This window comes from Acomys minous (assembly GCF_964271855.1).
Source record: "Acomys minous genome assembly, chromosome: 9".
NCBI lineage: Eukaryota > Metazoa > Chordata > Mammalia > Rodentia > Muridae > Acomys > Acomys minous.
Window position 1 is genome coordinate 28,415,727 of NC_140490.1, and position 60,948 is coordinate 28,476,674.

At 41.5% G+C, this 60,948-nt stretch overlaps 1 long non-coding RNA gene across 1 annotated transcript; it reads left to right on the forward strand.

Moving 5' to 3' along the window:
- The first annotated feature begins 20,500 nt into the window (after positions 1-20,500).
- Positions 20,501-36,740, forward strand: LOC311605995. The gene is made up of 2 exons (XR_014782149.1): positions 20,501-20,591; positions 35,732-36,740. It is a non-coding gene; the product is annotated as an uncharacterized lncRNA (long non-coding RNA).
- Positions 36,741-60,948: the final 24,208 nt, after the last annotated feature.

Consider the following 60,948-nt stretch of genomic DNA (forward strand, 5'->3'; position numbering starts at 1 on the left):
CACTAATACCTATGGGTGTTTTGGAAGTGCACTTACCTAGAGAATGTCTTCCAATCATGCCTGGGTAATTACAGCCTTTTGTACTGACATTCTAAGCAAAGGAGACAAGGTTGGTCTGAATAAAACAACCTTTCTGCTTTAACTCTGGTGCTGAATCTTTCACTATACTTGCCTTTTTTCCTCTCTCTCAGAACCTTGAGATATCCTGTATCCATTTTTTTTCTAAAGGTGAAAAAAATATGTGCAAATTATTAGGGAGAGGGTAGCGAAAGCAGCTTTCAAAAGGAAACTGTGTGACAGTGGCTAGGTGTGCCATATGTGGTGCTTCTCAGAGTGCTTATTTCCTTTAATTTCCAGTTTATAAAGTCATTGGAAGAAGCCGTAGAATATAGTATGGGAAATAATTCAAGGTAAGTACTATATATAAAAAGCGTCTAAATAGGGTTTACCAATTAGCAATGCTGATAAAGTAGGCCAGAAAGAATTCAGTTGGGCATAATCAAGCATCTTCTTTCCACCGCCTATGCCTGAATTGCAGAAAGGAAACTGCTGCCTCCTGTTTTACATTGAGTCTTAAGACTGAAAGCAAAATCCAATTATCTTAGTGCACCATCCAATTACAGAGTAATGTGGCGTTTAACATCAAGGAGAGGGAGAGACCGAGAGACAGAGAGCAGAGATGAGGGAGGGAGGGAAGGAGGGAGGGAGAAATCTTACAATTTACAAGCAAATATTCTTAATAAATGTTTACAGAAAGTGCAAAGAATAAAAGTCTGTTCTGATTCCACTTCCTAGCATAGGAAACTGTAAGTGATAGCTTAGTAGCTTAGTAAGAGGCTTGATGTAAGTGGTTGGCTTCTCCTGGGAGGCTTACAAAGAGTTGGATTTCTACCTCTGATCACGTGACTAATTGCAGACACCAGGTAGAGCCTACACCAAGAGTGGACTGTCAGCATCATTGAGTCCTTCAGGAGACAAGGCTTCTCTGACGAGGACACATGATGACACCCAGAGTTCTTTAGCAGATGTCCATGTCTGAGGAAGAGTTCAAAGATCTCCACGTCTGCCCAGGCAACAGCCATACCTAGTAAACAGTAGCTAAAGCCCATGGCCCAGAACAGAATTAGAAACGTAAGAAATACCAGGTATCAAATGTTCATTCCTAAGAGGAAAATTATCCCTTACTGAAAATATTTCTTTCTTGGAGTAAAATTTGAATAGCTTTAAATTAAATTGATTGTCTTTGTGTGTTGCATTTGAACTTCAAAACCAGACTTTCTGAATGGTCTAGCACTTCAATTTGTTTTGAGCCCTTAAAACAATTAACAACTAATACATGGAAGCAAACATCCGCTCATGGGCTGTGGTCCGTACACATCACAGAAAGTGTGTTCACTGCCACTGCTTATTTAAACTCTCTGTTGGCATCCCACTGCTTTTACAAAAAAATCTGGCTCCACTAAGCAAAAGAGTACATATAGCCTGCCGCTGCTTACTGCAGAGTATATCTTATGCCTCAGTCACTGAAATCCTGCCACAGTAATCAGTAATAATGTTAAGGAATCATCAGGATGATAGTTGTCTCTTGACAGGTTGCTTTGCACAACACACATGAGTGGCCACAAAATCACTGTGCCAATACACACATAGAGCTTTGTCTGTTCATCAGTTCCTGTTCCACCTGTGTGTACTTTTGCTGTTTTAATAATACATAAAGTGGCTTACAGAAAGTTTAAAAATGCAAAATTCAAGTTAAACAGAGAGCGGCATTCTGCTGTTGATTTATAATTTAACTGCAGAGTCACTAGAAACAAATTTCATGTCTTAAAATTTGGTTAGAGCCAGTTTTATAAATTGTGCAAGTATGATTAAGTAGAACGAGTGTTCCTCCAGTGCTGAGTGTTGAGTTTTACATTAACTTGTGCTCATTAAAACCATGCCGTTGGGTAACCACACTCTGTTAAATTATCACTCATTCCGCCATGACTTTAACATTATTCACTTTCAAGGTTCAACACGATGTCTTTCAAGTTGAGAGAAGAAGGCAGAGACAGAAAGACTGGAAGGAAGCCATCTTCAAAGAAAAAAGTTAGGGAAATGGATGGCTCCAGAGTCTACTGGCAAGTAACACTGAACCCCAGGCTTGATGTAGAATGAATGGTCCCAGCTGATGTCCGGTGACTTCTGAGACAGGAATGCTGTTCACACAAGATAGAGCAGAAGGGATGTGTGTGTGGGGGATGGGGGATACCAGCTGTGGGGAGTTAGTGATGTAAAGAACTGGGGTTGGTGGTGGAAGAAGGGGCATCTGCTGCTGGGGAGTGAGTTATGTGAAGAACTGGGGGGAGGGGGCAGGAGGGGGCACCTGCTGCCGGGGAATGTCTTGTAGACTGACCTGCACCCATGAAATCTCAATGATTGAGCTGCCTAAAAAAATACTATCCTAATGATCATACCAGTCAATATGCCAATGGGGAAAATGTCACAAGGCCCCCCTCCACCGTTAGTGAAGAATTAGAGGCAGCCAATGGGAGAATACATTTTCTTGACAGAGAAAGCCCTTGATAGGTCATCAGAGCCCAAGTAGTCAGTCCAAAACACATGAGTAATAGACTCAGTGTTTTTCGTGTATGTGTGTTTGTGTGTGTGTGTGTGTGTGTGTGTGTGTGTGTGTGTGTGTGCACGCGCGCGCGCATGCGCGCGCACGCCACGATATTAATTACAGAAAAGATTTATGACTTGGGGAACAGGGGACTTAGTTTAATGGGAGAGATGAAAGAGTGGAAATTAGGAAAATAAGATGTACTTACAAATTACAAAATTCTTGAAAAAGGCAAATTAGAAGCTACGTAGCTAGTCTCATCAGTTTAATATGTATTTTATCTTTATCTTCATCCTATATAATAAAATAGTGCAAGAAATTTAGGACAATTTAATTATTTTACACTTTTTGTTTTAGATGCTATTTATTTTATTTGCCAACTATTAATCACATATTATCATTTTACTATATGCATATGTGTACATATGTACATACATATTCATGGTTTTAATAAGTAGATTTTTAACATCACAGGCAATGTTTTTAGGCAATCCTAGTCTTTTCATGGTGGCACATGCCTTTAATTCCAGTACTTGGGAAGCGGAGGCAGGATGATATCTGTGAGTTCAAGGCCAGTATGTCCTGAACCTACAAAGTGAGTTTCAGGACAACCAGGGCTACACACAGAGAAACCTTGTCTCAAAACAAACAAACAATTAGGAATGGGAGGAAACAGTGGAAGGGCTAACAATCAAGATGTAATATGAATAAATTAATTTAAAAAAAAAAAAGGGAAAAAATCTATACTTAACATAAAACATTTATTATATATAGAATGCATATTCTATATGAATATTCAAAATTCTATCTCCTATATTTTCTGTTAATTAAATATTGATCTTTAAAGAACATTTTTATAACTTTAATATTCCACAATTAGCACATCTATATTTTTTTCTGGGAACATTTGATGTTTTGTAAGATCCTAATAAATATTTTGCTAATTGGTAAAATATAATTGCCAATTTTTTTCTAGGATAAAATGATTGGTATATCATTTTTTCTAAGATGCATATTAATGTGATCTTATAATTGAAGTGATTTGATGAGACTTAAAATATTGAGTATTAAAAATATTGAGTATTTTACAAGAGAGTAGAAAACATGTTGCATGGAGATTTGAATAAAACTTATTTTTATTGTTAAAAAAATAATAAAATAAAATAAATAAATAAATAAATAAATAAATACTATCAACTACAAAAAAAAAAAAAAACCAAACAAAAAACACAAAATGTTATGGTTTTTGTCTGTTTGAGTCTTTGTTTTGTTTTTTGTTTGTTTGCTTGTTTTCTTGCTTTTTTGTTAGTTTGTTTTTGTAACTCAAAGAGATCCACCTGACTCTGCCTCCTAAGTCTGGAGACTTAAAGCTATATGCCACTACTGCCCAGCTCTATTTTCTTTATATTTGTTATATTTTCTTTAATTATTTTTTACTCTAGCATGTTTGAAGTACCATCTGAACTCATTTATCCTGTGGGCAAAGGACTTCTTTAGACAGATGGATGGGACTAGAAAGGATCATAATGAGTGAGTTAACCCAGAAGTAGAAAGACTCAAATGGTATATACCCACTTATAACTAGACACTAGCCCAAGGGGCCTGTCCCATGAAAGTCTTCACTTACCAGGAAGTTGGGAAAGATGTGAGGACACCCTATTGGGACTCTAGGTGAGAGAAGTATGGGAGAATGGGGGACTAGAACGATCCAGAGAGTCCTAGAAACCTACAAGAAGAACATTATGACAGGCAGATCTGGGTCCAGTGCTTCTGCTCAAACTATTGTACCAACCAAGGACAATACGTGCAGTAAACATTGAACCCCTATCCAGATCTAGCTAATGGACAGGACATTCTCACAGTTGAGTGGAGAGTGGGGACTGACTTTCACATAGAATCTAGTGCCCCTTTTTTGACCACATCCCCTTGATGAGAAGGCCCGGTGGCACTCAGAGGAAGGATAGCAGGCTACCAAGAAAAGACTTGATCATACAGAGGAAAAGGAGCCCCCCTCAGTCACAGTTATAGGGGATGGGAGTAGGGGGAAAGCAGGAGGGAGGGAGGAATTAGAGGATAGAAGGGATGGGATAACGATTGAGATTCAATATAAATAAGTTAATAATTTTTTAATGCAAAAAATGAAAGATTTCCAGTGCAAGTGAATAAATTCTAAATTCCTTCTAATTTTTTTAAATTACCTTTTTTGCCATCACTCTTGAAAGGATGATTTTGCAAAGTAGATGGTTTTTAAATCAGTGTATATATATGTATCTCCAAAATTTGAGTATATATTTTCATTTCATCTTGAGTAGAGGAATTGATACATTGCATAAGTTCTGGAAAGCTTACTGCTATTAAATCCCTAAATGTCTCCCCTATCCTTCTGACCACCTTCCTATCTTTATATCATCTCATTATAATCTGTGTATCACACTTTCCTTGGAATTTAAAATCCTTTAATATTCTATCCTTTGTTGAAACAACCTTTTAAAACCTACTTTCCAGATCATCAATTGTCTCTTCAGCTATATTTAACATTGTCCCAGTTTTAGAGTTCTTGCAGGTTCTCTCTCTCTCTCTCTCTCTCTCTCTCTCTCTCTCTCTCTCTCTCTGTTTTAACTCTATATTTTTAGGTTGGTTATTTTCAAATTTCATAGTGGAGCATTAACAGTCTTCATTTCTTAGTTTACAAACACAGAAAGTGAAGTCCTCATATATGTTTGATCTGATAATAATGACTGATAGACACTGTGGCTTTGTGTCTGCCCGTATATTTAATCTATCTTACAATGTCTTCTCTTAGAATACATCTGTAACTTGTGCATAGCTTCTGCTGAAGGCTATAGTAAACAGAACCAAGGCTTGGATTTTTTTTTGCACTTCTATACAATCTATTTAAATAAGGCTCATATGCCTCTCTCCAAGTGGGGTTCATTTATTTCTCAGTCCAGGTGCTCTGGTTTGAGTTGAAATACGCCACGGAGGCTTATGTATGCATGTTTATTCCTCAATTAATGGTGTGATTATTGGAGGTTGTGGAACTTTACATACATGCCTGCCAGGTTGATGTTGTTACACCCCATTCACCTACAAAGTGCATACTTAAAAGCTATGCTTTTCATACACACACAACAACAACAACAACAACAACCACACTACCACCACCTCCAACAACAACAACAACAACAACAACAACAAAAATATCTCATGTTTTAAGTAAGTTAAGAACTTATATTGGACCACATTTGTAACTATCATCAGTGACATGTGGGCCCATGAACTAAAAGTTTGGCACGTTTAAGAGTCCTAAAGGTTGTCTTGGAATGTTATGTCTGGTCGCTAGATCTGTTTTTACTTTCTGCTTCCTCATCTCTTGCAGTATGACCCTTGCCACATCCTCCTCCTATTGTGGACTGCTGTAATAGGCCTTGCACTCTGTGATGATCAAATCCTCTAAAACCAAGAGACAACAGAAGTCTCTTCTTCAGACTTGTTTCTGTCAGATATCCTAGTCACAAGAATGAGAAAGTAACTGAAACAGAAAACTGGTACCAAGAAGTAGGGTCATGGCTGTGACTAAACATGACCATGTGGTATCTTAGGCTGTTATAAATGGTCTCCAGGTGAAATCTGAAAGACACTGAAAGTATCTTCTGGAGAAACATTAGGATATAGTAAGTTTCACTCACCTGTAATTTTCCTGGGAGTGTAGAAGATTAGAAATATAGACAATGAAGGGCAGGCTTATACGTCTTCAGGTAGGAACAAGAACGCTACTTGAATTTCACTAGAAACAATTTATGTACATCCAAGCAAGGAAGTTGCCTGTGATGTGGAAATTTGAGTGTAGCAGAATACAAAATATAATAGCCTAATTAATTTAAGGAAAAAATTTAAGATGACATAGCATCTGCTTGTGGCATAGTTATTGCTGTTAGCTTTTAGTCAGGCCCACAGTATAACAGTTCTTCACTTGGTGACATCTTCTGTGAGGACAGTGAGACCACCCACTGCAGACGCCGTCTTCATCTGAAGCCCTCGTCTTCTCAGAGCAGGCTGACTTGCTCTACTGAGGCTGGTGGGACATCCCTCATCCCATACAATCTCCACTGTGGCCTTTATTTCTGACCAACTTCTTTGCTCTTAGAGAAGTTTAAGGCAATATATAAATGGAATATTACTTTCAGCCATTATCTCAGAAATTAAAAGTTAGAATCATGGTTCCTGGAAATTTAGGGAGTCTTTCAGGTGATTTCAGAGATAAGTTCATTAACAGCCATTTTCTGAGAGCATATCTTTTCTCACCAGGGGCAGTAAACTTAGAAGCCAGCCTTTACCAACTGCAGGGCAAACAGGGCAAGTGTTCATACCCTTTTCAAATCTACCTATATACTGGGAGACCAGTCAGTTAAAGAGTGGCAAAGGTGGCTTGATCAGCTAACATTTTTTGTCAGTAGTTTGTATCAGCACCACGGCTATGAGACACAATGCGAACTTCATGGCAAATGTTGCCCATGGTGTCTAGTTTCCTCTTCAAGGCAGAAACTGAAGGTGGACTTCATATCTCTCTAGTCTGAGAGAATGGAGTATGTCAAATCCCCTTTGATACAAACCTACGCTAAGAAAGATTTCAACAACAGCTAATGTGTCTATACATTTCAGTTTCATGTAAAATGTGATAAACATCTGCCTTTATATTATGTGTCTCAGTCCTGGACTTAATTAGATTTATCAGATGGCACAAGTGGAGAAATACTAGAGACCTACTTCCTCCCTGATAGATGAAGCTATAACGTGCCCAGAGTGGAAAGGTTGTCTGGAGTGTCAGAAAGGATTCATCATCCGTTGGAAGCTAGAATCCAGGCTCCTTGCTACTATTCACTCGCTAAATTCTTATTTATTTATTTATTTATTTACGTATTTATTTATTTATCTATCTATGAAGTAGCCCATCGGAAGGCAGAACATCAAATAAAAATGTTCACAATAGGTAGAGACAGGCCACATCCACTTGCTCATTCAAGAAGTAGAAGTATTTGTGTTTCAGTGGGGGAGGGGTAGAAGAACAGGCAGAGATACATGTGCCATGTAAGTTCATACAGTGACCTGGCCCAAGAAGGATAAATAGGGAAGCAACAGTTTCTGTAGCTCTAAGGCCTTTCTGGCTGAAGGCTTCTACTTTGCTCTAGGACTTGACTGACAAGAGTCCCGCAGTCAGCCCTGAGAGGGTCTGGATATGGCTATTATAATAATCACAGTGGAGGAAAAGTGCCTGGTGCTAGAACATGGCAAGGCAGGTGGGAAGGGAGAGCTAGTGAGGCCAGGCTACGCTCCCTGGAGGCAGCAGTGGAAGCAGAACAGATGATGAGGTCAAAAGTATACTTCCCTATCTTGACCACACTTGGACAATTTAATATTTTCCCATGAGTAAATGGACCTGCCTGAAGCTTTTATAGTGGCAAAATTCATCTCCCAATTGATCTTTTTGAGATAATATGAGGATGGATCACACTAGTGGCGCCGCAATTGGAGCTACGTTCTGTGACATGCAACACAGTCAAAATAAGACAAGGCAAAAATAACTGGAATTAGTCTGTCATTCTACTGTCAAAGCAGTTGTGAGGAGAAAAACACGTATACACACACAGCTAGAATCTGGAATTCTATATCACTGGCCGGGGACAAAGAGTTGCCATTGGTATCCGATAATACTCAATAGGCTTTACAAACTGAAGCTCTAAAGATGACCATTAAATCTATGGTACAAATGACATAGTAAACATTAGTCCATCCTGCCAAAGTTACAGGGATTTTTGTTGTGGTTTGCGTTCTGTTGTTTTTTGGTTGTTTTTATTTTTGCCTTTTTGTTTTATTTTTGCTTTGCTTTATTTTGTTTTGTTTTTTTAGACAAAGGTTTCTTTGTGTAGCCCCAACTGTCCTGGAACAATCTCTATAGACCAGTCTGGGATTGAACTCAGAGATCTGCCTGCCTCTGCCTCCAGAAGGCTGGGATTAAAAGTGTGTGCCACCACCACCAGGCTCATGGTGATGAATTTTAATGAGAACATGCATCATCATATTCACCATCTATTTCATTTTCATGTCCGTCTTTTATGACATTGAGCGTTTATTTTATTCTCTCGTGATCTGCCCTTGAGAAATGGAGGTGCTTCCTAAGCCACTCAAATTATTCCGCAGGGTCCAAAGCACATTCTTGCTGCCGTCCATTTCTTATCAATAACCTGACCTATAAGCGAAAATGATAGAATATAAGCTCTTTCAAGGGTTGAAAATGCAGTCTCAACAACAGCATAGCTTACTAACATCTCTCTGCTTGGATTTGAAGCATGTACAGTAATTCCGGTCAAAAGCCCATGACCAGTCATGGGCCCTCAGAGTGAACTTACTATTGTCATTTGGCTAAAGGGTTATGTTGTCAAACTACCTTCTAAATACTTATTCTTACACCCTTAGATTAGTGCTTTCTCTCGGATGGTTAGAGAAACTTCTTTTTACAGTCCAAGCAGCAACTCGTTAACTAGTCAGAGTGCTGATGATAAGTGTCTGTGGAGTGCTCAGGCCTAAGTGAGATGAGCATCACTCAGAAAGACAGCAAGCATTGAAGAACGAAGAGGAGAGCTGTGAAATGCTGGCGTCTGGAGATGACATGGCTGTCTGTGTTGTTGAACCACAACGCTGTGGTTATCTACCCAACACCCAAACAAAAGCAAGCCAGGAAGAATTCCAACATGAACGGGGGGGGGGGGGGGGGGGATGGGGGGTGGAGGGGTGGGGGGGTGGGGATGGGAGGTGCTCATGAGACACCAACTGAAGGCAAGGACCTGGGGGAGGAGGAGTCATTTTCTTTGAGAATGTAGCGACTGGTGGGCTATCCAAGCTCCGGGGGATGATAGTACACCCACGCGCACGTAAGCAGGAATTATCAAAGAGTAAATAAAATATTATTAAGAGAAAGCAAACTTAGCAGCTATAAAGTATACTGCATGCATAAATAATGGCTATTTTACATACCCTTATGACTTTTTTCAATTAAGTGGATTACAATGGAAGATGGTGAGGAGTCTTGTTACAGAAGTGAGGGTAATTTGGAGTTGAGTTGTTTCTTTTTCATTTTGTTTTGCTTTTTTTCCTGATCAGATGACACTGGTTTTCACAGTAGTGAAATGCCACTTCGGTTAAACCTTGTGTAAATCCTCAACCTCCCACGTATTAGCTTCACCTTCTCTTTGATAAAACCCCGTGATGGGTTTCACTTCTGAGGGCCCCAGAAGAGAATACCACGCCATCTGCAGCAGAGGCACCGTCTCTCACTAGTATTCAAGTTAGTACAGCTCTTCGTTGTGTTGTGTTCCATCATCCTGAATGGGCAGATGGGTTTGCGTGCATCCTTTTCTCTTTTTAAGAGGAAGCAGCACGTGGCTCTCTTTTGCCTTGAGGATTTTAGCACAGGTGTGTATGGATGAAGAGTGCAGCTTCAGCTTACTGGACTCTGCCAATCGAGATGAGCTAGGTTACATCTGGCTACTGCTTGGGGGAAAAAGCCTTTATATAGTGATTTCCAAATTGATTTATAAATATTGTATATTGTTTATGTATGTATTATAAATAAATTTGTCTATCCAACTAAAATATATGTATGCCAGTATGGCACTGTGTGTGAATGCCATGCAATTTCCCAACAAAATTTTAAAGTAGGTACTCTTTTGTCCATCTTATAGTTAAGAAGGTTAAAATGTAAAATATTTAGTAAAGTGTCCTTAATAATAAGCAAAGATGAGATTTTTTTTTAAATTCAAGATTGTATGGTCTCAAGGGTGAGGAGCTCCCCAAGAATTAGTAGAGAGACCTTAATGCTGCAGGAACCTAGGATGTGCTGGGTAGGATTCTTCCTGGCCTTCCAGTAGGCACAGTGGGGCCTGAACTACAAGCTACTCCTCCCCCTGGTTATATTCTGATCCTGAACTGCCATAGCACATGTTTCCATACTGTGCTCTGTACCTTTGCAAGAACGGAGGGAGCCAGAAGCTTAGGCAGAGTGCACACAGCATCAGCCATCACTGACAGCCCAGAGCTACCTGCGTGAAAGGGCTGCGCTCTCAGGGAGGCTCCATCTTCACTCCTATTACAACGGACAATGCTAATTATTTTCCTTTTTGTGGCAATTTAATGCTCCCTAGAGCTGGTGCCCTCGATTTCAGAAACTAGCCTAGAACACTCATGCCCAGGAATACAGATGCTACACAATGAGAAATTCATTTTCTGCTTGATTTTCTAAGTGAAATTACACTCTGTCACCACTCTTCTATGCTGCCATGGAAGGTGTTAATGAAACATGACTTCCAGGATTTGTTTTCAAGATTGTCTTCCATTACATCCAGTAGTCTGAAAACGCCTTTTAAAGTCTCTGTCAGGACCCAATGCGGGAGTGGGGGAAAGACACTCTTGGTAACTCTTGGTGAGGCCTCATAATCACATACATTGTTTAATCTCTAGATTGAACAGCCAGGGTCTGCACAGAGGCCTTAACAGTTATAATGGAGAACTGTTCTCAGATGAAAACTGCGCAGGTTTGTGTTTCGCCATCAGAGCCCCAAGTTTCAGGTTGTCTTTAAAATTGATGTTTCAATTCATCAACACCTCAGAAGTCACCACAGAGCCAGCCAGCCTTCAGAAAGATGGGTTCTCTTGACTGTGGTGCTTTGTTCTGAGAGTGGTTTCCGAAGTAAGAAGCCTAACAGTGAGATGAAGGACCTTGGCCCATTTCCCTGTAGACAAACTCTGAGTTCTTTTTCTCAAGGAAACAAAGCACCCCCTGGAACAGTGAGGATGGTGAAGATGTTAGCAGCAGCCTGCTCAGATGACCTTAGCCTCAGGGCCGCTCACCAGAGTGTCCTTTAGCATCTTCTGTAAGCCGGCGGCTTCACCAGGACTTAATGTTTACACAGACCTAATCAAGGTCGGGCAGTTTTGAAGCCACTCCCTACCCATGCAGCATGTGCATAACCCTTGAGTAGGATCTTTGTGCTTCCAGTCCACACAGGAGGTGAGCAGCTCACACTCACCTCCGTGTGGCACTGTTAACACAGCGTAAGTGCAGCATCATAGCTAGAACTGGTTGACAGAGGAGAAAACGCATTAGAATATTGTTATGCCCCGAGGGAAAGTATGTGATTCTACCTAGGCTGTGATAAAGAGACAAAAACCAGCTTTTAAAATAAATGAACATGCGATCATTAGGCAGGTGTTTTGTTTTCAAAATTATGCAAATCATATCCTCCAAGAGACAAATGATGGAAGAACCAATTGCTGATTTTTTTTTTCTAAGCATTGGTTTTATTACATAGGTAGGAAATATTTTCCCACTGCTGATGGCACTGTTTGGGAAGGTTCTGACATGTTTGGTGTGTGGGGCCTAACCATAAGAAGTGGATATCTTGGGGTAGAGCCTTCATGTGCATAGCACAATCATGCTTCCTGTCTCATCTCTACTTCCTGCTCTGTTGAGAAGTGAGGAGGGGAGGAAGAATAGCAGAATGCCATACCATCCCTTCCTGCTCTCATATACTGTACCCTCAAGCCGTAGCCAAACTCAAGCCTTTCTTCCCTACCTTGCTTCTTGCCTGGCATCTGATTGCAGAAATGAGAAAAGTAACTAACAGGGAAGGGTACCACCAAGACATTGGGTTGCGGATGTGACTGTGTCCTTACGTAGTTCACAGGCCCATGAAGCTGCCTTCAGGGTGACGTGGAAGGTGTTTGGAGCCGTAGACTAGATGAGCCCTATGTCCAAGCAGAGCTTAATGCATTATTCTGGTGGGAACTCATGAGGCCAGAACGAAACAAAACAAAAGTGGAGACACTGAAGGTTGTCACTGCTCCCTAGTCTATAGAGACATGGGTGAAGGGGCCCAGCTGAGAGAGCCCCCTCTACAGTGCCTTCTCCCACAGTAGACTGTGTGCTCCTCTCTTGGTTAATCTGGACTGATTAGAGGCCCTTCTGCGCTTGTCCGTGAAGCAGCTTTCAGAGAGGGGTAACTAAGGCTGGATGATGCAGCCTGAACGTGCCCAAAATGAAACAGAGAACGCAGAGGGCACACAGGCATTCATTCCGCTCTGCCCCGTGACTGCCTCAGAGTCCCCACCACCACCACGCCCACCGTCTCATGGTGTACAAATGCACTCATCCTGAAGTTGCTTTTGTTGGGCATTTGGCCACAATAATAAGACACATAACTGACCTCCAAACCACGAGCCAAAGTTAGAATTTCCTCTCTGAACTTGTTTCTTGACAGGAATTTGGTTACGGCAATAAGCAAAGTAACTTATATAAATACAAATAGGTAGTTGACAGATGCAGTAGGTAGATGCTGCTTCTGCTGATAATGGTAGGCAGTGGTGGCAGTGCTTGTGGAGGAGAAGTAGGACATTGAAAGGCAGATGATAGATATAATAGATCCATAGTAGATAGATGATAGATAGACAGATGCATAGGTACATGCATACATACATACATGGGTAGATAGATAGATAGATGCATACATGCATAGATAGATGATAGATGATAGATAGATAGATAGATAGATAGATAGATAGATAGATAGATAGATAATATAGATAGAGAAAATATAAATATATTCTAGAAAGGCAAATAAGGTTCTGTTTAACTGACTTTTATCCTTAGTAAATAGGCCGATGTTAGAATCTGCCTTATTGAAACTGACACCCATAAGTTAGAGGCGTCATGAGATGAAACCAGGGGCCCTAAGAACTTTACTATCTTCTCATATTCTAAAGGCTTGCTCTCCATGCTCAAAATCCCACATGTTTTGTGGCAAAGTTTTCAATATAAGAGCACCTCCTGGAGTATAACAGGAAGAGAGTTCGATGGAGTTCTTAACTTTGCCCTAGTTTTCTGAAACACCTCCTGACATGGGTCTATGTTGATCGTAGTTAGCAAGTTCCTCTCTCCTGTTCCCACTTACACCAGCTCTGCACTAAATGAGAAAGACAGTCAAGTGCTGGTGAGTTACTGTGAGATGTCATGGGAGAAAGAAGTACTCATTTTTCCTATCCCTAGTGTCCACTTGCAGCTCTTGCTCTGAGAGATCGTTATTATTAATAATGTCAGGCCCTAGGCTAAAAGACTAGCATACATTAGCACATTTAATGCTCATGGCAGTCCCGTGAGATGCATAGCTTCTCATAGCTTTTGCGAAGTAGAATCATGAAAATTTTAATTATGCCAACCTGAAATTGCTTAATATAAAGTATCAACACATTCTCACTTCATTTGCACACTTTCAAATATAGCAATAGTGAGCCACTCTCAATTTAAAATATTACCAAGAACTTCCTAATTCAAAATTAAGCCTAAAATGCTAGGTTTGGTGACCTGTGTCATAATCCCCGCTACTTGGGAGGCTGAGGTCTGAGGATAATGCAATTGAGAACAGGCTGGCCTACATAATAAGACATTTTCTAAATAAGAAACCCAACGAAAATTTACAAAAAAAAAAAAAAGTTAACCTAGAGAATTTTCTATTGGACTTCCACCTTGTTCACATATGGCTGATACTTTTTCTGAAAAATAATAATTGTTAGGATTAAAGCTAAAGCTTACGGAACACTAGCTAAGCGCTTCACGGATTTGAAGTCATCTATTTTTAACAGGAAAGAAAATCCTGCCAAAGAGAGTTATTATTATCCCCAATTTGCAGAGAGGAAGATGGAACCCAGCTCCAGCCCAAAGGATTAACCCGGGAGTTGTGTGTATCTTTAATTAAGTAAGCTTTTACAGCAGTCTCCGTCCCATGACGTATGCTTGCCTTGTGGGCTTGTACTCCTACCTTTGAAATCAAACTGGGACGTGATTAAATAACTCGGCCTCAAAGCTGGTGGAATCTACATGCCACCTTATAGGAAGGTAAGTTACAAACACAGGCAGGTCTCCATGTTCACCTCTGATGGCGACCTGCTGAGCACACATCGATCATGCGTGTTATCTTTGCATCTCCTTTCCTCCCAGAACTCTTAAGACGCAACTGAGAAAGCACTCGTGGCCACATGCTGGACACCCAACTCCTTTAGTTCCAGCCTTAGTAGGAAACATCTGGGGCCTTTCTCAAAGACACCCCTGTTGCTATGTCTTCTTTAACTGCAATGCCACTGGCCTGGCAACAGCTACAATGCATGCCCAACTTGGGCCAAGTCCCCTGGGAAGCTGGGGGACTGTTACTGCTATATCCATCTTTCCTTCTCTGTTTTCTACCACAAGCTGTTTAGCAGAGCAGCCCTTACCCTACAGAACATACAGGATAGATACAGTTCAGCCATAGAATCAGCAAAAAACTACACAGTGACTTGTTTAAGGAAAAAAACTGAGAGTATGTCTTTCTACTGGTCTCTGAGCAGAATACCCCAGCGCAGAGGCATCACAGTGCTGTTATTTCCCTTTTCAACACCCCGCAAGGTATGCTATGCTGTGAAGGGCATATTTTGCCTAGAAAGTGCCTATGTATTTTGCCTTTTATGTTATCTATAGGCAGAAGGTCAGTTAACCCAGTCCTGTGTCTGTGTGCACATTCTTATACATGGGTGTGCACATCGGCACATGTTCCATGAAGACTGGATGGAAATGAAAGTATTCTCAGGCAAGTTGACCCCAGCCTACCAACTGTAAATCCTCCTTGGCACAGAGAAAAGCACCTTGCTTAGAAGCACAAAGCTCCTGGAAATGGAAAAGGTGCCTGCTATCCATCAAGGTGTGGTCAGTGCACCTACATGAGGGCGGGGAACTGGCCTGCTTCCAGGATAACAGAAGGAAGGTCCTAAACAGTAAAATTAATAAGCAGATATTAGTTCCTATCATGTTGCAAGCTAGTTCTATTATGCTTCATACATTGATACATATCATGTATGAGTATGCAGTTAAATATACTGAGTATATAGCAAACATGTAAACAAAATTATATTTAATGTGTTTATTATGTATATGTTTATAGAATACACATATACTTCTATGTAAATATATACATTTTTAAATATACACATATTAATTCAAATGAACAGCACAGTGCTTTCTTCTTTCTTGTAAGCATAAACACCAGTATTCGGCATTTAGGTTTTCTGATCCCTTGTAAGTGCTTTATCTACCACACAATGAGACTGGCATAGGATCTCTGGGTCCTATTCTCTGGTACAGGAGTGGAGCATGGCTGCATCTGGGCCCATCCACTGTGGTGCATGAGCACTGGAGCCCACGTGCTGCTGCCGTCACCCTCACTGCTCACCTCACACTGGAGGCAGGATGAACCGCATCTTCTGCTTCCAGGAGAAGGCACCCACTCTTCCTCTCTGTCTTTTCTTTCTTTCTTTCTTTCTTTCTTTCTTTCTTTTGAATAAACACAGGAGAGACGGTGGTGTGCCATGCAGGGTAACGGCAGCCCTTTGAGAAGAAGGTGCGCACCCTGACTAGGCACAGAGAAGCCCCAGAGTGCAGGCAGGTCTGCTCAGATGGCAGGTGTGGGGGAAGCTCATGCCTCCCTGTCCTTTGCAGACCGCTGAGTCTGCAGGGAACAAGGATTTTGAGGAAATGTCAAGGAAATGAGCTACTTGTTAAAGGTCAGGGCTGAGTCTGGCTGCTGAGTGTAAAGTAGAGGAGTCACTTATATAAAGACTGAGGGTAGGCAGGGCTGAAGCCAGGGCCTCTGGGGGAGGCAGGAAGTCCCCATACAGGTGGCTCATGGCTCCACCTATAGGTCTAGGTGGGAACTCAACAATGACAAATTTTCAGGACACATGAGGATGGCCCCCTGGGTACAACGTAAAAGTGATGACTGGCTATCTACCAAAGTATAGACACAAACACTCCGGTAGGCTTTAGCCTGCACGTCAATGTATATTAAGAGCTATTATTTTGTTTTATTTCCATGGACAAACTCAAAGTGTGAGCAGGTGCCCATCTTTTTTATGTTAACATAAGAAACAAGAGTTCAGGGCACTGGAACCAGCCCAGATGTGGTGCAGTGGTGTGTGCCCACAGCCCAGATCAGCACACTGATGGTGCCAGGTCAGATGAGAGAAATGAAAATGTAATCAGATCAACCAGAAGGGTATTTAGAGAAAATCTAGGCACTAGTGTTCAATTTGGGGTTTTGTTGCTTGTGTTTTAAATGTTCCAGGTAACTCTAATGTCTGAACAGAGCTGAGAGCCAGTATGTGTCTGTCTGTGTGTGTGTGTGTGTGTGTGTGTGTGTGTGTGTGTGTGTGTGTGTGTGTGATTTGAATGTCACAAGCAAATATCGTTATTGAAGTATGCGGTGGCGTGTTAAAGCTGCTGCACACTCCACTGCACTTAAAGGCTCCGACTCCAGTGCGAACTTGGATTCGCATCTGCAAAGTCTGTGAAAAGGCAACAGTTTGAGAAGTTGGGGTTGCCAATGGCAGTTTAATTTACCAAGGAAACAAGCTGGGCTGTGGAGCAACGTGAAATGAGCAGCCCACAGCGAGAAGGTGCTCTGTAGAAGGCCATGCTGGCTGGGTTTCTGTCTGTCAGTCAGTGGGAACTGAACGCTGCTTCCTTCACACTACAGAATGACTCGCTCCCTCTGTGTGGGAGGATGCGTTTATGTAATGGTGTGTGTGTCTGCTGCACCTCCCTCAAAGAACAGTGCTCAGTCTCTCCAGAGAGGAAGGAGGCAGAAAGGAGAGGACATCTTTTCCTCCTTTACTCCTTCCTGGTGTCCTTTCACCCATGGGACACTCCAATTCTTTTTCATTTAAGAACAGGAGCAGGAGGAGCATCTCCTCAGGGAAGCTAGGCAGCCTGGGGTTCAGACAACAGGCCAGCTCCAGAACACCACCGGATGACATTGTCAGTGAGATTCTGAGAGCAGTGGGACAGCAAAGAATGCTGGCAACAGAGTTAGTATAGGTCGTGACAGCTGCAGTTAGGTTCCTTTACAATCTCACTCAGAATAGGTAAGAGAGATGGTCAAATCCTTAAGTCGCTGCAGTTGACAACTGTTACTTAGTACTTAGTACTTAGCACTTAGCGGGTAGCTGCTAATGGGGTGAGGAAAAATGCAGAGAATGGAAATCTAGAGAACTCAGGTTTCCTAACACAGGCTTATACATCCCAGGTTCCAGAGAACAGCACAAAATGGAGCATGATGAATGATAGTCTGTGACTGTCCCCAAGAAAGAGAAACAGATGTCGTAAACTACCAGCCTAGCACAGATCCCACCCACTTGATTCTCAGGGATGTGAGTGCCACACGGTGGGTTGCAGCTCACAGAAGGGCTGCTCAGCCATTTACTTCTCTTTTTCTCCTCACAGATCTGTGCATGAGGCACAGGAATACCCTCCTTTAAGGCTGTGACCAAGCCTGAGTCTAGCCATGCCCTTCCTTTGCTTGACCAGCTCTAGTCAGTGTTTGGGTGTCAGTTTCTTCACATTTTCTTCCATTGCCAGCCTTGCCACACAACCCCACTGTGAGCCTCAAACTTGTCCTCTGTGTCCCGTTACACATGGAACACAGGACACAGACAGGCTCAGATCACATGCCAACTTCTTTAATGCAGGGATGAATCTCATTCATGTGTCCACAGTTAGGATGAAGAGAATGGGGCTAGGGAGGTGTCTTAGCAGCTAAGAGCACTTGCTGCTCTCCCAGAGGACCATGGTTCAATTCCCAGCACCCCCCTAGCAGCTCAAAAGAAAACACCTATCACTGCATTTCCAGGGATCTAATGTTCTCTTCTGGCCACTGTGGGTATTGTATGCATGTGGCTCAGAAGTACATCCAAGCAAAATCACCCACACTCATTAAGCAACAGCAGCAGCAACAACAACAACAACAACAACAACAAATCTTTTAATTAAGAAGCAGAGAGCAAGCCACGCCTGCTGGTGTTCGGCTTGCTTTCTGCCCTTTAGACAGGCCAAGATACCCTGCTCAGAGAAGGGTTTTTCCCACAGTAAAAAAATGCATGTTCCCACATCAATTTAGGTAATCAACATAATCTCCATAGGCATGCCCAAGGCCCCTCTTCCAGGTGAGTCAATATTCTGTTGACATCTAGGTAACCCTCACAGATATCCTGAGGAGGTCTCACAGTGAAGGTGCCTGTGGGAGGTTCTGAGGAGAAAAGGGTCCTTTGGGGAACCCAGCCTGCTTGGTTCCTGATGAGAAGCTGACTGTGGGGCACAGGAGAGCCAGAGTGGACAGTGTTTACCTAAATTTATGCTGAGCACCAGGCATGGTGGAGTGTCTGGAGGAGCGGTTGTAGTACCAAGCCACTCCTGGTTAAATGACTTAAACAGGAAAATTAACAGCAGTCTGGCAGGACACCATATGATTCATAAACTGTTATTCTCACTCATCTACCATACCTTCTGACAAAAAAAAAAATAGATGTCTGTCCACTGCTTGAAGACAGGATTACAAACAGCACATTTCAGGGAAACGTGTGCTTTTATGCAGAAACTAGCTAAGAGCTGGAGAGCTGGACGTAATGATGACTAAGTCAGACTCGTGGCATTTAGCTTCTTCAAGGTACATTAATTGTTAAAGTATCTTTACTACTTCAGCCTTGTCCCCCGAGTTCCCATCTGTGGGCATCACTGGCTACTTAAGATTCTCCATGTGGAATTTTCCAACAACTCAAGAAGTATTTTCTGATGGTTTGTTTTGTGAATTATGAGGGGTTTTTTTTTGTTTGGTTTTTTGGTTTTTGACTTTGTTTGCTTTTTATTTTTTTAGGTTTGTTCATTTGTTTGTTTTTGTTTTCTGTGTAAGGCTTTGTTCTATTTGTGGCCCACACTGTCTTCAAACTCATTATACGGCAGAAGATGATCTTCAACTTCTGATCCCCCTGCCTCTGCCCCCCCAGGTCCTGGGTCACAGGCCTATGACACCACACTCAGTGGATTAGTGCCGTGGATCAGATTCAGGGCTTCGTGAATGCTAGGCAAGAATTTTTACCAACAGAGACAAACGTTTGGCGCTGAGAGTTCCATTTCTATACATTGCAAAGCAACACGTTAGGGAATAAGTTCCTACATGGGTCTTGAAGGGATCGAGAGAAAAAGACCTTGTTCTGCTTCCCTGCGCCAGCAGCTCTGAGTGTAGCCTATTGGCAAGTTATGAGACACTGCTACAGAAGGGACTGTTGTCATTCTCAGGGGCCCCTGGCTAGTTCTGTCCCAAGGATTATTATGTCAGGGTGACCCGGATCCTGTGAATCACACTATGGGGACCATGTAATCTGTCCCTCACAAGCGCCCCCATCATTTCCTTGAACTGGGAGCAAAGTAAGCCCCCTTTCTTTATGAAGTAACAGAAATCAGAATACTGGGGAATGATGTACTGCTGAAGAAAAACAAAGGAACAGAACAAAGTGGAGGTCCTTTGTCAAATCTGTTTCTACCAGAGTGGGCTGAGCTATGCTGCAGAAGAACAGCCTGATAATTTGTAGCTTGTTTGCTAGGTAATCATGAAACAAGCCAGTTTATTCTCTCTGAAGTTTTGTGGCTTTTTATGCATAAGAAAATCTGCATTGCTTAGGTCCCAAGGTTGTGATCAGATGAAACTAAATGTTATATATAGAGGCATAAAGAATGCAACACAACAATGGGTTTTAAGAAAGAAAAATATCGTATGGCTTTAAAGGGTGATAAAACGCAGAACGCAAAAGCAGGATGATGAGGACAAGAAAGGAGATATTTTTCTTAAGTGTTCCTCTTAATGCTGTTCAGGTGATTCTTATTCTTAGCTAGCAGCTAACAGTTCTGTGTATACCAGATGCTTCCAGCTCCTCCTTCAAAATAAATCTCCCGTCTGTCTACAGTTCCAGGATCCAGTGCGGCAGAAGCCAGCATCACAGGGCAGTGGAGCGGCCTCTGCACCGGACTCCAAATCCTCATCCCTATGTGGCAGCGGAAGAAATCATTTGCACTGTCTGTCAGGTTGGCCTCTCTTTCACATTCCGGGATGGTTTACGCTGCTGTATCCTTGCACAGTTTCCAGGGATTTGATCTGACTGCAATGATGAAATGACAAATAGAGACACAAATGGACACACAGAAAAGGGATCAGGTAGACTGTACTCTCTGATAAGGAAACCTCAGCACCTGGAAGCTTAGTGTGTTCATTATATGGGGTTGAACAGAGAGGTATAGGGCTACTGCATACAGCTGAACAAGGAGGCAGGGGTATTGCACACAGATAGATGAGGGCATAGGGTTTGTGGTGCACAGATAGATAGAGGGGACAGGTTTACCTAACCTTGCTAGAAGCAGTTTCTGTGTGGTACATTTTCAGACTGTAAGTATTCAAGGAGAGTTGGCGGTGATGGACATTTTTCCATGGACCAGAGGAAGGCTTTGTTGTCCATTTGAGCCTCACTCCAGAGGAGGTGGGAGGGAGCTGCCATATTCTTATGAATCTGAGGCAATAGACATGGCATGCCCATTGTCAATGACACACATTCACTGAGGACCGCACATACTCTGGCTTCCTCTGCTCCCCACCCCCTAGTTTATAACCATATTTAAGTCCAAAGTGGTTGTCAGCCCCCACTCCGGCTCTGGGCCCTGCATTGGTCCCTTCTTGCACATCTGATTTCTGAAAAAGTATGACTTCCTCCTTCCACGTCTAGACTGGCACAATCACTTCTAAAAGTTCCTTAGGGACTATTATAAAAGAATTGAAAGTATTAGCTTCATAATACAAATAAACTTGCTAACTTATAAATTACAGAGGAAAAAAGAAGTAAAAAGGAGCTCAATCTGGTGCACAAGAAATAAAAAGGAGAAATGGATGAAACAGGAAGTTGAGCGTTTCTTTAAGTGTTTCTCAGCCATTCAATATTTCTCTGATGAGAATTCTCTGTTTAGTTCTGAGCCCCATTTCTTAATTGGGTTATTGGGTTTTTCTTTCTTAGAAGAAAACAATAATATATGGAGTAAGATGAGGAAACAAAAGGGAAATCACACCATCGAGGCTCCATCAATCATCAAAGGAGCTTATTGAATAGTCAAGTGTATAAGAAATTGCTCAGCATTCTACTCCTAAGTACTATGACAGCTGTGGGATTTTTGTAATGATAAGAACAACCTAAAATGACTAAAGAGTCACAGTGTATGCACCGTATGCACATTATTCAGCCTTCAAGAAGAAAACACGGCATTATGCATTTGTCCACCAAGTTGACCATATGTCAGCACAGAATACAGGTGAGAGTGATGTCACCAGCAGGTACATTAGTCAGTTTGGACAAATGTATCACTGTTCTGCAGGATGCTGGAAACAGAGTGTCCAGAAAAGGAGGATGTAGACTGCCAAGCCCTATGCTTCTGTCCTGTAGCGAAAGCTCACTGAAGTATATAAATGCCTCTTGTAAAAATATTCACTTGGTGAGAGTATTTGTGTTTTTATGTTGATAGATATGACCTAATGGGAAGTTCTGTAGAAGACTTACTTGTGTGCTCTGGGTTCATCCAGGAAATAGAACAGAGCTGTTGGGAGGGGTGTCAGAGGGAAAAGAGGTGACTGGTATGGTTCTGCCTGGTTCAGCACGTTCAAAGAAAATGGGCTGAACTCCATGAAGGTGTACAGTCGCCTGCACACAATTTGCCCTCATACTTCTGCTTCTTTGTGACTCTTCCTTATTCCATGTTACCATTTTCCCATTGCCTTAAGGATTTCCTATATGCTTCATGCACTGGCTTTTCTGGTCATTAATCTCCCCAGGTTTTGTGCATGCTAGAAGCCTTTATTTTGCCTTTGCTTTTAAAAGGTGTAGTTTGGGAATTTTAAAAATTATATTTGTATGTGTGTTTGGGTTTGTGTTTGTGGTGTGTGTGTGTGTGTGTGTGTGTGTGTGTGTGTGTGTGTGTGTGTAGGTAGGTACATTGTGCATTGGTGCCTGTGTGGACATAAAAGGACAATTTAAGGAGGCAGATTATCAAGTAGGGTTGATAATCTTATTACCCATTGTTCCATCTCACTGACCCTGTAGACTCCAAAGTCTATGTGTAGGCACTGTTACTGTTTTTATCTAAAGGGGATATATCCTCTGCATCCTCTGTCTACAGCAGAAAGTTCTCCCACCTCACTCGTCTATTGTACGAGTGTCTGCTATCCTTCGGGTAAGTCTAAGATGGTCTCATTAGCAACAGGTAAACAACTTGATTTTACTCCACATTGACATCATTTTCTAGCCATTTCTTCTGCTCAGGGGTCATTGAAATCACTGCAAGTACCAGTCTACAGATACTCTGAAATCTGAACATTTTTATCACTATGTCTCCAGATGCAGTTCTATGACCCCGTTCCTCTCTGTATTGTCCTTTAAAAACTCATTAGACACATATAGTTGCTTCATGTTGTCACACAGTTTACTGCTGTATTAGTGTGTGTGCGAGTGGTATGTATGTGTTCATGTGTGTGCATGTGGCTACATGTGTTATGTGTGTAGAGGTCTGTGGTCAGCAATAGTTATCTTTTCTCAGTTGCTCTCTAATTCATTTCTTTGATGTGATTTCTCACTGAATCTGGCTGGTCAGCAACCCCTAGGGCTTTACCTGTCTTGAGCCTCTACCCTGGTGTCACCTTCTGTGCCCAACTTTCATGTGGTGATATGAACCAAACTCAGATCCACATGTTTACACAGGAATTCACCAACATAGCCACCACTCTGGCCCCTGAAGAATTTTCTTAAGTGACTTGACTGTTGTTTTTTACACATCCAATCTACCTTTCACTCTAGTTTTTGCCCTGGACAGTATCATCTCTATGTCTAAGAGTGCAGTTTGAGCCTTATCTGTCTTTGCTTTATTCAACAAATTTTACTTAGCTATTATAGTTATTTTAATACCCTGTCTATTAATTCTAACATCTATGACAGCTCTTGCTGAGCTTAATTTGTTTTTTTCAAATCAATGAGACATGCTAACCTATAGTTATGAACTAATTATTGACTCATGATTGATGTGAGATGTGGCTCATAGGATGTTATACACCACACATATTCTTGGGCTTTGTTCTGGAATAAGTTACTTGGAAATACTTTGAGCATTTCTACTCTTGCACTTAAATATCTTTATATTTAGCCAAACATTGCATTAGGACAGGGCATCTTTCTGAGAACCCCAGCCAGTGCTACATTTGACTGTGAGATTGTGAGATTCTTCACTGTAGACAAACAGGTACCATTTGGGCCTTGGTAGCATCACTTTCCTGTTTTCTGCAATGTTGTGATCTAATGTCCCAGTTGTAGTAGTTTTTCCATGTATGTGACTGATCTTCTAGGAAGGCTGCTGGTGACCTCTACACATCTGCGGGGCTGTCTGTGTACTGTGTAAGAAAGTAGGAATTAACAGCCCACTTGAGGATATGCTGACCTAGAGCAGAGTTCATGTTGGGGTTTCTACAATGAATAGATGTGGAACTAGTGACTTTATTTGTTGAGAGAATGTTAACAATGTTACTGTTCTAGAATAACTTTTTAGAACTCTTTGATCCTTAAAACTGTGTGGTGAATTCAGGCTACCTCTCTGGATTGCCATGCTTGCTTGACTCTCTGGGCAGAGTTATTTCCATCCACTAAGCCCAGAAACAACCACAGAAATCTTTATATAAGACCCAGAGATGCCACAAGGCAAGTCTTCCTGAGAAATCCCTGCCTGCCCACCTCTCATTTAGGTTGTAGATAGGGCAAAGCATAAACACATTTTAGAAGCTTTTAAACAGAAGTGTAATATATACATAGAAAAGTGCACCTACGCTAAGTGTACTCCTGGAAGAAGTTGTAAAATTCCAGCCCCAAGACACAGTCTTGGCTGGGCCACTGTGTGCTATAGTCAACCAAATGGTAACTGGGAAACTTGAGATGACATCTTGTAGAAGCAATTAATATCAAAAACTGAGATTAAACAAAAGAGATTGCTCTCAGTGATGCAAGAGTCCTTGTCCAAAGAAAAATCTGAGACTTCTCTGTGGAAGCAGAAAACCCATCTCCACGCAGCAGCAACAGCAACAACAATAACAGCAACAGCCACAACAACAGCAGCAGCAGCAACAACAACAACAGCAGCAGCAACAACAGCAGCAGCAACAACAGCAGGAGCAGCAGCAGCAGCTCTCATTCATAGGTTCCCAATGAGCCTGTTTCTTCCTCTTAAGCCATGTGCATAAAAATGTGTGTGTGTGTGTGTGTGTGTGTGTGTGTGTGTGTGTGTGTGTGTGTAGGCCCTCAGCTGAGCTGTTTGCTTTCCTCCACTAACCTCTCCCCTGACTTAAAGCAACAGTACGTTACATGAAAATAAGCACAATTAAAAGAAAAAATTTTTAACCTTTGATGTGCTGGTAGTCATAACAGTATGTATGTGCAGGAAGATGGCTACCCTGGGTCCTGAAGCCTCCATGGCTGCCCTGTGAGAAAAATGAGGAAAAACAGTAGAGTTGGAGGTCTGGGAACAGATCTGAAGCTAACTGATCAGTGGCTGTCTTAGGAAGGGACTCTACTGATGGCTTTGTCATCGTATACTGGGATAAGATGTGTGTCATTTCAATTGGCCATAAGAGAAAAGCATCTGCTGAGTCAGAGGTTCTGGTCTCTTGTGGCATTTAGTGCAGCTTGACATACTAGATAAACTCCAACCTGCTGTCACCACACTAAGGAGACTGCTCAGCTAAGGCAAAGCTGGGCCTTAGGGCTGTCCTGAGGCAGCACTGAGACAATGTGCCTCAGCCCGCCAGTCAGTCATGAAGATGCTGACTGACTGACTGGCATCTGCCTCAGTGAGCTCTATCCTGAAAACCAACCCTCAACACAATATACAAGGAGAAAATGGTTAGCAGAAAGGCTGTCTTGGGAGAGACAGCTGGTCCTGACCTATCCCCACATCCCAGTAATGGAAGGGTTTGGAATCTTCTCGCCCTATGCATGAAGGGAAATGGCAAAGGGTTTGGTAGGCTCTTGTAGATGATCCCAGGGTGCTGCCCTGAACACCAACACCCCTAAGAACCAGTGTCAACATGAAACATCCTGAAGAGCACAAGGTTGTCATTTTACTGAAAAGGGTCTTAGTCTTGAGGACCCCACATTTTTTTTCTGATGCCTCCTTTACCCCTTATCCCATACAGTACTTTCCTCCTCACTGGTCTCAAGATAATTTTCCAAAAGTTGAGTCTAATAGAAAACCTCCCCCAAAATCTGTGTCCCAACAGCCACCATACAGTGACCTGGAGCAAACAGAAGACTGGGCAGCAAGCGTAAGTCACCAGGAGGGAAGAAGAGCTTTTCCCACTTTGAGATTTAGAAGCACATAGTAGCATGAAACCCATCTTTCCCAGCGCCTCACCCTAGCTCTCTGTCTAGAATCGGCCCATTTTTACTTTTCCCTCCTGGCCCCCTCTGGCGGAGTTGTTCCACAGTGCTACGATGACCTGTCCTCTCTCCTCACACTCATGCTAACTCCTCCCGCCCTCTTGCTCAAGAAGGGTCAGAGCCATGGTGACTGGCCCTACATCTTCAGAAAGATTTCCTTAGGCCTTCTTCTGTTAGTCATGGCCATTCTAATCAACACCAGCTCACACGAAAAGAAATCAGCCAACCACAGCGCAAGGCATGAACAGTCATTTGTGAAGGGAGTGAACCTCAGAGAGGAAAAGGAAATGCCCTTGCTAGTATCTACTGAAATGCCTTTCCTCTGGTTGGATATTGTCTAATGCTCTATTTTGTTCTCTCCTTATGATATTATCTATTTTATATATTCCATCTTCAGATTGCTTGGTATTTTCAGATCTTTTTAATTATACTATGTATTTCATGGGTGATGGGATACGTGCATGCATGTAGATGGACAACACAACTACTAGTATCCGTTCTCTCACTGTACCCTGTGGATCCTGGAGATGGAACCCAGGTCCTCAGCCTTGCCTGCCTGCACCTTTACCCACAGAACTGGTCTCAAATTCTGAGTGGTGGTGAATTTGCTGTTGATGCTTTCATGTTGAAAAGAGTTATATCACCCCAGGATCCAGAAATAAGCATAACTGCCTAAGGAGGTGGCCTGGCAGGGCAGAGGAGCTCCACAGATAATACAGTGAGAAACGGCTGTGACAAAGGCTTGGGAATGGGCAGCAAAGGGTGTCCCAGGGGTTTATTCAAGGGACCAGAGAGCATCCGGCCAACCACAGAAGAGCCTGGCACACAAGGACAACCCTGACCTTAGGAGTCTGGGGACAACAGCCTACCTCTCTCTCTCTCTCTCTTCTCTCAGTTGCTCCTCTTGTGCACTGAGCCTGGCAGGAAGAGGCTGTGTGCTCTGCCCGAGCATCAGTCTCTATCACAGCGATGGCAAAGCTGTTTAATTTGGTCAATGTCGGGCTTTGGGTGCTGCTCGGAGCAGATCACCTTCAACTGTTGCAGTGACATCATCACATGATTTGATATGCAAGAAGAGCCTGATCTCAACTCAAGAGTGACCACAGAAAGCCCATGTCACATCCAATGTTCAGATTGCTTTTATTCAGAAGTAGAGAAAGAGCCAGTCCATTGGGACAGTTTCAAGGGTGAATGAAAAACAAGGGCAGATGGATTTTCTGGCAGTATAGTGGCTCCCTCTTACAAGTGTCTGTGTTAGCTTCCATGCCAGAACAATCTGAGTATTATCTGCCACCACATTTCCACACTTTTGTATTTAGACAGTTTGGAATATTGGTCTGGCGTGGGCTTCATTTGATTCCATTAAGTTGATTGTAACAAAGTATAGCCTGAGAGTGTTCGAATGCTAAGGGAGTTTCCTCGAAATGGATCTGCCCACACACAGGCCTGCAAATAAGCCTGCCCCCAGCAGCTGCATTCCCTCCTGTCACGCATGATGTATGTATGCAGCCTTCCAGGATGAGGATCTCCATTTACACTCAGGCCTACAGCTTGCACCCCAGAAGAGCTCCCAGTTTTGCAGACATAATTATTTATGTGCTTTCTCATGCCATCCCTACTGCATTGGTAACCACACAATCTGCACAAACTGTCAAAACAAAAACAAAGTTTCAGCTTACTTCAATCATCTTTTGCACACTCGAAAGCTCTACTTCTTTCCAAATAAAAATTCTTTTCTTCACAGGCACTACAGGCCTCTGCTTTCCACCTCTCCACATCATTGCTTTCATGAAGGGCAATCTCCATCATGAGGTACAGATGCTAGATGCTGACAGGTCACAGAATGAGGCCATGACAAAAAACAAAGAGACTACACTCTGTCTTCTGTTTTGTTTGGGCTTGGATGCGTGGGCATAGAAAGGGATTCCATGGAGAGCACGGTGTACCCTCCACATCCACTGCTTCTCAGATGGATGGATCTGTTTCAGCCACTCTCCCCTCAGATCTAGGGCCCTGATTCCTGACACAAGTAAGAGAATACACAGAAAATTCCAGATACACAGTGCTTCCAGAATGGGCCTTATAACAAACAGACATGTTGCAGTTTTTCTTCTCAATGTCAAGCTCAGTCAGCAAGGTCAGGAGTAGAAGCCAACTGGCTACCGAACTATAAATATTGAGAATAATCTTGGGTCTGTAGCAATGCTCTCTGTGGTTTGGTCCTGTGTTCAGAGACAGGGTACTGGGTATGCAATGACGAAAGGCATAGATCAGCCCTATTGTCAGACGTACAGCTCATTTATTGTCAAAATAAAATGGTCACATGTAATTGATGACTAATGATTTCTGGGAGCTATTTTTAGGAGGAAAAGAAGTTATCTGAAGGTCAATGAGATGGATCAGTAGTTAAAGGTGCTTGCCACCAAGCTCGATGACATAAGTTCAATCCACAGAACTTGCATTGTAGAAGGAAAGCACTAACTCCCTTAAATTATCCTCTGACCTCTACATGTGTGCCACAGCATGTATGCACATGTGTGTATCTAACACACAAGGTAGATAGATAGATAGATAGGTAGATAGGTAGGTAGATAGATAGATAGATAGATAGATAGATAGATAGATAGATAAAAAGTAAATAAATAAATATTTTTAAAAGTTGTCATTTAGATGAGGTCCGTGGTAAGAAACTGAGTGAGCATTCACCACACAGCTACTGTGTAGTACCTCAGTGCTCACAGATTTGAAATAAAATCTCCTTTCATTATTCCCACTCTGATCATGACTGTATCTCAGTATCTCAGGACTTGAACTAAATGTGTCATTCTGCAAGGTACTTGTTACTAGTTTTACTTACCAGATGAAATGAAAACTCAGAAAGTGTAAATGACTTGTACTTTAATATCTTCATGAGCTCAGATAGTTGAGTACCTTATATAAAACTTGTCTCTTCCCGTGTATCACTAACTCAGAAATTTGTAGCAGACATTGGTCAAGTAAATAGCCAATTGGGAGATTTGAACTATTTACAGAACTGCTATTTCATGTTGTGTAACAAGGACCTGGCATGTAGAAGACACAGTAAATTTGTAATTATTATTCTTAGTGATAGATAATACATTTGCCATATTTGTTTCATAAATTTTGGAGAATTACCCCAATAAATGCAAAAGTCTTACTATTCCAAGGCTTTATATTTCATTTTAGCATGAAACTTGGACTGTTCTTTTTGTGTGTGTATGTGGTTAAACTCTGTGATAGTTTCTAGCTTATAATTATAATTTTGAAGGAAATAAAAACTAACAAATATGCCAGTTTAAAAACTCTTAAATGAGAAGCTGATACATTTCTGCTGTTACTTGAGATTTGTATAACATTTTATATCCTTTCTTTACCATTTTTCAAATTTTTAAAATTGGAACATGTTGCATCTTCTTTTAGCTCATAAAATAGCAATTGGGTCAAGGAGAGCTCCCTAGTTAGATCGTCACGTAGACAGACATGTCCTGGGAGGAGAGATGCAGCTCAAGGTCCACCTCCTCCTGTTCTTCGTCATGTTTATATGCAACTCACCAGGGTGAAGGTCATGCCTACTGGCAATGGACTTGGGCAAAGACCACGGCAGGGTAAAAAGAAGAACTGACAGGCCACCCTGAAATTCTAGGCAACAAGTCTGAAGAAGTCACAAATCCTCTGGTTCATATTGGTCAGTGTGTCCAAAATCTCACATTTATTTCTCTGCACATTAGGAATACCTCATCATATTGGTTTTGTTCCCTGTGATTTACATGGCTCCCATGTGTGATTACTGAATTAGATCCTTAAAGCCACTGTAATATGGACTGTAACATTCTTCTTGTTTTATAAATAAAGGTATGGAGGTTTAAGCAGCTTATGCAATCTTTCCCACATTACATTGTTGGTACACATTAGTTTCTGTTAGTCTGATGACTGGTCAGGAAGGTGCAATCTAAGCATGATTCTGATGTCAGATGTGCTGCCTCTTGTCTCGGTACTTAGCACACTTTGATAGCAACAACAAGGAACTGAAGAAGGTCACAACTATTAATTAACCGTGGAGAGTTACAGTTATACCTAATCTTCCATGGCACGTTCAGTGCAGCCCATTTCTACAGAAGCCACAAAGTCAATGGCTGTGTAGAGCATGTGCACTTACAAAGCTCATCAATATAAAAGCACCGCTACCATCATTATCTCCCCGTGCTCAGTAACACGAGGGAATCTGCAGAGGTGCTCACTGGACACCAAGCTTCAAGGTTCCCAAGTTCTACAGTGAGCAGTTGGGCATTCTAGGACTCCAAAATCAGGTACAGAAAACCCATTAATTATAAAATGTGTCACTACAAACCAGTCTAACTCTTACATTTCAACTTATGTCTAAATCTAAGCACTGCGATAGCATTCGTTCACAATAACCTTCTGTATATTCAAGGACTATCAAAGGGTTTGCTAAAAACTAAAAAGAAAAAAGAATTTTTTTTGCAAAATGAGGTATTTTCAGGGAATGTCTTCAAAGAGTAAACCTGCAGTAGTTAATTATTGATTATTCCCCCAGACCCCTGCTACTCCTCTTACCATGAACCAAATGCCAAACACCAGATTTCCTTAATATCTACAAACAAACAAAAATCCTTCTGCATCAATCAGTGCTTGAAGTTTCCAGTACCTAATTTGTAATTTATTTGTTTATTGAGCAAGCATTTAGTGTAGCATTGTATTATTGAAAAAAAGACAAACACAGGGCTGCCTTGAATTACTTAGGAAGAAGTAACTAAAAGTAGTGTACCCAGGACAACTAATGTCAAACAATTTACCCCTTCAAGCATATCACACCTTCCTTCTGTATCTGGAGTACATTTTTAGAAGCATAATTTGTACTATAACTAATGAGTTATTTAGTTTTTCTACATTTCTCTTAAGCAATGTGTTGCTGACACTTAAACGCTTCTCAAATTTTTACTGTGACTACCAAATTTGATCTCCCCTTCTCTCCCTGCCAAAGCAAAGGAAACTTCCTGGGCCTTGCAAATGTTTCAGCCACACCCCCAGCCCCTTACTCTCCTACTGCCCTACTCCCCCAACCCCTACACACATACACACACACACACACACACACACACACACACACACACACACCACACCACTCACACACATGCACAAATCACCATAACGTAAAGTATGAATTTAGCTCCATACCTAGCAGCTGAGTGACTCTGGAACAATACACAAGTTTCCCTTAGGGACTTCCCAGGAAACATCAGAGTCAGCCTCCAAAATGAAAGGTATATTAGATTACAGATTCAAGATCTATATGGGTCTCTAGAGTGGGGAAATCTCTGCAAGTGACAGTTCAATCAGGAAAAATGACTAGATGTCATAAATAAAGGAGCCTGATTCACAGAATTTGTGACATGGGCATAGAACAGCTACCATATTTTTTGGACTATAAGATGCACCTGACCATGAGATGCACCAAGTTTTTAGAGCAGTAATACAAGAAAAACACTTAAAACAGCAATCAGACCATGAGGCACACCCTAATTCTCCTTCACACTTTTGAGGGGAAAAGTGAGACTTATGGTCCAAAAATACATACAGTAGGTGAAAATAGGGAATCCTGGGGCCTCAGAGGTCAGGGTAGTATAGAAGCCACATCTCCCCAGATGCTTGGCCTGACAACTTTTCCAAGGTGGGATTGATAGGTCTCAAACACAGGACAAATGGCTAATTGGGGTGCTCATTAACATATCAAACTGGATGCTGGCAGCCAGGTCTCCCCCACTCCCACCCCCACCTCCAGGCATTCCTTAGTCCCTACCTGTTACAGAGTATGGCTGGCATACCCTGTCCCCTACCCTAGAGATCACCAGCCCAAGGGCTGGGCTGCCCTACCCCCAGCTGCCCTTGCATATATAATTCAGACATTTTGATTACCTTTGTCCTTTTTGTCTGCTCTTTACCCTCTGGCCAGTCTCTTGGCCCAGGCCACCCCTCTCAGTTGGTGACTTGTCTCCCCTTCTCCCTCTCCTCACATGACCTAACTCAGCCTTGCCATGTTCACTGTGGACTGTCACAGATGTCCCTGCCTCTGGCTATGCTCCCCCATTTATCCACAATGCCGTCTCCTCCAGCATACCTAGGAGAAGTCACATCCTTCCCTCTTTTATTTTTATTTTTAGTTTTATTCAGTGATAACCAAAAGAAACAGGGTTGCTGCCATAGTTTGTGCGGGACCCCTGGGCCCAAATCTGCCCAAATGGGTCCTTCTATTTCCCCGTTCTCCCATACTTCTCTCACCTAGAGTCCCAAAAGGATGTCCTCACATTTATCCCACTTTCCTGGTAGGTGCAGACTTTCATGGGACATGTCTCATGGGCTAGTGTCTAGTTATAAGTGAGTATATACCATTTGAGTCTTTCTGCTTCTGGGTTAACTCACTCATTATGATCATTTCTAGTTCAATCCATTTGTCCACAAATTTCAGGAATTCCTTGTTTCTAATAGCTGAGTAGTATTCCATAGTGTAAATGTACCACAGTTTCTTTATCCATTCTTCTACTGAGGGACATCTAGGTTGTTTCCATGTTCTGGCTATTATAAATAAGGTTGCTATGAACATGGTTGAGCATATGTCCTTGTTGTGTGCTGGTGCATCTTCTGGGAATATTCCAAGGAGTGGAATAGCTGGGTCTTGAGGAAGCCTTATTTCAAGTTTTCTGAGATAGCACCAGATAGATCTCCAAAGTGGTTGTACTAGTTTGCATTCCCACCAGGAAAGAAGGAGTGTTCCTCTTTCTCCACATCCTCGCCAGCATGTGGTGTCGCTTGAATTTTTGATCTTAGCCATTCTGATGGGTGTAAGATGGAATCTCAGAATCATTTTGATTTGCATTTCTCTGATGACTAAAGACATTGAGCAGCAAACATTGAACCCCTACCCAGATCTAGCCAAGGGATAGGACATTCTCTACAGATGAGTGAAGAGTGGCGACTGACTTTCACATGAACTCTGGTGACCCGTATTTGACCACATCCCCTTGATGGGGAGGCCCGGTGGCACTCAGAGGAAGGATAACAGGCTACCAAGAAGAGACTTGATACCCTATGATCATATATAGGGGGAAGAGGTCCCCTTCAGTCATAGTCATAGGAGAGGGGAATAGAGTGAAAGTGGGAGAGAGGGAGGAATGGGAGGATAGAAGGGATGGATAACAATTGAGATGTAATATGAATGAATTAATAAATAAATAAATTTTTAAAAGCAGGGTTGCTATAGGTTGTCCTGCCAGGGAGGAAGAATCACCAATGAGGTCATCCTATGACAGAGAGAAAGACAGACTCTCAAAAGGTTCTCCCTTCTCGTAGGTCCTAGTAATACAAGCAATGGATCTCAGGATGAACAGATCCAGAACACTAAAAGGCTCTTTAAACAGAATTGTTTCATTATTGGCAGGATGGAGCTGCACAGGATGGGCCCAATGAGAAACTGCCAAGGTCTCTCTTTGCTCTGGCAAAGTCCAGGGTAGGATCTCATACTGGATGCAGAATCTCCATTCACTTTTATCTCTTGGGCCTACGATCTCATTCTTCAGGCAACTGATCAGAATTGAAAGAAGAAAAAGGAGAGGGAGCCCAAGATTCCTCCTCTAGGGACAGGCTGTACTGCAGCCAAGGACGAAAACTTAAACTAACCACAATTTTCCTACAGCCAGGGCTGTAAAAGTGGCTTCTAGCCAAAAACTTCAGAGGGGCCATGAAAGGAGGCTCTTTGATCTGTAGATGGGCCTCTTCATGAAGATCTCCAGTAAGCTAAAGTATGCCCACTTTGTCTGAGAGAGCTGATGAGGAGCCATGAGTCTGTGGGCATGTGAAACCCTTGAGGAATCTCATATGAATGAAGCCACAGATTGCACACGTAGTATCATGTCATGTTCCTACAGGAACAGATGCTCCTGAGCCACCAGCACTGTGTGTGGGATCTGGAGCAGTTTCTTTTCGTTTTCCGAGACAGGGTTTCTCTGTGTAACCTTGGCTGTCCTGGACTCACTTTGTAGACCAGGCTGGCCTCAAACTCACAGCGATCCACCAGTCTCTGCTTCCTGAGTGCTGGGATTAAAGGCGTGCACCACCATGCTCAGCAGGAGCAGTTTCTTATATAGGCTGTTATTTGGTTGACAGGTGTGCCACACCTCACCTACTCACTGAATTACAGGCTACATACTCACAGAGCTCACGTGTCTTAGCATTTTCATGTACAGAAGGATTTTGGGCTGGACAGTGCTGCATAGCAGATGCTAATATCAACGACTAAATCAGTTCACCACACACAATGAAATTCATCTTAGTGGATCACCACATGCTTGACAGTGCATTTCATTCTTTGGGGGCACACACTGAAATGAGAGGAGGGTTTTTGAGGTAGGTATGCACACAGTGTGCACACTTGGGACTGCTCAAATAATTTAGTTTTGGTTATTGTGTGTCTAAATTTTCCTAGGGGATGGCCTTTCTTTGCAAACTAAATATCTGCCCAGGGAAATAAGAAACAAGAGAGAAATAGAAAATAAACCACTCACACATATACATCCAAGAGAAAAGGCTGATGAAGTTAAGCATCTTAACTTCAATGATGTTTATTGTTGGTCACTGTATTTATGCTTCTGAGAAAAGGGAATTACCTCATAGTCAAAGAAGGCAATTAATTACAGAAAACAGGGCAATTCTAAAATACAACAGGTTACATGTTTTAAAACTAAACATTTCTTATCTATATATACATTATACAAGTTCATAGTGAGTTCAGAATGACAAAGGTTGACAAGGCCTAAGGATAAATGTCTTACTAATTAAGAGTAACATGGCTACACATTTTCCTGCTGTCTCTTAGTTTATAGTGAATTCAGGAAAATAACTTTATCTGTCTTTTCTTCTAAGAAACAAAGTAAATTCAAAATGACAGCATGTGATGTCATAAGGTGACAAGGTATAAGGAATTATAACAGAACAGTTTGTATATTTGAATATTAAGGTTTGTACTTAATTTAGACATTTCCAGATAGTCCCATTATATTTGGGTTCATGGGAAGTTTAAAACAACTTGCCTATATTTATGGTATATATGAGGATTCATGGTGAGGCCTGGAGTGAATGCTTATCTGAGGCCACAAATCTGCCTCAAGGCTGTCCCCTAGTGAGGCATATGGAGGTTCACAAAGGTATTTATTCTAGCCATAAACTTTCTAAATTTTTTAAAGAAAATCTAAAACAACTTAATGTCTAAAATTGTTTGAATCAAATCAGGAATTCCATAATCAGAGATTAATTCATCTGAACAGCAGTACATCTTCAGTAAGATTTTATAGGAGGTTTGTTCAATCAAGTGATGGTTCACACCAGTGCCAGATTTTAGAGAGATGCAACAGTGCACAATTGATGGGGTTGTTAGAGGCTGGAAGCAATTCTGGGGTGCATCACTGTACAGACCTTGCAAAATACCAGATCATCTCCAAGAAAGTGCACATGCCTAAGGAGCTCCTTTTACATAATGGCTGTTGGTAAGAGACAATGCCATTAACAAGCCCGGGCTCACCTCTCTCCAGCAGGGGGAGCAGGCAGAAGAGCTGCAGTGGAGATACGCATAAGGGCTAGGTTTCGAACTCGTGTTTGACACCTGCACCACTCTCTTCCCAACAGCTATCCCAGAGTCCTCTGAGTGAAACTATGCAGAAGAAGGAAGAGGCATGCTGAATACTCCTCTCCACTGCCCAGTACTTAATAAATCAGTGATGCCTAAGTCGTTGCTATAAATAGAACCTGAAAATACCCCTGAACTGGTGATTCCTCATGTTAGACTTTTGTCATTGTAACAAAGTGCCTGAGAAAATTAGCTACAGTGAGGCAGAAGCCTTTAATTTGGGTCATGCTTTCAGAGCTGTCTGCCCATCATTAGCTGAGTCCGGTTTTTTGTTTGTTTGTTTGTTTGTTTGTTTTTGTTTTTGTTTTTGTTTTTTTGTCTTTTTGGTTTTTTTTCTGGGCGTGAGGCAAGGCCAGAACATCATGGTGGAAGGATATAATAAGGCAAACCTAGTCACTCCTCCCAACAGCATCATCATCTGGGGACATTTCAGGTGCAAAACCCACTCACAATGAAATACGCTTGTAATGAAAACTGCACCAGTAATAATTGTGTCTGCGCTTTCAGCAATTTCTGCAAATATTGTTGTATTTCTTTCTTAGGTTTTTAGAGCTAAGATGCAAGATTCCATTTAAGTATCTGATGGTGTCTCTTTTCTTTGCATGGACATTGACTCATGTGGTTCTAGCTAAGCTGTGGGCATCTGATTACCCAGCTTGCAGTGGCTCAGCCTGGACCCACCATCCAGAGCACAGCTTGATATATCAGGTTTAATTGCCCTGGCCTGTCAGAAGTGGGCATCCAGCCTTGACAAGGAACTCTTCTGAAAACCCTCAACCAAAGAAAAAGCTCAGCCTGAGACAGGCTCCTCAGCTAGCAGGGAGTTCAGACAGGCCTCTATTATTTGCCAAAGTTCAGCCAGGCCCCTTCTGCTTGCAGCAGTTCAGCCAGGCCCCTACTGTTTGAAGCCCTCTGACCTCCCGTTTCTTACATCATTTACTTTACAAAACATAGCTGCAAACTTTCTCTACCTCTTTTGAAATAAATATCCTTAGAAGATTATAAAAAGTTTGGCTTGGTGTTTGTTTGATGTGTGCATGGCTCTGGCTTCCATTCCCAGCACCAGAAAGAAATGAGAGAAAGGAAGGGGCGATGAGAGGGAAAATAGAAAGGAAGAGCAGGAAAAAGGAGAGGACAAGCCAACAACTGTAACCTCCTGCCATCAACCATGCCACTAGCAAAGCAGTCCTGAAGCCCCAGCATTATTAACTTCAGACGACTGTAGCCCTGGGGACAGTGATCACCACACCTAGAAAACCCTAAGCCAGGATCACCCAGGCAAACTCCAGGCCCCTGACCAAAGCAGCCAAACTCTGAAAGTAACCTTGGAATGATTTAAGGTTGGTGAACAATCATTACTCAGTGATACACAATTAATCCCCCATCACAATGAATCTACTTTGCGTCTTGCTCTTGGTTCTTGTAGGCGAAAAATCCTTTTATCATCAATCATCAGCAGTCTTAGTTTTCTTTTACTACTAATGTATCTTCTTATGTCTTCATCATAATATTGAGCCCTACTCTTGACTTCCAAAATATCCAGTGACATGCCAACAATGGTCATAATGTCGCCAGACCAAGTACCAGAGTTCCACCACTGTTCTCTACTTCCCCCATGGAAGGATGGGAGTGCTTCTTCACTAGTCTTGAGGTCTTGGGTTTCTCTCATTCCTACTTCAGAAAGTCCCTTCTGACTACACACACACACACACACACACACACACACACACACACACACTCACTCACACATACAACCCTCCACATACACACCTCCATAGACACACTCACACACTCATACACACACACAGAGTGAGGAGAAGGTGCAGGCTGTGGGTTGATTTGTGTAATTGTGAAAAAACCTACTTACAGTATCTTGGTCTAATGATGGTTGGCTATTTTTCGATTAACCCTAAATTCTGTCTACTCTGAGATCTGGCAGAGACCCACCAAGCAACTTGCTCTGAATATGGAACTTGTTAATTCAGGATCTGTAGCCTGTGTACTTTCTGGAAGCACTGATAACCAGTCTCCTTCAGTCTTGGAACAGTAACATTCGGGTAGGAGATTTGGCGTTCACGGGTCATCTCTACTCAGGCACTCCTAGTCCCACAGTTGCCTGCAGACCCTCTGATCACTGCTGCTCTCTGCTCTTTTCTTTGCCATCAAGCCCAATCACTCATGAGCTCCACAAAGTCTAGATTTCAGTCTCCTTTTATAAATTGTCCCACTAGGACTAGTTAAGCCTGGGAGTGCATTTTCCCATGCTTACAGCTATTACTACTTAAATGATTTGTGGTGAGGAGAGGAAAGGATGAATTCCACGAGCGCTCTCTACCAACAGTGGAGAATCCAGGAAATAGAGGGCAGGAAGCACACGTGTCCTCTTCTCTGTGGGAGCCCAGGCTGGATCACATTAAACATCATCAAGCTGACTCAAGCTTTCAGGATGCTCACTCACTGGCCGGGCCATGTTCCTGCTCCCTCACATGCATTTGGTTTAACTTAGTGTCAAAAATCACTGTCCTGATTTTTAAAAGTTTCACAAGTGAATTGAAATATAATTTCATACCAATAAATTTACTCATTTGATGTGTAGGATCTGGAAAGTATCTATATAACATACATTACTGAAGTCTAAGCTTAGAGTACTCTGTCACATCTGTAAGCTGGCTTTGCAGCCTGTCTCCACTCCCATGCTTGATTGGCACATGGCTCCCTGCACGTTCTGATAGACGCACATCCCTCCTCCTTCACATGAGCTATCTAAGACCCTATGCACAAGCTTATCCCTGGGGTTCCTTGCTTTAAACAAATATCTTTAGTATATATTCATTGTGCAAATTAACAAGTTTTGTGATGGCATTTTGATATATTGTCCCGTAATCCATTTTGACCATATATATTACTACCCTGTCCTGCCCCATGTGTGTTTCTTCTAGACCCTTTTCTCTTCCTAAATTACTCCCTTTCTATTTTTAAAATATGTGTATGTATGCTTGTGTGTGTGTTTGTGTGGGTGTGTGTGTGACAAAGAAACAGAGAGGGATGTACCACATTTTAAAATCTGATTCCACATGCCATATTAAATAGGCAGTATGTGTCTTCTGGGTCTAATTTATTTGACATAATATGATAATCTCCAGTTCCATCTTTATTTCCTGAAAAGGAAATAATTGTGTCCTTCATAGCTGAGTTACCTCCATCCTTTCATGCGGTGTCTCCAAGTGACATCCTGTCTTTCAAGTGGATTTTCTACATACAGGCACCTTCACGTCCGGCAGAATGAGGCCCCCGTTTTAAAAGGGAGGAGTATCAGGTCTGTGGGCATGTGAAACCTTTGAGGAATCTCATATGAGTGAAGCCAGGGATTGCACACACTATTATGTCATGTTCCTATATGAGCAGATGCTCCTGAGCCACCAGCATTGTCCCCCGTGTGTGTGATCTGTAGCAGTTTCCTACATAGGCTGTTATTCAGTTAGGCAGGTGTGCCACACCTCACGTACTCACTGAGTTAATTACAGGCTGCAGACTCACAGAGCTCATGTATCTTAGGATTTTCATGTACAAAAGGACTTCAGGCTGGACAGTGCTGCATAGCTGACTCAAAGTAAAATTCACCTTAGTGGATCATCGCAAGTGTGCACGCTTGGGGACCGCTCAGATAGTATTAGGAAATTTAGTTGTGGTCATTGCGTGTCTAAATTTTCCTCAGTAATGGTCTATCTTTGCAAACTAAATCTCTTCTTGGAGTTGAACTGTCTCCTCATATCTCTAAGAACATAGTGCAAAGCTCTTCAAGGGAATGAGGACGGAACTGAGAAGTTGCTTTCTGTGCTGGAAGACTTAATTTTCCTTTCAGCTGCCAGGCACTTGAATCCGATGTTCAAAGGCCTCCATAGACTTGCGGAAGTGTAATCTCTCTTACTCAGATCCTCACCACCCCCGCATGATGATCTTTGTCAGTCTGTAGCAGCCAGTTAAAATCCATCACAATGTCAAAGCAAGCAGAAAAAGGAACAAGGCATGGACATTGTCAGAGCCACAGGAAACAAGCCTAAGCTGGGCTCCGGGGGATTCTGGATCTCCTCCAGAAGTTAGCATGAGTCAAGCTTTAGGACTTGCCTAGTAAGTACAGTCATCTCGGTGGTTCAGGTCACAAAATTCAAGCCCTCCAAGAAGAGTTAATTTACCAGCCCCAAGTATCATGAGGAACCGGAAAAGTCACTGTCACTATGTTTATAGGCAGTTCATCTCCAAACTTGGAAATGCAGAACCAAGTTCTGAGTGGATTGTACAGTTGATATGGGTCCAGCCACGACAAGGATCCCGGAACCTCAGACACAAGGAAGAATGGCAAAGCCTTATCTTACCCTGGGAAGTGGCAAAGCTGTCTTTTGGGTATCAAGTTACAGTACTGGCAGTGGATGCAGAAAATGCCCACTATGCCTTCTTCCTCTCCAAATGTTTACACCCCAAAGACAGCTCCTCTACTTTAAAATATGAATATGCTAAAAGAAAATAGAAGGAAACCTCTGGCCCCAATGAAAGTAAAGGTATTTTAGTGAATAAACAAACACAAAAAAATCCAAATAAAAGAAAAGATTGCTGTCATTGAGGATTAGTCCCTATGCCCTGAGAAAGTAGAAAGAATGTGAGAGCAGCATGTGTATTTGACCAGTAATGTGTGGCCACAATATGCAAAGAAGTCCTCTAACTCAGTAGAAAGACATCATGATAAAAGGTATAGTGAAAGTTCGCAGGTAATTCACTATTTTAAAAAATGTGGGAAAAGAAAATACGCACATGAGAAGCTCAACTTTGCTCTCACAGGGAAACACAAACCAAACTTACAATAAGATGCAACTTCAAAGAGATTAATGGAAAAAAATAAGTCCACATGTGGTTGACAAGCCCAGTGCAGTCAATTCATGAAAGTGGGGCCTTTCTTCAAAAACTAGTATTTTCACCAAGAATGAAAACTTGCATTCCTAAGTATTTATCCAGAAAAAGAAAAACAGAAACAAAACCTGTAATCACAGGAAAATTTGTGAAAGCCTGCTCAGACAGTGTCAGTCCTGAGAGCTCCCAAATCCCCAAGTGAAATAACCTCAGGATTCCTAAACTGTGCAAGTCACCATCAGCCCACAGGATAGCACAGCATTTGACAATTAGAAAAATAAAAGGAATGAGCCACCAAGATATATATATAAGAATGAAACTCAAAAATATGTAGAACAAATAAAGCCACTGCTTCCACTATTATAATAATGTTATTACATATTATATCAATAATGTATTATTATATTTGCTTATTATATACTTATATTGTATAAACTGTTTATATGTAAGTATTTTATATTGCATATAAATATCTTATAATATATATGAATATATAATGTATGATATATATAAATATATTTATTTATATATTACATATTTACATATATATTTACTCAAAATGATGCCATTTTCATCTTTATAACATGCTACCCATGCCTTGGATTCATCAATATCAGCTAATTCTACTTTGGGCTGAGAAAAGGGTTTGAACTCCCTTGCTCCCTCTAGAGTTAGGAGTCACACCCAACTGGATTTTCTAGCTCATCCAACAAAACATACACAGAAATGATGTCTGAAGCCATCCTAGTCTTCAAGAGCAGCATTGACATGACCAAGCACTCTCCCCATGAAGTCTCTGCTAACCAAGATCTGAGTGAAGAGATGCAAGGGAAAGGCCTGAAAATGTGCAAAGCAGCCATGGACACCTTGAGAATGAAGCCCTGTGTAGCTTGGTGAGGTCCCTGGGTTGAGTGCTGGCATGTAAGTGGCACACACCTGGTGGTGGCAGGCGATGATGTCATAGGTTGCTAAGCAATCTAAAGACAGACCACTTATATGCCAACAGTGGGAAGATTATGTTATACCATATAATTTATCCTTATACAATTAAATTCCAAGGTGAGTTTATTTCTTCACAACTTATTTAGCATTTCCTAAAACATGCATGAAATAATGATTAAAAAAAAAACCTTGTTAAAGCCTCTCACCAGCAACCAATCAAGAGAGGTAGTTTTTTGTTGTTGTTTTTTAATATTCCAAAATTTTTATTTAATTAATTTACTCAGATTACAACTCAATTATTATCCCATCACTTGTATCCTCCTGTTCCTCCCTCCCTCCTGCTTTTACCCTATTCCCCTCCCCTAGATCTAAGACCAAGGAGGACCTTCTCCCCCACTATATGGTCATAGGCTATCTATCAAGTCTCATTTTGGTAGTCTGCTTATCCTTTCTTTGAGTGCCAAGGGGAGGTGGTCAAATATGGGGCACCAGAGTTCATGTCAAAGTCAGTCCCCACTCTCCACATAACTGTGGAGAATGTCCTGTCCATTGGGTAGATTAGAGTAGGGGTTCGATGTTTACTACTTGTATTGTCCTTGGTTAGTGCAGTAGTTTGAGCAGATACCTCTGGGCCCCAATCCACCCATCATGATGTTCTTCTTGTAGGTTTCTAGGACCCTCTGGATCCTTCTATTTCCCCATCTCCTATATTTCTCTTACCTAGAGTCCCAGTAGGATGTTCTCACATCTATCCCAATCTCCTGGTAAGTGAAGACTTTTGTGGGGCATGCCTTTTGGGCTAGTGCCCAGTTCTAAGTGATATCCTCAAATTCATACAAATCACTTGAAATGAATCATATGAAGTGTGTTTGTCAAGTCCCCATAACAACTAATAGAAGGAGCCTGACTGCTTCATTGTGCATTAGTTTTCATGCTTACTACTTAAGCATGCATTAGTTCTTTTACGTATAGTATGCAACAGATTTTTCCATCAAACTTATTCCTAAAAAGTAAGTTTAGATATACAATTAAAACATATCTTACTGTGTAAGTTAATTAAGATATATATTTAATAAATATTAAATTACTAAAAAGTTTAATATAGATAAATACTCATGATGGAATAATCATAGCTGAGCTAACATCTATCAAACACATGTCATATATTAAGGGCTGACTCAGTGTGATGTTAATATTGACTGCCAACCTGACAGCATCAGGAGTCACCCAGGAGAGATGTCTCCAGGAGTATCATGATGGAGAATGTTGACAGGGTCATTTGAAATGAGAAGACTCATACAAGAGCAGGAAGCATCGTCCCCCTGGCTTGAGTCCAGAAGAAAGTGGGCTGAGTGAAAGCATTCATCCATTCCTGCTTGCCTGTAGTGGATGTGGTGTGACCAGCTGCTTTGGCCTCTTGCTACATTGACTTTCCCCATTATGAACTCTATGCTGAAGATCAAACCTTTCTTAAGCAAGTTACTTTGTCAGGGCAATTTATCACAGCACTGTGGAAAGAAACTAAGATGCTTGACTGTGTGCTTTAGATAGGATCTCTTATTTGCTCTTCAGAACTCTTGGTAGCGGATTCTTTTCTTCTCCCCACTATATATTTAAGACAAAGAAAGCTCTGGAACATAAATCCTGGGCTCTGTGTGTTCGTTTTGTATCCTGAAACTTTATTGAATTGTTTTTAGAGCATTCTCTTCAGCTTTTGGAATATTGACAGGGTTCTTCGTTACATGTTTAATACATTGAAAGAATGAATTCATAAGCCTTTATTTGATAGAAGACTTTCATTACTGATTAAACTTTATTGCTATTATACTCTGTATAAATTTTCTATCTCTTCATGATTCAGCATTGGTAAATTGTGTATGTCTAAGCACTTATCCGTCTTCTCTAAATTACCCAAGATTCTGACAATAGTCTTTAACCCTTCCTTTTTGTAGTATCAATTTTTATTATTTTTATTTCTGATTTTACGTTCTTAAGTTTTTAACATGTATCAATCTTATTTTTAGAGACAATGCTAGATGTGTTGATCTTTTCTGTACTTTTCTAATCTGTCTTATTTACCTCTGATTTGTTATACCCTTTTTCCTGCTGGTGTTGAGATTACAGTGATCTTTGTCTAGCTCTCTGAAGGGTGGTACTTGGTTGGTTTTTTGAGATCTATTTTTTTCAGACTTGTCATTTCAGACTTCCTTATCAGATGCCTGCATCTCATAAAATTGGGTATAGCATGTTAATAGACTCAAAAGATTCTTTTTACATTTTTCTTTTGATTTCTTCTTTAACCTATTTGTGGTTCAGAAACATGTTGCTGAATTTCTGTGTACTTGAGAATATCCCAGCCCAAGATGGAATATTTAACTATGTGTTATATGACTGATGTAATAAGACATATATCACAGAATTTTAAAGAAAGGGGCAAAATAATGAATCTATGGGAAATATGAATGTATCACTGCTAGGGACAACTTGCAAAACATATAGAAGCAGAGAATGGTAGGTTTTAGGGTGTAGGGGTATCCTGGGGAGGGGATGATTAAAGGGCATGAACTTATGAGATAATTAAATTCTTTAGACCTAATTTACAAATAGGAACTGTGGTGAGTAATGATATAATACACTTGAAATTTGCTGAAAGGGTAAAGCTCAAGTGCTTTCGCCACAAAGGAAATCAATGCTGAAAAATGATTGACATGTTACTGATAAACACTTCACTCTGTGTATATATCCTTCATCTTAAATATGCATCATTTGTCAATCAGACCTCAATAAAGTTGGGAAAAAATTAAGCCTATGAAGATGAAAGTGAATATTCTGGGATATTTTTCTCTAGGCACAAAAACATGCTTCAATTTTCTTCTTTTCAGTTGCTTGTTGTTCCTGCCATAAATAAACCACTCATCTGGTCACTGAACTAATTATAATTTGAAATGGTTATTTCCCTGTTGAAGGAGAGGATTACTTTCTCATTCATCAGCCTTCTGTTGACAGCAACGTTCTGTTTGTTGAGAAGATGGAGCAGTAGCCTGAGCTGTGACTTTTTGTAGCAAACCCGATCTATTTGATAAGGGGTGACACAAGCTTTAGAGAGGAGTATGCATGGCACAATGCCCACTGGCTAAGCCTCTAGTAGGCTAGAGTCATGTGACCTGACTCGCTAAGACCACTGATTTCTGTGACTTTGCATTGAAAAACGAGGTATGTTCTGATGTCACAGATTGGGTGAAGGCATTGCTAAGTTAATAGTGATTTCTGGAACAGAAACCATTATGGTTTGCCTGCCAGAGAGGAAGTGAAGGAAATCATGTCATAAATGGATAGTTGACATTTAAATTCAGTTTGTCTCATCATGGAGCTTTGTGGTAAGCACAGATGTACCTAGAAACAGATAAGTTCCACGTTGGTTTCTGAATGTGTAGCCTGGGGCTTTATACAGGACTCATCAAACTTATCCCTAGCCAAACCAGAAGCCACACACCAAAGTACATACAAGGGATCTCAAGGAGTAGTGCCACCACGAGAAGTCTGGGGGCTGAAGAGAGATTGACACTCATCGTATCTGTAGTTGATCCATCTATTTGGTCAGAACCAAACAGATGAACAAAATCATTCAGGTGACCACAATTGATACCAGCCATGATAGGCCATCTTTAGTGTGAACTGACTAGAAAGGCACTTCATCTCCAGGCATTTCCTCCTTATACCTGTAATCTCCATCCAATCATGGAACACTAGACAAATGCAAGTTTCCTGACTAGTACTCCTTAAAATAGTCAAGGGCTTAAAAAAAAAAAAAAAGGAGACAAGGGATGAAAAGGAGGTATACTAGAGCTCTTCAAAGAAATAGCTTCAATAAGAATAGATACAACTGTATGCTACTAGAAATTGATGGAGACCAATGAGTGGATGGAGACCAAGAAGTGCAAGCTGGAGAGGGAGAAACACCGGTGGCATGTCTGAATGCATGTTCAAAAACCTGAGAGTTAGGGACCAATAGGACAAGTTTTGGTCTCACTCAAATGTCAAGGAACCTAGATGGGTAGAAGGTGATGCCTCATATCAGTTAGAGAAATGGGAGTCACCCTTCCTCTACCTTTGGGTTCTGTTTGTGCTATCAGGGGACCAAGTAACATCTCGCCACATGGAAGAGAACCACCTGTTTTGCAGAGTTCATCAGCTTAAATGCTATTCTCTTCTGGAAATGATTTTGAAGACACGCCCAAGAACAATGTGCTATCCTAAGCGTCCCCTGGCCCAATCAAGCATAAAAATATTGATTACAGGCAACAATGCTGAGGGGTCAGAAATGAAATATGATTTACCACAAGCCTACTAAGGACAAGACACATTTCCTTTATGTTATCCCCATGAGAACAGCAACTCTTCAAGCACTGTGTTAATCTCAGAAACTGAGACACAAATGCCAGCTACAGTGGCTACATCACCTTTGAGACGTAGAGGTCAGACTTGAAAAGAGATTGTTCATGTGAGTCTAGTTCCTTGCTTATAGTGGACATTACCAGAGCCAATGACAAGTGTCATGGCAAATGGGGATAGCACATGCTCACTCCAACTAAGAGCAAGGAAAGTCTTTTTTCTAAGCCATGCTTCACACTTCTCTAGGTCTGTTACCTGCAAAATAAATTTAACTCACTGCAAATTTAGTCAGGGGTTGTGAGGAGAGAAGAGAAGAAATGAAGAGAGAGAAGGACCAAATATAGAGTGGGAGGATAGAGGAGAAAGAGAGGCATGGAGAAAGAAGACAAAGACCATATCTTTGTCTCTGTAGACTTTAAACCCAGTTCACATAACACAGGGACCTAGCCAAGAGCCATGAACATCACCAATTTCTCCTATGGCAGATCATTTTGGAGAGCTATTTCTCTGTTATATGTATTCATTGGCTCTCTCTCTCTCTCTCTCTCTCTCTCTCTCTCTCTCTCTCTCTCTCTCTCTCTCTCTCTCCCTCCCTCCCTCCCTCCCTCCCTCCCTCTCTCTCTCTCCCTCCCTCTCTCTCTCTCTCCCTCCCTCCCTCCCTCTCTCTGTCTGTCTAAAGTGAAAATAGCTGTCTCCAGAAAGGGGCCTTCTGGGGAGCAGTGCCAGCCTTGTCTTACCTTGGCAGGTCTTCTTATAAGGCACACAACACTGAAAACTTGCGTATCTACTATCTATGCTTACATATTTTAAAAATCTAAAATACATTCAGTACAAATTTTGGCTTAACAAAATTGTTTTATAATAAAAATATGAAACACTGAAGTTCAGTTCAAGAGAAAGTCCTTTTAAGTATGTCGATGTGATGAGTCAAAACTTTCATTTGGTTTGCTGTCAATTTTGAATTTTAAAATCTATTCTTTAACTCTCTGACTTTTGTCAGCAACCAATTCAAATTGTTATAACTTGATGTTTGACATGTATGTTAATTACTTTCCTTGTTGAAATATGGTAGCAACTTAAGGGAAGAACAGTGGATTTTTTTCACTCACAGTGTCAACAACTACAGCCCATTGTGGTGGATAGATTTTTTTTTGGGTGGAGAGGCTTCACGGCAGGAGCCAATAGTGCAGCTGACCCACGAGTTGAAATATGAGGAGGCAGAGACAGGAATGGCATCAGGACCAGGCTACAACTCTCACAGGCATATCTCCAGTGACACATCTCTGCCACCCAGAGCTCACCTCTTACTGGTTGTATAGGTCTCAAAATAGTAGCACACTTAGGGGATGTAAGAACAAAAACCTGAGCCTGTGGGAGCACATTTCAGATTCAAACCATAGAAGTCAGCTTAGAATTTACTGGGTTTTTCAGTCTTGCGTTGGGGAATTGTGTTGGTTTTCAACTTGGTACTATCAGCCTAGCATCTTTCTTTATTAAATTTCAACTTTATCGGTGCGAATGAGAAATGTTAATGGTGTTGAAATTTTTCTTAATTTGGCTATACGTATTTTATCGTTAATCAAATATGCACTTCAAAATTATCATTAATTATCTTTTAATCAGTATGTATTTCCACTTATGGAAGAGAAATTAACTATTGTTGTGCCAGCATCAAAGAAAATAAGACCTGGGTATTAAGAGACACTATTTTCTCTACTAAAAAGAAAAAAAGAAAAAGAAATGTTGACATTGCAGTTGACCCTGGACAATGACAGCAGGCACATGGTTTTGTGAAGCATGGGACAATAGCTGTGAACAGATTCTCAGCCACTTAATTCCGTAGCAGATCTTCATTCTTGTCCCTATCGTTTAATAGTCTGTCCAGAGTCTAGTAATAAGTGTCTGGAAGCAATGTCATGAAAGATTACACTAATGAATCGTAAAGGCTTTCTGGTCTGGTTCATGGAGCAGTACACTCTTCTTCTATCAGAGGTACAATGGCCAGGTTGGGGGAGTAGGGCTGAACTGACAATAATGTTATATAGAGCAATCAAACAAATAAACAAAAAAGCAACCTTACTCTTTCTTACAACACTACTAAACACAAAGAAAACAAAAAATAGAACAACTTTCTATTTTTTTATTTCATTCTTCCTTGAAACATAATTTTAGAGGCTAAGGACCTCCACAAATTGAAAAGAATTTGTATGTGTGATTTGCTTGTTTTGTTGAGATGTAGCCAGACCATCTTATGACTTATTATATAGCCTAGGCCGATCTTACATACATGGCGATCCTCCTGCCTCAGTCTCCTGAGTGCTAGAATTACACATATGAGCCACCATGACTAGTTTGTATGTGTAATTTTAAATTAATATTATATTATGAGAACATCATGTGTTCCTTGTCATCACAGGAAGCAAGATATGAGGAGTGAGACAAGGGCTGACAGCAAGTGGAACAGTGTGTTAATTCTGAAAATGCCAAATAATTAATAGTGATAAGTCTTTATTGGAGGCCACTGTCAGAAATAACTTCCAGAAATATAAGAATATTCATCAGAACTAAATTAACTTCCCAAGGGAAAAAAAGGGACCTTATTTTGTCAATGTACAGTAATTTTATCTTCTCATAAAACATTCACCACATCTAGAATACATGCATCATTGTCAGTGTTCAGCTTTTGCCCAAGAGCTGAACAGATAACTCACAATGTATGCCATCATTGCTATGCAGGATGTCCTGGGACTCCTGTCATAGTGTTCTAAATTTATCTCCCTCTGTATTTCCACCACACTAAAACTTATGTATATTCTAGCTATGTTCACTACTTGACTGAAAACAGCATAAATATTTCCCAAATTATACAACTGTTCTATTTCAGAAGCTATTTGTAAATCAAAGTTTGGAAGGTCAAAAATACTAAATTTTCTGTATTCCAGGTATATAATGGGAAAGTTATTTTTTTTTAAATAGTGAATAGCACTAGATAGAAAATATGTGTGCTAAGAGCAGTACTCTAGAGATGGAAAGAGGAACAAACACTAGCAGAAGGATCCCAGGTTTGACCACCACGATTGAACCTTTTAGCACATAGTAGGGCAATGTAAGTGGAGCCCCAGGGTTGGAAGCTAACCTCACCCACCCAGTCTTGACTTTTGCTAAACTTTTATCCTGGTTCCATCTCCACAATCCTGGATTAAAAAAGAAAAGTTACACACAAGTCCACCTTCTTTCCCAGAGATCACTCCAGCACCAGAGATTCCAGCTAAGGCTCTGCCCTATGCCCTACACCAGACAACTCCCCTAAATGCACATCAACAGCCAGAAACTACATACCATCACATGGGTTCCATATTCTATCCCACAACTTTGGTAGAAAGCCTCTGCTTTCTGGATGGCCACACCAGTCCTAGGGACTCAAGAGGTAACATTGGTACCCAAAATCTCAGAGGTCACACAAGCCACTGAAACTTCAGTGAAGACACCTTACTGGACCTGAAGTCTCACTGGTCACCAGAACACCAAGCCACTCAAAGCAAACAACAACAACAACAACAACAAACAAACAAACAACAAAACAAAACAAAAAACAGAGAGGAAACAGAAACCAAGGGGAGGGGGAATCCCAAAACACCCATCTAGCAAAGATAAACTCAGAAATCAGTACCTAAACATATAATAAACAAACCCAGATGACTAGATGCCTGCGTAAGAACACAATCAACAAGAGCCAAGGCAATATAGCAACACCAGAGCCCAGCTACCCTACTACAACAAGCCCCGGACATTCCATCACAGCTGAAGCACAAGAAAATGGCCTTAAATCCAACCTTATGAAGATAATAGAAAACTTTAAAGAGACAATTAAAAAAACCCTTGAAGAATTACAAGAAAATACAATCAAATAGGTGAAGGAAATGACTAAAACAGTTCCAAGACCTGAAATGGAGATAAAAGCAATAAAGTAAGTGAGCAGGAACTACAGGTTCAAGCATCACCAACAGAATCTCAAGCATAGAAAATACGATAGAAAAATTGATACATTGGTAAAATCTAAAAATTTTCTGACACATAATATCCAGGAAATCTGGAACATTATGAAAAGACCAAACCTAAGAATAATAAGGATAGAAGAAGGGAAACAGTCCCAGCTCAAAGGACCTGAAAATATTTTAAACAAAATCATATAAGAAAACTTCCCTAACATAAAGAAAGAGACGCCTATAAATGTACAAGAATCTTACAGAACACCAAATAAATTGAATCAGAAAGGAAATTCTCTATATCCCCATAATTATCTAAAATATTAAATGTACAGAACAAAGAATATAAAAGCTACAAGGGGAAAAGGCCAAGGACATATAAAAGCAGACCTTTTACAATTATACCCAACTTCTCAATAGAGATTCTAAAAGCCAAAGGGCCTGCGCAGATGACTTTCAGACTTTAAGAAGCCACAGATGATATCCCAGAAAACTATACCTATGAAAAATTTCAATCACCATAGGTGGAAAATACAAGAAAGAAAAAAAAAGAAAGAAAAAGAAAAGAAAGAAAAGTTACTTTTGATTGAGACAGAATTCCTTCCTATAATATCTATTCTCTACTGGCCACTTCACATCTAGGCTATGATTTGTGAGCCTTTCAGCTTTCATTTTCTCTATATAAGTAGACTGCCTGTCTGCCTCTGAAAAACAGTCAGGCCTATAGAAAACATAAAGACATCAAGGATTTCATGACCCCAAGAGTGTTGTGGTTAATTTAGCAGTAGGATCTAATAATGTTTATTATTATCCCTAAAATATTACCATGGTGGTATTTTCTAATCCGCTAGCAATCAATCAAGACACAAACACCTGTTATATTTTAAAATAGCCTTAGTTAACCTGGGTCAGGGCAGATACTAATCCCCTAAACTACCTCCCATATTGGAGCAGGTATCCCATACCTGTCCCAATCCCATGCTGTCTGATTCTAATAATTTCTATCAATTTTCCTCCCACCATAATCCCAAATACTTGTGAATGTTCTTCATCTGGGCCAAACCTTCCATCCATGCCCGCCATGTGCTTCTCCTCCATCTAACCCATGGTACATCCTCTGTCTACCTGTTCTTCCCTCCAGTGTTCTCCTCTTCTTCTAGTCTCCCTCCCAAAACACAGAGAACCTTAGCCATGCCTATCTCATTTGCCCTGCCCAGGTGTGTTTGCTTTTACTGGCCAAATAGGAACATGTTTTTAGGCAAGTTTACATAGCAATCTTCAGGCACAGAGACTGAAAGCAGTAATTAGCATCAAAATCCATCAGAACAACCTCCAACAACAGAGCATCCAGAATGGTGAGCTCAGCTTACTAGGTCAGCATATAGCGAGTATAGTACATAGTATATTTTTTATTAATGTTTTATACGGTGGCTTGTTTATGCTTATTGAGAGTGCAAGATGGTGATTACAGGAACTGCACTTCTTGGTAATTACATGAACATAGGTGTACACAAAAGATTCTGTTTTAGTTATTCTTCCTGTGGTTTAGATAAGATATACTGTTAAAAGCAACATAAGAAGGATTGGATTTATTTTGGTTCTTGATTTAATAGTACAGTCTGTCACGTCAAGAAAACCGAAGCAGCAGGAAGTTGAAGCCACTGTTGACTTCGTATCCAAAGTTAATAGCTCAGCTCACTTTGTCCTTTTTGAATAGTCCAGGACCCCAGCCTAGGGAATGCTTCTACCTGCAAAGAGTACTATGGCTAGCCAAACAAAGATAACTGCCCAGCAGGCATGCCAGAAGCCGAGTCCCTGTGAATCCCAGAGCTCATCAAGTTGACAGTTGAGATGAACCATCACACCCACATAAAGATGTTTATACCAGGTTGACTCAAAACTGACAAAACTTGGAACAAGCCATGATGTCCTTTGACGGCTGAATGAGTAAAGGGTGTTACAACCAGGAAGTACAGTATTAGTCAGCCCTAAGAGCAAATGACCCATCAAGCCCTGAAAAACAACAGAGAAACCAAAACGCATGCAAGAAACCATCCTGAGAGAGGCCCAACATATGATCTCAGCTGCAGACACTGAAAAATGAATGGCACTCAGTATGGAGGGGAGATGGGACATACAGAAGATTCGGGACAGTGCAAGCACTTGGTATGATGCCGTAAATATTTCACATTCATCTAAACCTTAGATTCTAAGCTTCAGCATCTAAAGCCATGGAAGTGCACCGTGTGGAAGCCTTGTGCAATGCTGACAAGCAGGATGAGCAGGGCAACAATCCTCTCCCATGAGCATCTGGGTAGTAAGGAAGGCTGTGCAGGGGACGGGCTGTAAAAAGTCTGCTTTCCATTCAGTTTTACTGGAAATACACAAATTCTCTTTCAATGTAGTCCGTTTTAAAAGTGAAGAAGAGTTGTGACATCTGCAGGGAATGCATGCAGCTGGAAATCATTTTGTTAAATGATATAAGCCAGATGCAGACAAATGTCACATTTTTCCTAAGGTGTTGAGCTTAGATTTCGAGTGTGTATATATATATGTGTGGTGAAACTTGAAAGGGCTTCAGGAAAAAAGAGAAAGCCTTATGTAAAATGGGAAATATAGGAGTGCAACACATGTGGTTAAAAACTGCTGAGGTTGAGACTACTTGAAAGAAGAAAATCAGTTGGAGTGGGGAAAGGGGTATAGGAGTAGGCAGGGCAAATAAGATGAAAGAATAATAACACATCTAAATGCAGATTCCTTACTAAAGCCCATGAATTTATATGCTAGCCTAAACGTATTGAAAAAATTTTTAGAAGAAAAGAGGAGAGTGACAGACAGAGCACTACACTTTTATAATCCCAGCACTAGAGAAACTAAAGCAGGGTCCCCAGACTCAAGGCAGGGTACACTGCATAGGGAAATCCTTCCTCAAACAACAGAAAGAAAAACCAAAGAGGCGATGATCCTTACCTGCCCTTTGACTCAGAGGCTCTCCATCATCATGCTTATGGGGACTTCTGATTTCTTTTTTCTTTACTGCATGAGCCAAGCAAACCCTCCAGTCTCTATGACTGTAAGTGTTTTGGTTTGGGGAAGTGTCACAACCTCTCCAGTGGAGTCTGTGTGACAAATGTTGCTACAGAACCCGAGGCTGCAATCCCTAATCAAGGGAGAGCCTCCTGGAATGGGTCTGATGTCCCTGCCAGGAGTAACTAATCACACTTCCTTTTTTCTTCTCACTCATTGTTTTGGAACATTCTGGCTTTGTTTTTATTTTTCTTATCAAGAACTTTTCGGATGTAACTGTGTTGCTAGGAGACCCTTAACTTGAAACTGCAGGCAAGGGTCATTCAGACAAGTTTACCACTAAGTTCCATTCCACTTGTTAATAAAAACATGGCTTAGAATCAGTCACCAGTGAATAGCTTACATTATGACTTACAAATAAAGTGTTTAAGAAAACTCCAGATAGTGATGAGGAGAGCTAAGAAAAAAACTGTCCTGACTCACAGATTTTTGGCATAATGAGAGAACACTGACCTTTGATAAAGAGGGCATGTGCACTGATACCAATATAATGACTTATGAATGATTGTTGAAGATTGGTGACAACATTATTATGCTGCATCCTGTATTTTGAATTGTATGAAAAAAATGTAACCACGGAAAAACATCCCCGGTTCAAAATGTATATAAAAACCTGGCTCGTCTGCCTGCAAAATACACTCAAATTCAAACAGCACCTCTGGATTTGTTTCTGTTTGTCACTCGCCTATCTTTTGCCTACTGATGCTTCAAGAACCCCATTCCCAAAGACCAGGTCTATGGCACCTGATATTAGCATGGGTTAATCCTCCTGTTCAGATTGTCTTGTGGTGGGAGTTGAGTATCAGCCAGACTTCCTGCACTGTTTTGCATTTTAAAACTGGATTTAATACTATCTTTTCCCAACAATCTCATAAATCTTCAACTTTTGTAATTTAACAATAGCAGCACTGAAAGTACAACCAACTTCCAAACATTTTTTACACTATCAGGAAAGGTTTAGTAAAACATCTAATGCTTGCTTAGAATACATGAGAATGCCAGCCTCTAAGTGTACAACACAAATGCATTAAGAATTTTAGTGGAAGAATAGCACAGGTTGAAAATGAGATATTCAAAGCCAAGCAAAGACCATTTTTGTTTGACACTAATATCTACCATATGCCAGTTTTAATAAAAATCATGCTTCATTTACTGAAATTTATTTTCTCAATCAAAGCATAGATATTTGTTGTGGCTGGGAGTGGGAGTGGTGGTGTTTAAAGAAAGAAAGGCGTTAAGCAGAGAAAAATAGAAAATCAGAAGCCAGAATAAAAAAAATGTATAATGAAGTTAAAAGTAAACACCATGAGGTAAAATGTCTCTTGGAATTTTGTATGCATCAAATAATAGGTACTGTCATATGTGTGTGTGTTTGTGTGTGTGTATGTACATGTGTGCATGAATGTATGTATATTTATTTGTCAGCCTTTCGGTTACTTATTTTATTAGTAACACTCAAAATATTAGTTATAAGACTTTTTTTGGATTACGTGAGATATAAAAACATGTTTGAGAGCCAAGTATGCTGGTGCACATTTGTAAATGCACCTGTAAATGGTGCCACCGGGGAGATGGTAAGAAAACGACACAAGTCTAAGGCCAATTTGTACTGTACAAGGAGACTCTGTCTCAAAATAAAAACTTTCAGAGCCAGTTCATGTCATTTTAGATGCTTTATCCAGAAGAGAACGTCAAGAAAATACACCAATATACCTACCATTAGTTCACTCAGTCACTCAGTGATAACTGGCTGACCTGGTCTTGAAGGACTCCTTTCCCCAGTAGAGTCCATAGACCCAGGCCAGTATGTGCAGCATTGTCTCAGGCCCACAGTGAGGATATCACAGAGTCTGAGTAGAATGCAGTAGGGACTTTGGTGTCACCTGGCAATGGGGCAGCATCCCAGGAGCACAGCGTCTTTAGACAAGGGTGTGATAACAGTGTCAGGGGTCAATGCCCTGTCAGTATCTTCCTCTTATTTTCAGAAATTTTGTTTTCATTTTAACTTTTAAATGGACTGGGGGGGGGGGAGAAGATATCGGCTCTTTGGTGATATATTTTTTAAAGACTGTGAAGAAAAATAATCTTAGAAGCTAAGAGTCCAAAAAGATAGCGCTACTCCAAGGCAAAAATGTGGCTCAGCAAAGAAGCTGACATTTTGAAGGGAACTTGGGAGAATAAGATCTTAAGAGGATTGAAGGTATGTTTTAGGAAAGAAAAACAACTTGGATTTAAAGTGTATTTGCCAGGAAGCATGTAATTGATTGGCAGCAAAGGGACAACTGCAGAGAAGACTGGGAAGCAGGAAGGATTGAGGCAGGAGCCAGCGGTCAAAAGGGAGCCCCCCCCCCCCGCATTAATCATTCAGCAAAAAGATGAAACAGCATCTGAATTATCTGGGTCGTATAGAGCTATAAGAGGTGCAAAATGGTCTGGAAATGGCCTCCCAGAGAGCCGAGGGCCAGCTGGCCTATTATAAGAGCACGGAAGGCAGCCGAGGAAGGCAGACAGGAACAGGATCCAGCTCAGGGCAGGTGGGAAAGCACAGCTAAGCAACAGCTGACTTCAGGAAGACCAACGTCCTGTGATTGTTTCTTTATTTGGCTGTTAGGTTTTTATAAAGGCCGGGCCTTGAGAAGGACAAGAAAGGCCCGAGGGGATTCTGAGCCTGGAACTGCAGAAATCTGACATCAAAAGCCCTTGGGTTTGGGGGCCTGGTCTGGTCTGAGTGTGAAGTGTCCCCCACAGGCTTGCGCATTTGGTTGAACACTTGGTTCCTAACTGGTGGTCGTGTTTCAGACAGTTGTGGAATCTTTACCAGCTGGAGCCTTGCTGGGGGGAGTGGGTCACTGTGGTGGAGCCTTGAGGCTTTACAGCCCAGCTTCCTGTTACTCTCCATGCTTCCTAAGCACTGCTGCAATTGATGCCAGCCTTCCTCCTGCTCCTAGCACCATGCCCCCTCCCCATCCTGTTGCCCGGTCTTTCCCTGAAGTAATAGATTCCATCCCTCTGGATGAGAAAGGTGGCTTGCAGATGCAGATACAAGCGCTCCCCACTCTCCTCTGCCTGGGCCCCCCAGTCGTAAGGCATCCCATCTACACTGAAAGAAAGTTCTCTGACATAACAGAAGACTTGTCCTAAATGTGCGGCTCCTGATGACGCACTGAGATGCCAAATCAGAGTGCTGGTGCTGAAACCCAGTGCGGCGCAGCTTCTGGTTCTTCTCCTCTCTATTTCTGTCCTCCAGTCCCATGCTTGACCCAAAAGGCTGCACATGAATTAAACAGGTGGATCAAATGGTAAATGCAGCCAGAAGAGTATGATAATGTGTTTTGCATTTGCCGCTAAAGAAAAGGGAGATAAAACATGAAATACTGAAATCCAGATGCTGCCTTATTCATTTCAAGCTGCTTAGCTCTTAGTTTATTGGACCTTGAAACCCTGGATTCCTATCAGGCTGCTTGTTAAAGAGAGTCATTCCTGGGGGCTAGAGAGATGCTCCGTGGCTGGAGTGCATGCTGCACATGCAGAAGATCTTAGCTCAATTTATACCTCATCAGGCAGCTCACAGCTGCCTGTAACCCCAGCTCCATGGGATCTGCTTCTGACTCCCACAAGCACTCAAACATGTCACACACACACACACACACACACACACACACACACACACACACACACACACACACACACGAAAGAGAGAGAGATGGGGGGGAGGTGATTCTGGTGGAGGGGAGTTTGTTTGTTTGTTTCAAAGAGAGCCATTCCTATTTCTGCATCCTTTCTTAGGCTGTCGGGCATCCCAAGGCACAGCCTCTTCCTATAGGAGATCATTTCCACACAGAGCCTTGCCCAGCTCACATCCTGCTACAACGCATTCCTCTTGCAGAGTCCTCTTTTCTCATGTTCCCACAGATGCAGTGGCCCATCCTGTGAGTGCACAACAAAGCCCCAGGAAGCTGCCACCCAGGCTGCACAGGAAGCGAAAGCCAGGGGGAGCCAGGTCGCTTGCATCAAACTGGTTCATTAAATAATTCATTTAACAACTTCTGCCAAGACCCTGGTGCTGCTTAATTACTTGCTTGCTTTCTTCTCTCTCTTTTCAACTTTCTTTTAATTGAAAATCCAAACCAGGCATGTCACAGCCTGGGAAGTCAGATCGCTTGGAGACATCTTCTGACGGTCTCATTAGGTGTCCAGCCACTGAAAAATGTATGATGGTTGAAGGAAGAAATGCAGGAGTAAACAAGCACGGAAAAAAATTAGATTTTCCAACAATGCCTAACGAGGGAAACAGCACTTGCAAACACAACTCCGTTTTTTTTTTTTCCTTAACGAGGGAAGGAATAAGCAGCAGTCATACAAATGTCCCAGGAGCCCAAGCATGATTCTGATAAATAAGGGCTGGACCACATGGTGGTGTCAGTAATAGGCAGGACACATAGCAAGAAGGAGACAAGGCCTGTACAATATTGTTGCCTTAAGGAACTGCGAGAGCCATCGGGGCCTTGAGGATGGGTGAGAGAGCCCATGGAGCAATTCAAGTGTCAAGTAGGAAGCCAGTGCTCCTGGTGTTGGAAGGATGCTTTGATTTGCCTACAAACTTGAGGGTTTCAAAAACAGCTGGGTTCTCAGGGTTCCCAGACACAGTGATGATACTCAGCAGTGACAAAGCAGATTATGCCAGGAACCCATAGCCCTGTTTGGAGGGCTACAAGAGATTACTTTGAAAATAATCTGTTCATTGCAGAAATGAAAAATACAGTTCTGGACAATCAAACTGAATACAAACCAGCCGAACTAAGCAATCTGGCTCCATCCTGCAACTGAGCATTCTGGGGTTCATAAAACTCTTCATATTCTTATACAAGTGGCCCTGCTCTGTGGAGCTCTGTTTTCCTCAAGAGGAAAATGGAGTTTACAAATGCTGAAATGTTTGAGCAGCATGCCACCCGCCTGGGGCCACAAAGGAGTCAGGTTGGAAGAACAGAAGTTCTGTGATTTCCTGGAATTTAAATTTATGGCATTTTAGCTCTTGAGTCAAAATTTGTGACTAAGAGGCACAGATGGGCTGAGCTGAGACTTGGGCTGAGGAGGAGGAGGGGTTATGGAGTTGCTGGTTTCCTCCTGGGTCCTACCTTCTCCCCAGGGATCTCTCTTGCCCAGCATCCTTGAAGTCACATGAGTAGTGTCAAACCTAGAGGAAACCTTGATGGTCCCTGCAGAGAAGCTGTGAAGTCACTAGTGCAAGCAAAGTGCTTAGCATTCACTTAGAGAGTCACCCACTGAACTGTTCCTTTACAATCTAATTTTTTCTTTCAACTCCCATTGGTCACCTGATAGATTAGCTTCGCTATTGTTAAGTAACAAAGATTCCATGCAGTCAGCATGACTAAATCTTGGAAGCACAGCCTAGAGGCTGAGTCCTAGAACTAAGACTAAGAAGTTGGAGAGGAATGGGAAGATACAAGGGATGGGATAACCATTGAGATGTAATATGAATAAATTAATAAAATATTTAAAAAAAGACTAAGAAGTGCAGTTTACATTACTATGAGTTAGTTATGTAGTAAGTTAAAGCTCCAGCTCCCACTCTCGGTGTCAGATGGTCCACCATCATCCAGCTGGAGGGGAAGATGTTCTTGCTGCAAAGATCTAGGACATTCGCATGCTCCGACATATCAAGCTGCATTGTCTTCATAGTCTGTGGGGTGTGTGTATGTGCATGTGTGTGCACACGAGTGTGTGTGTGTGTGTGTGTGTGTGTGTGTGTGTGTGTGTGTGTGTGTTGATTTTTCCTTCTCAGGAAAAGAAGCAAGGTTTCCACCCCAGAATAGAACTGGCTTCATCTTTTTCCGTACTGTGTTGGGAATTCCATTCTGTTTTCCCTTGAAGATAATCTTGTCTACTTCAGTGTATATTCCTTGTCCTGGCTTTGAGGCTCACAGCTGCAAGGAGCAGCCTCTGACCTGATTCTATAGCTGCTCCTTCCCCCACTCTGCTCTATCATGGGAGAGCTTCTCCTTTGCTGGGTTGGAGACACCCATCTTTACACAGCTCCCTGGGAACCATCGTCATGTCTAAGGACATCTCCCACCTTCTCACTCTTGACAAGCTGGTAGGCACTTTGTAAATTGTGGCTGAGATTCATCTTCTGTCAGACTCTAGAAGGAAGACTGAAGCTTTTGCACTGTGTTTTCTATTGTGGCTGTGGAGGAGGCACATTTGTCTTGCTTGATAAGAGCTTTTTCATTTGCATGCCCTGCCTTTTGGAGCAAGACCTTTTAACTTTCTAAAGTGATAGTTTTAATTAGCCCCCAAACTTGCCTTTTACCACTTGAATAACTGCCTCCTTCCCCATCTCTCCTTCAACAAAGACCAACAAGAAAATGATGTGGACCACATCATATAGGAAGGAAGTTCACATCATTGAAGCAGCATGTGGAATTCTAACTTTTCCATTTCTATTTTCTTCTTTTGCTTTATTGAGACAGGATCTTGCTTTGAATGCCAGGCTGAGCTCAAACTCCTGACTCTATTTCCCAACTACTGGGATTATATGCATATTTCATCATGCAAAATGAGAGGGTCAAAAATAATTTTAATGACATGTTATTTTACTACATTGTTTTTATGATTTTATCCATGATATATGCCACAATGTAATATAAAATGTTCTTAATGTGTTTTACATTTTTAATTTTGTAATAAAGCTTTAAAATTGGACATATATCCTGTAATTGAAGTACACCCTACTTTGGGCTAGCCTCATTCTGAGGTCTGACCCCATATTTGTATCAGTTATATGTTACTGCAGGAGATTTAACAGCATGGGTTCATGGTTTGCATTTTTTCTTGAACTTTGTTCTCTTTTCACTCCTAGAGGAACATCAAAAGTTTTCATTCCAAATATCCTTCTGATTGCTTTATTTTTGTAATCACTTGAGATCACTCAGGACTTTCCTGTTTTGTTTCTACTTTTAAAGGGAAAGCGTTAGTTGCTGTCTAGGGCTTGCTTGCTATATCCAACATACCCTTACATCTGCACACACTGCAGACAGGTTTTGTTCTGTTTCTCCTCTTCCAATTATCTTCCTGTAGTATTATTTCACACTTACATACTGGGGCATTTCAATGTCTGATAATTTTTATACAATCACATTTAAAAGTAAATGACTCAGCTGACTAGCAGAAGCAAAAGTCGGGAATTTCTTGTCTCGACATATACACATTGGCAGCAAGCATCTGCCAGGTTAGGAGCAAGAAGGCCCAGGGCTGCCTCATCTTATATGAAGGATCCTGATTCTAGAAAAGCCTTGGGGTTTCGGCCAGGCAGAAATACACAGATCTCTAGTTCTGTGGGTGCTATGGAGTGGAAGGTTCACTGGGGATCAGGGAGTCACTCACTCAGGTCTCCCAAGTGTGAGCTTTATCCCAATCCTCCCTTTCCCTCTCACTTCTCTAAACACTGAACCCCAGAATCTCTCTCCAGGACTGGCTTCAAATGAACTTGGCTTATAAACATACTTGCTGTTTAGAAGCTGTCATCCTCTGATGACCTAAACCAATTGAGTATTTTCAATTGTCAATTTGACTGGATCCAGACCACCCTTTGGGAGGGTGACTCCAGGGAGGAGTAAAGACAAAAGAAATGTGCTTAGAGTCTGGGTGGGAACAGCCCATGGGCTGAGGCCCCAGACTGAATACAGAGGAAAAGAGGGAAAGGCCAGCTGAGCACTTGCATTTCCCTCCAGCTGCCTCCTGATCCATGGAGACATAGCAAGCTGCCATGAGAACAACAGGAGAAGTGCCTGCCTGCCATAATGGACCATATTCTCTCAACTAGGAATCAGAACAAACCTCTCCTCCCTTGAGTAGCTTCTTACCAGGTATTTGGTCACCATGATGAG